The following is a 60,948-nucleotide window of genomic DNA, read 5'->3' on the forward strand; positions in this document are numbered from 1 at the left end:
CTTGAACACTGAGCATCGCCTCTCCCTTGCACAACTCACCTGCCACAGTTTGCACAACCATTCAAATCATAATACAGCCCTAAAGAGGATACATAAAAATATCATACAGTATTTTAAGGATGACAGAAAGTCACATAATCGTAAAAATTACAAAAGCAACAATAAAATACCATGATGGGTTTAAATGGTTTATTCATTTAAAATGACATTGATATATTTTTAAAAAGTGAGGTTTAAAAAGAAACCACAGCTGTCATCGAAAGATTTCTCAGAAGAAAGAAAACACAACTTTAATGTTGAAGCATTTTAATATCACAACTTGGTGAAGAGACATAAGAAAGGATACATTAAAAATAGGCAACAGATAAACTATGTTCTTGTCTACCATAAGCATCACAGCTACTTAACAACAGAGTAAGTCAGGAATAAAACTCAGCTGCATTCCAAAAAATACATGTCAAACAGAATATTACCAAGCCTGAATCCTATTTAGAGATATTTCAGGACTAAAAAGATGACCAATGTGACAAAATAAATCAAAATTCTTGAGGTGAGGGCCACATACTGAGTCTCCTGATTAACATTTTACCAGTCGAAAACATAACGTACATTTCCAACCACAGCCCAGGCTAAAATTATTCCAAGGTGGAAAATGAGAAACCTTTTATCAATAACTGGCTACAACCTAACAATAAAAAGAGCCTTTGAAGCCTTTTTTTTCTGGATGTAAGAACAATTGCCATGGCTAAATTTATGCCAGGCAGAAAACAATAACATCTATTATAAATCACCGGCACACTTAGCATTAAAAAGATCCGGTGAGACCTTTTCTGGTTCTAAGATCATGCCTAAATTAAGCCAGGCCAGAAATCTACTCAGGATTTCAACGGCCACATCTAGAATGAAAAAGGGCCGCAGAGATTGATTTACTAGTTCCAAGACCTAATGCCTCACACTAGCAAAAGAGTATTAACTAATTTATTGAGATGGCAACAACTCGTATTAAAGGGTGCCACAAGGTTTACTTTGGGTTCTAACAGATCTGGCTGCTACTGACCTTATTTCTAGGAATGTGAAGGAGGAGCAGGAATGGTGAGCCAAAATTATCCTTCCCAGTTTGAGGGGCGTTGGGGATCCTCAGGGACTGGGGGAGCCTTCTCTCTGAGCGCTCTGGGCTCCACCAGTGTGATTCACCCCCATTGCCCACTCAGGGACTGGAAGGCCTCCAGGGCGCCGTGGCATTTCCACCATCATGAGTGGGAGTCTGTTTTGAGCACAGATGGAATCAGGAAACGAAACACACCCCATCAACTCACCTGTGCTCATGCGTGAAGGTAGGCAGGCTACGAATGTGGAGGAGGAGGACTGGTGATCCAAAAGATCCCTTTCCAGTTTGAGAGGCATTGTGGATTCTCAGGGACTGGGGGAGCCTTCTCTGGGCTCTTCCAGTGTGATTCACCCCCACCGCCCACTCAGGGACTGGAAGGCCTCCAGGGCGCCGTGGCATTTCCACCATCATGAGTGGGGGTCTGTTTTGAGCACAGATGGAATCAGGAAGAGAAACACACCCCATCAACTCACCTGTGCTCATGCGTGAAGGTAGGCAGGCTTCGAATGTGGAGGGAGGACTGGTGATCCAAAAGATCTCTTTCCAGTTTGAGAGGCGTTGGGGATCCTCAGGGACTGGGGGAGCCTTCTCTGGGCTCTTCCAGTGTGATTCACCCCCACTGCCCACTCAGGGACTGGAAGGCCTCCAGGGCGCCGTGGCATTTCCACCATCATGAGTGGGAGTCTGTTTTGAGCACAGATGGAATCAGGAAGAGAAACACACCCCATCAACTCACCTGTGCTCATGCGTGAAGGTAGGCAGGCTTCGAATGTGGAGGAGGAGGACTGGTGATCCAAAAGATCCCTTTCCAGTTTGAGAGGCGTTGGGGATCCTCAGGGACTGGGGGAGCCTTCTCTGGGCTCTTCCAGTGTGATTCACCCCCACCGCCCACTCAGGGACTGGAAGGCCTCCAGGGCGCCGTGGCATTTCCACCATCATGAGTGGGGGTCTGTTTTGAGCACAGATGGAATCAGGAAGAGAAACACACCCCATCAACTCACCTGTGCTCATGCGTGAAGGTGGGCAGGCTTCGAATGTGGAGGGAGGACTGGTGATCTAAAAGATCCCTTTCCAGTTTGAGAGGCGTTGGGGTTCCTCAGGGACTGGGGGAGCCTTCTCTGGGCTCTTCCAGTGTGATTCACCCCCACCGCCCACTCAGGGACTGGAAGGCCTCCTCCACCCGGGGGCGCCGTGGCATTTCCACCATCATGAGTGGGAGTCTGTTTTGAGCACAGATGGAATCAGGAAGAGAAACACACCCCATCAACTCACCTGTGCTCATGCGTGAAGGTAGGCAGGCTACGAATGTGGAGGAGGAGGACTGGTGATCCAAAAGATCCCTTTCCAGTTTGAGAGGCATTGTGGATCCTCAGGGACTGGGGGAGCCTTCTCTGGGCTCTTCCAGTGTGATTCACCCCCACTGCCCACTCAGGGACTGGAAGGCCTCCAGGGCGCCGTGGCATTTCCACCATCATGAGTGGGGGTCTGTTTTGAGCACAGATGGAATCAGGAAGAGAAACACACCCCATCAACTCACCTGTGCTCATGCGTGAAGGTGGGCAGGCTTCGAATGTGGAGGGAGGACTGGTGATCTAAAAGATCCCTTTCCAGTTTGAGAGGCGTTGGGGATCCTCAGGGACTGGGGGAGCCTTCTCTGGGCTCTTCCAGTGTGATTCACCCCCACCGCCCACTCAGGGACTGGAAGGCCTCCTCCACCCGGGGGCGCCGTGGCATTTCCACCATCATGAGTGGGAGTCTGTTTTGAGCACAGATGGAATCAGGAAGCGAAACACACCCCATCAACTCACCTGTGCTCATGCGTGAAGGTAGGCAGGCTACGAATGTGGAGGAGGAGGACTGGTGATCCAAAAGATCCCTTTCCAGTTTGAGAGGCATTGTGGATCCTCAGGGACTGGGGGAGCCTTCTCTGGGCTCTTCCAGTGTGATTCACCCCCACCGCCCACTCAGGGACTGGAAGGCCTCCAGGGCGCCGTGGCATTTCCACCATCATGAGTGGGGGTCTGTTTTGAGCACAGATGGAATCAGGAAGCGAAACACACCCCATCAACTCACCTGTGCTCATGCGTGAAGGTAGGCAGGCTTCGAATGTGGAGGGAGGACTGGTGATCCAAAAGATCTCTTTCCAGTTTGAGAGGCATTGTGGATCCTCAGGGACTGGGGGAGCCTTCTCTGGGCTCTTCCAGTGTGATTCACCCCCACTGCCCACTCAGGGACTGGAAGGCCTCCAGGGCGCCGTGGCATTTCCACCAACATGAGTGGGGGTCTGTTTTGAGCACAGATGGAATCAGGAGGAGAAACGCACCCCATCAACTCACCTGTGCTCATCCATGAAGATAGGCAGGCTTCGAATGTGGAGGGAGGACTGGTGATCCAAAAGATCCCCTTCCAGTTTGAGGGGCGTTGGGGATCCTCAGGGACTGGGGGAGCCTTCTCTGGGCTCTTCCAGTGTGGTTCACCCCCACCGCCCACTCAGGGACTGGAAGGCCTCCTCCACCCGGGGGCGCCGTGGCATTTCCACCATCATGAGTGGGGGTCTGTTTTGAGCACAGATGGAATCAGGAAGCGAAACACACCCCATCAACTCACCTGTGCTCATGCGTGAAGGTAGGCAGGCTACGAATGTGGAGGAGGAGGACTGGTGATCCAAAAGATCCCTTTCCAGTTTGAGAGGCATTGTGGATCCTCAGGGACTGGGGGAGCCTTCTCTGGGCTCTTCCAGTGTGATTCACCCCCACTGCCCACTCAGGGACTGGAAGGCCTCCAGGGCGCCGTGGCATTTCCACCAACATGAGTGGGGGTCTGTTTTGAGCACAGATGGAATCAGGAGGAGAAACGCACCCCATCAACTCACCTGTGCTCATCCATGAAGATAGGCAGGCTTCGAATGTGGAGGGAGGACTGGTGATCCAAAAGATCCCCTTCCAGTTTGAGGGGCGTTGGGGATCCTCAGGGACTGGGGGAGCCTTCTCTGGGCTCTTCCAGTGTGGTTCACCCCCACCGCCCACTCAGGGACTGGAAGGCCTCCTCCACCCGGGGGCGCCGTGGCATTTCCACCATCATGAGTGGGGGTCTGTTTTGAGCACAGATGGAATCAGGAAGCGAAACACACCCCATCAACTCACCTGTGCTCATGCGTGAAGGTAGGCAGGCTACGAATGTGGAGGAGGAGGACTGGTGATCCAAAAGATCCCTTTCCAGTTTGAGAGGCATTGTGGATCCTCAGGGACTGGGGGAGCCTTCTCTGGGCTCTTCCAGTGTGATTCACCCCCACCGCCCACTCAGGGACTGGAAGGCCTCCAGGGCGCCGTGGCATTTCCACCAACATGAGTGGGGGTCTGTTTTGAGCACAGATGGAATCAGGAGGAGAAACGCACCCCATCAACTCACCTGTGCTCATCCATGAAGATAGGCAGGCTTCGAATGTGGAGGGAGGACTGGTGATCCAAAAGATCCCCTTCCAGTTTGAGGGGCGTTGGGGATCCTCAGGGACTGGGGGAGCCTTCTCTGGGCTCTTCCAGTGTGGTTCACCCCCACCGCCCACTCAGGGACTGGAAGGCCTCCTCCACCCGGGGGCGCCGTGGCATTTCCACCATCATGAGTGGGGGTCTGTTTTGAGCACAGATGGAATCAGGAAGCGAAACACACCCCATCAACTCACCTGTGCTCATGCGTGAAGGTAGGCAGGCTACGAATGTGGAGGAGGAGGACTGGTGATCCAAAAGATCCCTTTCCAGTTTGAGAGGCATTGTGGATCCTCAGGGACTGGGGGAGCCTTCTCTGGGCTCTTCCAGTGTGATTCACCCCCACCGCCCACTCAGGGACTGGAAGGCCTCCAGGGCGCCGTGGCATTTCCACCAACATGAGTGGGGGTCTGTTTTGAGCACAGATGGAATCAGGAAGCGAAACACACCCCATCAACTCACCTGTGCTCATGCGTGAAGGTGGGCAGGCTTCGAATGTGGAGGGAGGACTGGTGATCTAAAAGATCCCTTTCCAGTTTGAGACGCGTTGGGGATCCTCAGGGACTGGGGAAGCCTTCTCTGGGCTCTTCCAGTGTGGTTCACCCCCACCGCCCACTCAGGGACTGGAAGGCCTCCTCCACCCGGGGGCGCCGTAGCATTTCCACCATCATGAGTGGGGGTCTGTTTTGAGCACAGATGGAATCAGGAAGAGAAACACACCCCATCAACTCACCTGTGCTCATGCGTGAAGGTAGGCAGGCTTCGAATGTGGAGGGAGGACTGGTGATCCAAAAGATCTCTTTCCAGTTTGAGAGGCGTTGTGGATCCTCAGGGACTGGGGGAGCCTTCTCTGGGCTCTTCCAGTGTGATTCACCCCCACCGCCCACTCAGGGACTGGAAGGCCTCCAGGGCGCCGTGGCATTTCCACCATCATGAGTGGGGGTCTGTTTTGAGCACAGATGGAATCAGGAAGAGAAACACACCCCATCAACTCACCTGTGCTCATGCGTGAAGGTGGGCAGGCTTCGAATGTGGAGGGAGGACTGGTGATCTAAAAGATCCCTTTCCAGTTTGAGAGGCGTTGGGGATCCTCAGGGACTGGGGGAGCCTTCTCTGGGCTCTTCCAGTGTGATTCACCCCCACCGCCCACTCAGGGACTGGAAGGCCTCCAGGGCGCCGTGGCATTTCCACCATCATGAGTGGGAGTGTGTTTTGAGCACAGATGGAATCAGGAAGCGAAACACACCCCATCAACTCGCCTGTGCTCATGCGTGAAGGTGGGCAGGCTTCGAATGTGGAGGGAGGACTGGTGATCTAAAAGATCCCTTTCCAGTTTGAGAGGCGTTGGGGATCCTCAGGGACTGGGGAAGCCTTCTCTGGGCTCTTCCAGTGTGATTCACCCCCACCGCCCACTCAGGGACTGGAAGGCCTCCTCCACCCGGGGGCGCCGTAGCATTTCCACCATCATGAGTGGGGTCTGTTTTGAGCACAGATGGAATCAGGAAGAGAAACGCACCCCATCAACTCACCTGTGCTCATGCGTGAAGGCAGGCAGGCTTCGAATGTGGAGGGAGGACTGGTGATCCAAAAGATCCCTTTCCAGTTTGAGAGGCGTTGGGGATCCTCAGGGACTGGGGGAGCCTTCTCTCTGAGCGCTCTGGGCTCCTCCAGTGTGATTCACCCCCACCGCCCACTCAGGGACTGGAAGGCCTCCTCCACCCGGGGGCGCCGTGGCATTTCCACCAACATGCATGCATGGGGGGGGGGGTCTGCTTTGAGCACAGATGGAATCAGGAGCAGTGCAGCCTTTCTCCTGAGAAATGCACCCCATCAACTCACTATGTGCTATATTCTATGCTATGTTGGTATATGGGATGCTCTTGGGGCGCTCTCAAATTCTAAGAACTACAGCTATAGTTAACACTATACCTTACCAAACACCTAATCACTAGTTCTCTCTCACCACACTGACATTCTTCTTGGTTTTAATAACCATTGCCTGGTCTAATCACCAAGAAAATTAGGGAATCTTTTATACATCATGGAACACACTTAGATTTAAAGAGAGTACTTGACCTTTTCTTTCTGGTTCTAACAACCATCCCCATGAGTAAAACTACACCTGGAAAGAAAACAAGAAATTCTATCATCTATCAACAGACACAGACAGCATTAAAATGTGTAGTATGTTGTGTTAATGAGTGACCCACAATTTCAGTGATTCTTCTACAGGTCAGTTTTGATTGACTGGGTGAAGTTGCATTCTTGGCGAAGATCTTATTCATTCTTGCGTTCCATTCTTTCTTCTATTTCTACCAAAAATGTTGCAGGCTGACAATCTAATTTTCTGTCTTCTAAAATGGTACGTTCCTTTGAGATTAAAAAAAATCAACGTTACTTCAGCTGCCACTGGAATTTTACTCCTAAGAATACACAATACATAGTGGTTACTTTATCTGGGCAAAAGGGGCTATCAGTTAGAGGAGGGCCATCCGCCTCCCCCAAACATTGAAGAATACAACTCTCAACTGTACTTACCTCACAGTGTGGAAGAAGACATCAAAGGTGAAGGCTCAGTCTTGGGCTGGGGACTTTTTTGTGGTCTCTTTTTCCTTCTTCTTTCGTTTCGTTTCTTCCTCTGCCATGCCTAAAACCGTTGTCTCTTTCAAAGAAAATTTGGCAGGTGGCATGCACGTGTTCCTCCTCTCAATCTCATAAGTTCTAAAATCTTCTATAGATCAACGGCCACACCTAGCATTAAAAGTGGCCATTGATGTTTTCTTTCTGGTTCTAAGAACCATTGCCAGGGCTAAATTATGCCAGGCAAAAAAGGAATAAAAACTATTATCAATTACTGCTAATATTTAACATTAAAAATGGCCATTGAGGTTTGTCTTTCTGGTTCTAAGAACCATTGCCAGGGCTAAATTATGCCAGGCAAAAAAGGAATAAAAACTATTATCAATTACTGCTAATATTTAACATTAAAAATGGCCATTGAGGTTTGTCTTTCTGGTTCTAAGAACCATTGCCAGGGCTAAATTATGCCAGGCAAAAAAGGAATAAAAACTATTATCAATTACTAGTAGTATTTAACATTAAAAATGGCCATTAAGATTTTCTTTCTGGTTCTAAGAACCATTGCCAGGGCTAAATTATGCCAGGCAAAAAAGGAATAAAAACTATTATCAATTACTAGTAGTATTTAACATTAAAAATGGCTATTGAGGTTTGTCTTTCTGGTTCTAAGAACCATTGCCAGGACTAAATTATGCCAGGCAAAAAAGGAATAAAAACTATTATCAATTACTAGTAGTATTTAACATTAAAAATGGCTATTGAGGTTTGTCTTTCTGGTTCTAAGAACCATTGCCAGGGCTAAGTTATGCCAGGCAAAAAAGGAATAAAAACTATTATCAATTACTAGTAGTATTTAACATTAAAAATGGCTATTGAGGTTTGTCTTTCTGGTTCTAAGAACCATTGCCAGGACTAAATTATGCCAGGCAAAAAAGGAATAAAAACTATTATCAATTACTAGTAGTATTTAACATTAAAAATGGCCATTGGGGTTTTCTTTCTGGTTCTAAGAACCATTGCCAGGACTAAATTATGCCAGGCAAAAAAGGAATAAAAACTATTATCAATTACTGCTAATATTTAACATTAAAAATGGCCATTGAGGTTTGTCTTTCTGGTTCTAAGAACCATTGCCAGGGCTAAGTTATGCCAGGCAAAAAAGGAATAAAAACTATTATCAATTACTGCTAATATTTAACATTAAAAATGGCCATTGAGGTTTGTCTTTCTGGTTCTAAGAACCATTGCCAGGGCTAAATTATGCCAGGCAAAAAAGGAATAAAAACTATTATCAAATACTGCTAATATTTAACATTAAAAATGGCCATTGAGGTTTGTCTTTCTGGTTCTAAGAACCATTGCCAGGGCTAAATTATGCCAGGCAAAAAAGGAATAAAAACTATTATCAAATACTGCTAATATTTAACATTAAAAATGGCCATTGAGGTTTGTCTTTCTGGTTCTAAGAACCATTGCCAGGACTAAATTATGCCAGGCAAAAAAGGTATAAAAACTATTATCAATTACTGCTAATATTTAACATTAAAAATGGCCATTGAGGTTTGTCTTTCTGGTTCCAAGAACCATTGCCAGGGCTAAATTATGCCAGGCAAAAAAGGAATAAAAACTATTATCAAATACTGCTAATATTTAACATTAAAAATGGCCATTGAGGTTTGTCTTTCTGGTTCTAAGAACCATTGCCAGGGCTAAATTATGCCAGGCAAAAAAGGAATAAAAACTATTATCAATTACTGCTAATATTTAACATTAAAAATGGCCATTGGGGTTTTCTTTCTGGTTCTAAGAACCATTGCCAGGGCTAAATTATGCCAGGCAAAAAAGGTATAAAAACTATTATCAATTACTGCTAATATTTAACATTAAAAATGGCCATTGGGGTTTTCTTTCTGGTTCTAAGAACCATTGCCAGGACTAAATTATGCCAGGCAAAAAAGGAATAAAAACTATTATCAATTACTAGTAGTATTTAACATTAAAAATGGCCATTGAGGTTTTCTTTCTGGTTCTAAGAACCATTGCCAGGACTAAATTATGCCAGGCAAAAAAGGAATAAAAACTATTATCAATTACTGCTAATATTTAACATTAAAAATGGCCATTGAGGTTTGTCTTTCTGGTTCTAAGAACCATTGCCAGGGCTAAGTTATGCCAGGCAAAAAAGGAATAAAAACTATTATCAATTACTGCTAATATTTAACATTAAAAATGGCCATTGAGGTTTGTCTTTCTGGTTCTAAGAACCATTGCCAGGGCTAAGTTATGCCAGGCAAAAAAGGAATAAAAACTATTATCAATTACTAGTAGTATTTAACATTAAAAATGGCCATTGAGGTTTGTCTTTCTGGTTCTAAGAACCATTGCCAGGGCTAAATTATGCCAGACAAAAAAGGAATAAAAACTATTATCAATTACTGCTAATATTTAACATTAAAAATGGCCATTGAGGTTTGTCTTTCTGGTTCTAAGAACCATTGCCAGGACTAAATTATGCCAGGCAAAAAAGGTATAAAAACTATTATCAATTACTGCTAATATTTAACATTAAAAATGGCCATTGAGGTTTGTCTTTCTGGTTCTAAGAACCATTGCCAGGACTAAATTATGCCAGGCAAAAAAGGAATAAAAACTATTATCAATTACTAGTAGTATTTAACATTAAAAATGGCCATTGGGGTTTTCTTTCTGGTTCTAAGAACCATTGCCAGGACTAAATTATGCGAGGCAAAAAAGGAATAAAAACTATTATCAATTACTAGTAGTATTTAACATTAAAAATGGCCATTGGGGTTTTCTTTCTGGTTCTAAGAACCATTGCCAGGGCTAAATTTATGCCAGGCAAAAAAGGTATAAAATCTATTATCAATTACTGGTAATATTTAACATTAAAAATGGCCATTGATGTTTTCATTCTGGTTCTAAGAACCATTGCCAGGGCTAAATTTATGCCAGGCAAAAAAGGTATAAAATCTATTATCAATGACTGTCCATACCTACAATTAAAAAGGGCAGTTGAGGCTTTCCTTTTGGTTCTAAGAACCATTGCCAGGGCTAAATTATGCCAGGCAGAAATCTATATATTATATAATCAATCACACCACCAGGTAGCATTCAGAATACTTGTTCCTCCACTCAGTCTGCCAAGGCAGAAAACTATAAGATCTCTTATAGATCACACCTAGCATTAGGAAAGGGCCGCTGAGGTTTTCATTCAGGTTCTAAAAACCATTGCCATAGCTAAAATCACGCCAGGTAGAAAACGATAATATCTACAATCAATCAATAGCCACACCTAGTATTAGGAAAGGGCCGTTGAGGTTTCATCACTATCATTCACATCAGACCAACAATCAAGATATAAAGTTTTCCCCTATCAAAGAAGCTAACTACAAAAACCCTACCAAGAACCTCCGAGACCATTTGCACCAACACGGAAAGAAGCCAGAAGAACATAAACCGAGGGGAAGCTACACTCCCTACCAACACTGACGACGACGGGTTCACTTTCAGTTCCAAGAAGTCTGGCTGGCACTGGCATTATTTCTAAGGGTGTAAAGGTGGGAGGGAGGTGATGCAAAGGACTCCCTTCCAGTCCGAGTCTCACTGAGGGGGTCCTCAGGCACTGGAGGAGGCTTCTAGCTGAGCGCTGTTGTCTCTTCCAGTGTGATTCGCCCTCACTGCCCACTCGGGGACCGAAAGGGAGACCCCAGAGAGGACTTCCCGTATGAGTCTCCCACAGTGTCTGCTCAGGGGCTCAATGAGACAGGCAGAGGATTGACTGCCTGGCTCATCCAGTCTGGGCGTCACAGAGTGGAAGCTCAGGGACTGAAAGACCTCCACAGGTAGGGGCATCACCCCCATCCCCACTTGTGTTTGTATGTGGAATGCTTGTGCGGGCCTCTCTGGTTCTAAGAACCACGGTCAATAGTGAAAATTATGTTGGGCCAGAGATTTTTTTAAATACTTTTTACCTACCTTTGTCACATTTATGACTGTACTTTTTACCATTGATACTTTGTAATGTTGTTTTTTTAAAAACTTTGCTAAAGCAAGCCTTAGACTAAACTTTAGCGAGGCCCAAAGAGTTTTGCAGTACCAACATGTTGCAAACAGTACCTGCCAGGCTTCCTCATGTTCATGACACACTGAAGAGTAAATGAAACCATGTGTCTTACTGTTGATGTCTTCTTCTTCGTCTACAGGTCAGTTTGGATTCGTGCCTTTGGGGGGGAAAATCAACATTACGAAATGATCAAATGATGTTCAGGGACTAGAATAGCAATCAAGTAATTCTACTGTTCCTAAACATACGGCCTGTATCCCCTGGGTTTACCCTTACTTACCTAGGGAAAATGGGCTATCAATTAGGGGAAGGCTATCCACCTCCCTCCAGTATCCCAAAAGCTGAGAAGAATACAAGACTCAAGCAAACTTACCTCATCGCGTAGAAGACAACATCACAGCTGAAGGCTGGCAGTCTTGGGCCGGAGACATCTTCTTCTTGCTTTCTGGGTTCTTCTTCCACTTTTCTTTCTTCTGCTGTGCATGGCAAGCGTTGTCTCTTTCAAGGACAGTTTGGTAGCAAAAGGGCTCTTGTTCCTCCTCTCAGTCTGAAAAGCTAGAAAACTATAAGATCTCTTCTAGATCAACGGCCACACCTAGCATTAGGAAAGGGCCGTTGAGGTTTTCATTCAGGTTCTAAAAACCATCACCATAGCTAAAATCACGCCAGGTAGAAAACGGTAATACCTACAATCAATCAATAGCCACACCTAGCATTAGGAAAGGGCCGTTGAGGTTTCATCACTATCATTCACATCAGACCAACAATCAAGATATAAAGTTTTCCCCTATCAAGGAACTGCCAAAGAAGCTAACTACAAAAACCCTACCAAGAACCTCCGAGACCATTTGCACCAACACGGAAAGAAGCCAGAAGAACATAAACCGAGGGCAAGCTACACTCCCTACCAACACCGACGACGACGGGTTCACTTTCAGTTCCAAGAAGTCTGGCTGGCACTGGCATTATTTCTAAGGGTGTAAAGGTGGGAGAGAGGTGATGCAAAGGACTCCCTTCCAGTCCGAGTCTCACTGAGGGGGTCCTCAGGCACTGGAGGAGGCTTCTAGCTGAGCGCTGTTGTCTCTTCCAGTGTGATTCGCCCTCACTGCCCACTCGGGGACTGAAAGGGCGACCCCAGAGAGGACTTCCCGTATGAGTCTCCCACAGTGTCTGCTCAGGGGCTCAATGAGACAGGCAGCGGATTGACTGCCTGGCTCATCCAGTCTGGGCATCACAGAGTGGAAGCTCAGGGACTGAAAGACCTCCACAGGTAGGGGCATCACCCCCATCCCCACTTGTGTTTGTATGTGGAATGCTTGTGCGGGCCTCTCTGGTTCTAAGAACCACGGCCAATAGTGAAAATTATGTTACATCAGAAATTTTTGATACTTCTCAGGTAAGTTTGTCACACTTTATGACTGCTCTTTTTACCACTGATACTTTGTAATGTTTCCTTTTTAAGAAAACCTTTGCTAAAGCAAGCCTTGGGCTTAGGATAAACTTTAGCAAGGCCCAAAGATTTTTGTTGCTGTAAACATGTTGCAAACAGTACCTGCCAGGCTTCCTCATGTTCATGACACACTCAAAGAGTAAATGAAACCATGTGTCTTACTGTTGATGTCTTCTTCTTCGTCTAGTTTGGATTCATGCCTTTGGGGGGAAAAAATCAACATTACGAAATGATCAAATGATGTTCAGGGACTACAATAGCAATCAAGTAATTTTACAAAGGACTTGTATGTGATTTATCCTATAAGTGAAAGAAGACATGGTAAAAACAATTGGAACGGTGTGCTCTTGGGAATACCTCAGACTAAGCAACTAGTTCTTTACATGTTTTGCTTATTTTAAGGGGTTGAGCCATGGCTAAAATTTCCTCAGGTCCCCAGAGTTAATTTTATTCAGGAAAGTAATGGTAACTCCAGGTCCTGAAGCTATTTAGCCTTTAAACTAATTTTAATGCTTGTTCACCTGTGATTTTGCCCTTTTAACTGCCCCTGGCTAAAATTGCCTCAGTTTTATTCCTGAGAGTAAAATTAGCTCCTTTTTGGTTAGCCTTGACCTTTTCTTACTTGCAGTACTTTTAGTCTGCAATTGACATGGCTATTATTTCAGACTTTACTCAGTAGCCAATTTTAACTCTTATTAACACCTGTGATGGTTTGGTTTTTTTAAAAGGGCCCTGGCTGAGATTACCCTAGGTTCCATCCACATTTTATTAAGAACTTGGTTAAAGTTACCTCAGACCTCAATAACTGACTTTATTTCAAGAAAATAAGATCAACTCCTGGACCTGAAGTAATATAAAACATCCTTTTAACAGGATTACCTAAAATTCCACCAGTATTTTACTAAAAACTTGAGCCTTGGATGAAATTACCTCAGAATAACCCCCAAAGCTGCCTTTTATTTCAAGAAAATAAGGTCAACTTCTAGACCTGAAGTAATTTTAGTTAACTTTTTCCTTTACCTACTTGAAATATTTAATCTGCAAAGCCATGGCTATGATTACCTCAAACTTAACTCAGAAGCTATTTTTAACTCTTATTCACACCCGTGGTTTAAAAATGTTTTTTAAAAGTGGCCCTTTACCTCAGGTTCCACCAATTTTTTTACTCTAAAACCTTCAATTTTGGCTAAAATTATCTCAGACCTCAAGAATTGACTTTATTCCTGAGAACAAAGTCAGCTCCAGAAGACAATTTTACCTTTAAAGCTAATTTTTAACTCCTATTCACACCTGTGGTGGTTTGGTCCTTTTTTTCTAAAAGGGACATGGCCGAGATTACCTCAAGTTCCACCAATTTTTTTAATAACTCAGCCTTGACTAGAATTACTTCAGTAGTTTGCGTTATTCCCTGAGGCAAACCCCATGGGTAAGACTGAGGTAACGTATCTTAAGAGGTATTTGAGTCCTTTAAATAATACACCTTTGAGGTATATGAGGACCCAGACTGTGGGGGCGATATGCTGACTCTGTAAACCGCTTAGAGGGCTGAAAGCCCTATGAAGCGGTATAGAAGTCTAACTGCTATTGCTATATTATCTCAGCCGTCCCTGGGGTTTTACTCCTCAGAAGACACGCCCTGAGGTTAAAAGTACCACAGGTGCCCTCCCGACTCCCCGAGAACAATATATTATTAATTAAAATGCTCACGTTCCCCTCCGTATCCTACTACAAGGCATAAAAAGTCTTAGCTAGAATTACCTCAAAAGCTCAAAAGGCCCTGCCCGGCCTCGAGCTCGAGGACTTGGGCAGCGGAGGCGCCGCTGAGAGACTATTAGTATTATTATTTGCTTTGCGGCGCCCCGCAGCATCGTCCTTTTCGAGGAGCGAGAGACGCGGCGGCAGCAGCGGAGGTTACCGCTTCGCCAGCACGCGGCCAAATTTCACACGCAGCTGAGGAGCCCGCCGACTTTTTAAATGGTCCCCGCCTCTCGGAGAGAGAGAGGGGGGGGGGAGAGAGGCCTCCCGGCCAATCCGAGGGACGGCTTTTCGTAGTATCCAATGAACGGGCGAGGTGGGCGGGGAGAAGGAGGGACTCTCCGCGGCTCCGGCTCAGCAGGATTTGGGCGGGAAAGGGCGCGCGCCGGCGCTCGCATCCAGCGCGCACGCGCGGTTTCCTTCTGTTCCCGTCCGGGGGTCCGGCTCATCACGGCCACGTGCAGCCACGTGCACAGGAAGTCGGAGTAGGGTTGGGGGCTTTTGCCTCCCCCGCTGCAAAGGCCCACCTTTCGAAGTTATTCTCCATTATATTTGCCTTTTTTTTTTAAAGCATTGAGAGATCAGAGGATGACTTGGGCTTATACTGGGGATGTTTTGGATTACAAGTCCCATCAGCTACCCCACCTCGGGGTGGGGGTGTGGATAGGGAACATACCTTCCTGCAATGGAGCTCCCCCCCCCCCCTTGAGCAGTTTTCCCTTCTGATTAAAATGCTTTTATAAAAAAATCCCTGAAAATGTAATAATTACAAAACCCCTCCCCATAACCCCCCCAAAGACCAGGTGATGGGAATTGTAGTCCAAAGCATCTCCAAAATTCAACCCCTTTTTCTGCTTTTTTTTTTCATCTTCTCCACCCTGTCACAATCCCACCAGGAAGCCCTTGAGTTATATTTTGTGGTGCAAATATTGAATTTGTTGTTTTACCAGTTTTGTTCTTCAAGGAAAAAAAAAATCCCCTGACTGTCTTGTTTTGCTTTCTAGGGATTCTGCTTAAATATAATAGTTTTTGATACACGGGTGTCCTGCCCTGGGAAACAAATTGAACCCAAATTCGAAACTATTTCTTCCTTTTTCTATTATAGGAACTTTTTCCCACCCCCTAGCCCCCAAATCCCAGTTAAATGTTTTCAAAAGAGGTACTTGTCCAAAAAATGCAAAATAATAAATTGGCTGGATTGCATTTCTTCATGGTTTAAATGTGGTTTATGGAATGAACCAGGTTTTCTACCCTTAAATGACACTGAACTGTAAATTACCCATACAAGCTACTTTCGCGGAGCACCCTGAAGTGGACAAACCCAGCTATGGAGAAAACTGGCTGTTTTCTACTTTGTGGGTTAGAACAAAGTTGCAATGGGGAGAAACTGATCTTTTTGGATATTGCATTACACAGACTGAAGGTTGTGGACTCATAGCTTAGGACAGTGTTTCCCAACCTTCGCAACTTGAAGATGTCCGGACTTCAACTCCCAGAATTCCCCAGCCAGCGAATGCTGGCTGGGGGATTCTGGGAGTTGAAGTCTGGACATCTTCAAGTTGCCATGGTTGGGAAACACTGGCTTAGCAGATCTAGGCAAGGCGTGGCTTTTTTTAAAAAGGCTTACAAAATCTAACAAACCCACCATACGATCAAAATCCCACTCCATTTCCCATGGCAGCAGCAATCTACCCAAATTGAACTTTTAATGAAGTCCCTTTCAACAATTCCACCATGTTGCGCCCTCCAGACAGGGTAGGACAAGTGACCTTCAGAATTAAATCAACTGGCTTGGCTTTTCTTTATTCACAAAAATATTCCCAGAACGTTCAACAAAGAGATGAATACCTTCTTGTTACTGCTTCACAAAGCCATTTTATTTGGATGGCTGGAGGAAAAGGAACATTTTTGCGAGTGATGGCAGAGACCCCCAACATTAAAATGTTCTCAGAAATTCTGTCTCTTGGCACGAAGGCAACATTTTTAGAATTGGTTCTGAGAAGTTCTTGCTTCAAGGAATTGCAGGTGATTCTCAGAATACTTGGAATACGTCGGCTGTTCAGCCCCAGCAGTAGTTAAGATGGCCAACTGTGTTTTATTCCAGTGACGAAAAATATCTCCCTGAAAGAGTGTCAAATCTTTTGTTGCTCGACAATTCTGACAGCGCTAAATCACTTAGATTATTTTTTTTCTTTCTTCTTTTTTTTTTTTAGCACCAACTCTGATCTCGATACAGAATAAAGGCTTTTAAAAAGCAGATCGAAGGATACCCAAAGAATCATTTCTAATGAAGTGTACTACGTTAGCTCAAGATTGCTGGAAAGATTCCAACTGTTCATTTGTAGAACATTAAAAAAAAATGCACGGATTCAAAAACATTCCTTCATTTCTTAGGAGTCACAAACGTTTCAAAAAGAAAAGAAAAATCAGAATACTTTGCGTACCAACCGTTATCTAGTTAGAACCGTTTTCACTTCCAGATAGAAGGATGTGTTCCCTAAAGATCTCGCGACGTGGACCAAAACACAGTCATGATTAAAAACAATTTTTCAACGGATGGACCGAGAAACTCTTCTCTTAACGAACGAGCCACAATTTTAGATTTCCAAAATCCCAGCTCTCCCCCAATCTCAATTAATTGTCCTGTTTACGTAGGTTAAAATCTTAGGGGAGGGGGAGAGAGAGAGAGAGAGAGATTTGGTCCTCTGAACGGATTCATTTCCCCCTCCCCTTCCTCTGAAGTTGCAAGTGAAAACCAATTTTAGACGTCGTAATAGAAATCTAATTTTGTGTAAACTGTCTTGCATCCTTTGTCAGAATAGATCTTCTCCTCTTTGGGGAAATAGGTCATCTCATTGGCCACCCGAGAGACCACGTCTTCATTTACTGCGTGGCCCCGCGATTCCAGTTCAGACCTGATGCACATTTTCACGTGGTTGATTTCCAGAGGCAGGAAGGGGATAAAGTAATCGATGACATTTCGGTCGATCAGGCTGCTGTGCCAAAATCCACCTGCAAAAGAAAAGCAAAGTTGTCTTGAGTGCGATTCCTTTGTAATGCAATTGAAACAAAATGAACTATATAGGCAGCCCAGTATTTAAGGGGCTGCCACAAAAAAGAGGAGGGTCAATTTATTTTCCAAAGCACCAGAAGGCAAGACAAGAAGCAACGGAGGGAAACTAATCCAGGAGAGAAGCAAGCTAGAACTAAGAAATTTCCTGGCAGAATAAACCAGTGGAAGGACTTTTTCTCCAGATGTTGTAGATGCTCCACCACTGGAGGCTTTCAAAACAGATTGGACAGTTATTTGTTCAGAACAGTGGAAGTTCTTCAGCTTGTGCCGAGGTGACGCAGTGGTTAGAGTGCAGCACTGCAGGCTACTTCAGCTGACTGCAGTTCTGCAGTTCAGCGGTTCAAATCTCACCGGCTCAGGGTTGACTCAGCCTTCCATCCTTCTGAGGTGGGTAAAATGAGGACCCGGATTGTTGTTGAGGGCAATATGCTGACTCTGTAAACCGCTTAGAGAGGGCTGAAAGCCCTATGAAGCGGCATATAAGTCTAACTGCTATTGCTATTGTGCAGGGGGTTGGACTAGAAGACCTCTGGGGTCCCTTCTAACTCTTGCTACCCTGCTTTTCTCCAAAGCAACTCAAGGCAGGATAAGAAAAAAATAATGGGTGGAAACTTTGGTAAATAAATAAATTGTGTTACTCACTATTTTTGTTATTAAACACAGAATTTGACAATTGCTGTTGCAAAACATGCAGAGGAATCTCTTCCCTCTTCTTCCCTCTCTTCCAATAATCGAGAGCCACTTCGGTTATTCTTTCAGCTCCAGCATTGCTGGGGGGCGGAGGGGGGGGGGCGGGGAAAAAAAAGAAGAGAGATTTCACACACAAGCAGCCGAAAGCGGTTTCTATGCTCCTGCAAAGGAGGGCTGAAGAATGCCAGCCACTACAACAGTGTTTCTCAACCTTGTCAACTTGAAGATGTCCGGACTTCAACTCCCAGAATTCCCCAGCCAGCATTCGCTGGCTGGGGAATTCTGGGAGTTGAAATCCGGACATCTTCAAGTTGACAAGGTTGAGAAACACTGCACTGCAATTAAGCAGTTTTGGCTGGATGGAAAATAAATCCAGATCTCCCCCCCCCCCCCCCCGCCTACTTTTTGACATAATCTTTCGAAGGGTAACAGGAACACGACAGCATTGTGTTAGAATCCATAAAACAGCCCTTGACTTATAACCGCAATCATTATTTTTGTGTTGCTAAGTGAGACATTTAGGTGACATTTGCTTCATTTTAGCACCTTTCCTGCCAGAGTTGTTCAGGGAATTGAACAGTGTTTGTTAATTTTGTCACACGGTTGTTAAGTGAACCTGAATTTCCTGCGGACTTCGCTTGTCAGAAGGTCGCGAAGGTGGATCACGTGCCTCTGGGATATTGCAACCGTCATAAACATGAACCCAGTGGCCAAGTATCTGAATTTTGATCACATGGCCATGGGGAAGCTGCAACACTCGTGTGAAAACAGCCTGGGGCTGTTGACCTCTGGATTGAGGTCCAGCCCCGCTTAGATTGGGTGCATGTTGTGGCTTTTTAAATTTGTTGTGTTTTATCTGTTTTTTATTTCTTTTAATTTCTGTTGCTGTAAGCCGCCCAGAGTCCTCCAGGATTGGGCGGCCTATAAATTTAATAAACAGTTAAACAGTTAAAAAAGGGTCCCAAGTCTTTTTTGTTTTAGCGTTATTGTAACTTTGAACAGTCACTAAGCAAACCGTCGTAAGTAGAGAACTACCTGTACACCTGTAACTCAGGAGTACCTGGCTCCCGATTCAATGACTGCCCCCCCGCCCCCTACTTAGCAACAAACATTTTGGTCCCAATTGCAGCTATAAGTTGAGCACTACCTGTATTTGCTGGGGAAATATTTGAAGGAAACAAATTATAGAGGTGACACTGACGGTTCCACCACAAAACCGCGGTAGACAAAAGCGCGCTTGACGAAAGCGCGTACGTGACGTCATCACAGCGCGACGAAAACATCGCGCTGTGAGCGGTAAATTTAAAATTAAAGCGAAACCTTACCCTAACCCCCCCAAACTTAACCCTAAACCTAACCCTTAACCTAATGCTAACCCTTAACCTAACGCTAAACCTAACCCTAACGCTTAACGTAACCCTAAACCTAACCCTAACCCTAAACCTAACCCTTGCCTTTATGTGAATCGGCTTGCTTTAATTTTATTTTAATTTTATTTTAATTTTTAAATTTTTTTCGTCGCGCTGCTGATGATGTTAGGTACGCGCTTTCGTCGGGCGCGCTTTTGTTGACCGCGGTTTTGACGGGTCACGGACACTGACAGATAAGCAATAAAAAAGGACTAAAATTAGGTTTTAGTTTAGTTTAGTTTAGTTTTAGGTTTACAATACCCTAGATTTTTAATGACTAGAATCCTGAAATTTACTCCAGCGAATTTGTTTTAAAATAAACATTTCTTTTGCCTTGTGTGGTGGCCCATCACTGGCATGGTGCCTCACCTGAGGAAAATGAAAATCGCTTTTCGATACGAGACGCCGTCTATTTCTTCATAATATTCCAGGAAAGGCTTGATGGAGTCTATGAGCCCGGCGTGCATTTTATCCATTTCGTCAAATATGAAGATCGACCTGCCACAGGCGCTCACGTTGCCACGAATCCACGTTTGCAGTTGGTCCTGAGAGATTAGAAGCAAAGCTGAACTGAAGGAGCCCATCAAAAAGCGGAAAGGGAAACTAAAAGGCCTGAGCGCACTCCGCGGCAATCCACACCCAGAGGAGCAGAGATCGACACCAAGATTTAACGCTAGACCAACAATCAAGAAGTCTACAAAACGAGGAACTACCAACACAGACAAATAAGGCAACAGCAAACAGCAGCCCAATCAAGGAGCCATCGAGAACCTCTCACCAACATCGACAAGGCAAGCCGCTTGCGTATAAAACGAGAGCAGTGCTACCTTTCTGCTACTGATGACGTTACCTAGTTTGGTAATGAAATGTCTTTCAGTACGCAAAAGGCGATCAAATGACCCCAGCGATATTGCAACCGTTGTAAATGCAAGTCTGACTTTTGATGATATAACCTGGGGATGCTGGCGAAGATGGTCGTAAGTCCCTTTTAACAGGGCCTTCGAATGGTCACTAAATGAACTATTATAAGTCGAGGACTACCTGTTACTCAGGAGAACAATGGGCCTCCCTGCAGGGTCCTCCGGATCCGCTCCCCACAGTTGCTTTCGTGGTGTGGCGACAAGAACGTGGTCCTTAACACCAAGGAAGCCAAGGAGCTTATTATAGTGGACTATAGAGGGAACAGATCAGACGTCCAGCCCCTGGTCATCAATGGAGACTGAGTGGAGCAACAGTTTTAGGTTTCTGGGTGTTGTCATAAAAAGAGGACCTGGCTTGGGGCAACTCACATTGCAGCCCTGGTCAAAAGGGCCCAGCAGAGATTACATTACCCAAGACTTCTTGGGAAACTGAATGGAAAACTGCTGGTGACCTTCTACCGCCGCACCAGAGAGAGTATTTTAACTTAATGCCCCTGTGCCTAGTTCGCCAACTGCACAGGGGCAGATAGGAAGGAGCGCCAGAGGGCCAACGTCATTGCCCAGAGGATCATGGGTTGCCCCCCTCCCCTCTTTGGAAGAGCTTTATAGCTCCAGCTGCCTTAAGAAAGTTCAAAACATTCTCAAAGATCCATCCCATCCTGGGCAACCTTTGTTTTTTGAACCATTACCATCTGGCAGACGGTACAGGACAATAAAAACAAGGGCGAAAAACAGCTTCTATCCCAGGGCAGGAACCATACTGAATTCCATGGTATAGTGCAATATCGGGTTTTCAATTTCAATTATATAGATTACAGAATGTAAAGGATGTATGTTTTTTTTTTTTTAATTTTTATAGTTCTATAAACTGAAGACGGCATTTAATTTCGTGGTCCCATGTGCAATGACAATGAGGCAAACTAACTAACTAACCTTGTAATGGCTGATGTTCTGCTGATGTGGGAAGTGCAGAGTGGACACGAACTGGTGGACGTATCTGCTCTTCAGCCCTTCGTCGTAAAGGCTTTCTGCCACAATCTTGCTGACGAAGTTTTTGCCCGTCCCCGTCCACCCGTGCAAAGAGAGCGCCAGGGGTTTCTTCGGATTCGGGTTGGCCAAAAACCCCGTCACGGCTTTCACAATCACCTCCGACACCAGGTGTTGCCCGAAGACTTTTTTCCCCAGATTGTCCTTAAGATCTGCAGAAGGGAGGAGGGGTGGGGGTGGGGGAACGATGGGAGAAGCCAGAATTTTTTTTTAAAAAAAAGAACGATAGTCTGAGAACATTGGAATTGGAAGGTCTTCTATAGGAATAGAGGAATGTTTTACCCCTCGGAAAGGGGAGATCAACAAAACTTGTTCAAAGGATTCAAAGACACACACACACAGAGCATGGGAGAGTACAGTGAATTTAGAAAGAGTGCAGAGAAGAGCAGCAAAGATGATTAGGGGACTGGAGGCTAGAACATATAAAGAACGGTTGCAGGAACTGGGTATGTCTAGTTTAATAAAAAGAAGGACCAGGGGAGACAGGATAGCAGTCTTCCAATATCTCAGGGGTTGCCCCAAAGAAGAGGGAGTCAAGCTATTCTCCAAAGCACCTGAGGGCAGGACAAGGAGCAATGGGTGGAAACTAATCAAGGAGAGAAGCAACTTAGAACTGAGGAGAAATTTCCTGACAGAGATGAAAAATTAATCATTGGAATAACTTGCCTCCAGACGTTGTAAATGCTCCAACACTGGAAGTTTTTAAAGAAGAGATTAGACAACTATGCTTGTGAAATGGTGTAGGGTTTCTGGCCTAAGCAGGGGGTTGGATTAGAAGACCTCCAAGGCCCCTTCCAATAATTCTAATTCTAATAAGAGCCGAGGTGGCGCAGTGGTTAGGGTGCAGTACTGCAGGCCACTTCAGCTGACTGCTAGATCAGCAGTTTGGCTGTTCAAATCTCACCGGCTCAGGGTTGACTCAGCCTTCCATCCTTCCAAGGTGGGTGAAATGAGGACCCAGACTGTGGGGGCAATTTTCTGACTCTGTAAACTGCTTAGAGAGGGCTGAAAGCCCTATGAAGCGGTATATAAGTCTAACTGCTATTGCTATTCTAATAATTCTATTCCTATTACATTCTATTCTACTCTACATCTATTCTATTCTTCATTCCAATACTTATTCTATTCTATTTTAATAAGCAATGCAGGAACAGTCCTTGACTTACAACCAATTATTTAGTGACTGTTCAAAGTTAGAACAGCACTGAAGAAAAGGCGGCAGGGCAGATTTCCACACTTACGACGGTGGCAGCGTCCCCATGGTCACATGATCAAAATTCAGTCTCTTGGCAAACTTGACTCCTATTTATGATCAGGGGGTCACGTGATCCTCTTTTTGCGACCTTTTAAAGCAGTGTTTCTCAACCTTGGGAACTTGAAGACGTCCGGACTTCAACTCCCAGAATTCCCCAGCCAGCATTCGCTGGCTGGGGAATTCTGGGAGTTGAAGTCCGGACGTCTTCAAGTTGCTAAGGTTGAGAAACACTGTTTTAAAGCCAAGGGGGGAAGCCGGATGCGCTTAACACGGTGTGACTAATTTAACGTTGAACAAATGTGTCAAGAAAGGTCGTTAAACGGGGCAAACCCCACTTAAAATAACTCGCCAACAGCATAATCGTTGGGCTCCCTTGTGGTCGTAAGTCGAGGACGGCCTGGTCACCTGCGCCACCCCGCCCACCTCCCAGTGACGTCAGAGCGCGCCCTCCCCTTCCACGTCCGCAGCGGGCCCCGCCCCCTTCCCGCAGCGGGTGACGTCACCCACCTCGCCCGACCTGCGGCGGCGGCCTCTCCAGGCAGCATTCGGCGAAGTAGCAATAGAGCCTCGGGAGGGAGATGAGGCCGGTGAGGGCCGAGGCGGTGCCGGCCAGCGCGATGCCCATCGTGAACGGGTCCATCGCCCGCGCCGCCGGGCCCAGCTGCCACAGCACCAAGGCCAGGCCCCATACCGCCCCGGGCGCTCGGAGAAGCTTCATCGCCGGCAGCCGCGCTTGGGCCGCAGCCTAGTGCGCCTCAGCGCCTCGCTTCCGCTTCCGGCCGGGCTGCTTCCGGCCCCGCGGCCGCCATCTTTGCGCCGGGCCGGTTGGGAAAGGCCATTGGCTGCCGGGGAGAGGGGGCGTGGCTTTGCTTCCCCGCCTCCCTCCCGTTGCAGCCTGTCAGATTTCCACCTTTTAGATCTTCTCACGATCAGCAGACCCGAGTCAGCAAGCCAAATCGCGTTTTCAACTTCACACACCCCCAACCCGCAGTTCTTGGATGCACGTCCACTTGAACTCCCAAGAACTGACACGCATTTCAGCCCATTAATGAATTGCAATAAATCCTTTTTTATTGGGGACGGACGGACAGATTTCTCCCTGCTAGGACGTGGTTTTTGCAAAAAGGACAAGTTGCAGAGTGGGTTTGCTCTTGCTCTAATCCCTAAATATCTATTGTTCCGATTTAAATAGCTGCCCATCTTAAGGTAAACGGCTACAAACTCGATTGCAGAAAATGCGACTTCAGCAACAGAATGGTCAACGCCTGGAATGCTCTACCTGACTCCGTTGTTGCATCCTCAAACCCCCCAAAGCTTCAAACTGTCTAGTGTGGACCTCACCCCATTACTAAGAGGTCCGTAAAGGGGGCGTGCATAAGCTCACCAGCATGCCTACCGTCCCTGTCCTACTGTCCCCATTTATCTGTACCCATTCCCTGTGTTCTTATTCATGTTTATTCTTATTCCTGTTACCTTGTACATATGTATACATGTACAGGACCCTTGAATGGCTTGCAAACAAATATACAAAGAACAATAGAACTATATGAAGAACAAAAGCAAGGAACATCTAAAAAGTAATCTTTAGACTGGTTGGTTATATGACATCAGTGCTGACTTAAGTTGGAAGGCTTGGAGGACCAAGTTGTGGGTGGACAGCCCCTTGCATGAAGTGGTATAGGGTCTCCTGTTTGAGCAAGGGGTGGGACTAGAAGACACCCCCCCCCCCCAAGGTCCCTTCCAACCCTATGATTCTATTTTCTCTCTGGAGAGGACCAAGTAACTTATTTGCGATCTCCGGTGGGATTGCGAGAATTCAAATTTCCATCCTATGTCGCTGCATGCAGAAAACACAGACAGACAAATCCTCCAGGCCATCCTCCGTTTAAAATACAAACCTTTACTGCTGCAAACATGCAATGCACATTGCGGTATGAAAAAAAAGATCTATCAGTGACTATAATGCAGGGCAGTTTCGTGGAGAAAAACTGAAGCGAAATGAACAAGTGAGAAATATTAGAAATGCAGCCCAGTCTCTGAGAACCGAAGAAACTCAGTTCTCAGTATCTCCGGTTCATCTTCTTAAACTTTTCGTAGTGATAATCGTCGGTGGCTTTCTCGTTTGGTGGGCGCTTCCGGTTCGGCGGAGATTCTGCAAAATTGAGAAAGAGACATTCCCAAAATAAAGATTAAGCGACAATTTTTGAATCAAAATACCCCCAATGGGCCAACTCAAGAAATATGCCCATAACCCAGGTTACACGATTCCCACAGTATTGAAATTTAGCCCCCAGCCTGTGAGAACTAGACCAAAGTAGCTGGATAAGCCCTCAGTGTACGTGACTTACTTTCCATTTCGGATTTTTCAGTGTCTCCCACCCTCAGGGGTCGAGCCTTGGGCTCCTCTTTGTTTCTTCTTACCGGAGCATTCAGTTCTTCATGATAAACTGAAAAGAGATTATCATGATCGTGCTAGCTTAGGATCAACTCAAGGACAAATTTGCAGCTTTCAAAACACAGGGGCTCCTGGACTCACAAACCACAAACTGAGCCCAACATTTCTGTCGTTAAGCCAGACAGTGGCTAAGCTTCCCTTTATGACTTTCCTTGCCACAGTTGTTAAGGGAAATCACTGCAGCTGTTCAATTAGTAACAGTCATAAAGTGAATCTGGCTTCCCCAGATTCCTCATCTTCCTCATCACAAGAGGGGATCACGTGACCCTGGGACACTGTAACCATCATACATATGAACCAGTTGCCAGCGCTGTCCGAAGACGTCTCCGTGGTCATGTGGCCAGCATGACTCAACGCCGAAAGCGCACAGAAGGCTGTTCCCTTCCCACCAAAGGTTGTCCCCATTTTTCACATGCTTTCGAACTGCTAGGTTGGCAGAAGCTGGGACAAGTCACGGGAGCTCACTCCGTTATATGGCGCTAGGGATTCGAACCGCCGACCTTTCTGATCAACAAGCTCAGCGTCTTAGCCTCTGAGCCACCGCGTCCCCATTGATCCAGGACAGTCAGCTTAAGTCCTCTCGTACTCACATCTGTTGTGTTGGACATAGTTCACTGCCATATTGGTGGGAACGAAGGAAGTTTCGCTGTCTTTTTTCTTATTCTGCTGTTCCGCCAGCAATCTTGCCTTCGCATCTTCGGTGGAGATTATGTTTTTTATCTTGGCCCTAAGGAGAACCACCAAAAGAAAGAACATCAGGCTGAGATGTTTTCAAACATCCGGGGAAGAAATGTTGGACTGAAGATAGCTCTAAAGAGAACAGCTAACGATGACCATGGTGGAATGAAGAAGGGGGCGAGTTGATTTGCTCTCTGATAATTTCTCTCTGGACGAGGGGAGGACTTGGGATCACCCCAAATTTCTTTTAAAGGAGAACATTTGTAGCCCAGACTTGAAATGAGGCGTCCTTGGTGCTCTCTGAGCTTGGTTGATTTCTTGCAGATGTTTCATTACCCAAACTAGGTAACTAACCCTGATGACGTTCCCTAGTTCGGTATTGAAACGCCTGCAAGAAAACAACCGAGCTCAGAGCTATAAATGGAGCAAACCCCACACTCACTAGCCCTGATGATGTTACCTAGTTGGGTAATACCTGTAAGAAAACGGCCAAGCTCGGAGAACACCAAGGTCCCCTCACTTCAATTTCAAACATTCTCCTTTATTGGATTAGAAACTGCTAAACTTACTCGATTCCAAGGTCCACCTCGGGGATCCCACTCAGCATCTGATTGGACAGCATTTCTTCCGTCTTCTTAGCCGAAGAGACACGGATGCTCTCCGGGAGCTCGTACAGACAGTCCTCTGCGTTCTTCTGCTTCACTTTCTGCTCCTCGTTTTCCATAATCCCTTTTCTCTTCTTCAGCTCAGTTTCGATGTATTTCATCCTGAACGAAAGCCGGACTGGGTGACTTTGGGCCAATCACCAGGAGGTGAAGAATTCTAGTCCCGCCTTAAGTGTGAAAGCCGGCTGGGTGACTTTGGGCCACTCCCTCTCAGTCCAACCCACCTCGCAGGGTGGTTGTTGTTGTGGGGAAAATAGGAGGAGGAAGGTCTGGTGGATATGTTCACCACCTTGACTTCTTCGTGAAAATAATATAGGCGAGATATAAATAAATAAATAAACAAATAGTGGCAAGCTACATACATGTCTGCGTCTTCGTCTCTCCTGTTGGTCTCGGCTGAAAACGAGGTGCCAAGATTGAGATCCTCCTCTTCGCTGATCCTATGAAAGGGCCACAAAGATGACTCTAAGCGCCGTCAAGGCAAAAGGGGCAGAAGCACCGAAATTAATCTTCGGTCAACCCTCTTTTTTTAAGCCTCAAGGAACATGTTGCTCCTCGGCTTCCGGTCACACAGTCGGTGGCCAAAAGGCATCCACCCACCAAGGGGTGAAACCCTCCCGGTTCGGCCCAGTTCAGCTGGACCGGTAGGGACAATTGTCCTTGCTTCTGCAAACCGGTAGTAAAAAAAAAATATAATTTATAAAAATATATTTTTTTCTCGAAGCTTCCCCCTCCCCCAACTTTTCAAAGCATTTCCCCCCTGCCGATTCGGGCAAATAGGCAAGGAAAAATTATTTTAAAAGTGGGGGTGGGGGGAGGACGAAAGGAAGGAAGGGAGTGAGGAAGAGAGGGAAAAAGGAGAAGGAGGAAACCTGGCCCTAGATCAGTGTTTCTCAACCTTGTCAACTTGAAGATGTCCGGACTTCAACTCCCAGAATTCCCCAGCCAGCGAATGCTGGCTGGGGAATCCTGGGAGTTGAAGTCCAGACATCTTCAAGTTGACAAGGTTGAGAAACACTGCCCTAGATGCAGCTTCAGAGGATACCTTGAAAGAGCACAGCAATCCAGGGCTGGAAGGGACCTCGAGATCATCTAGTCCAACCCCCTGCCCCAGCAAGACATTGTTAAAGTGAGTTTCTCTCTTTTGACACCCCAGTCACATGACTACATAGCCATACCCACTCAGTCACATGACCCCACCCCCCCACCCCCAACAAGCCACATCCACAGAACCGGGAGGGGAAAAAAAAATCAGATTTCACCACTGCACCCACCTCTCTTTTCCTCGCTCTTTCAACTTCTTCATGTCCACCATTCCGCCTGACTTGATCTTAAAAGGATCATCCTGGCCACGAGGAGAGAATAAACAGAGGCGAGGGTTTTTGAAGATGCTGGAATCCGAAGGGCCATAAATGCTGATTTACACAACTTCCTCAGTCAACAGGATCAGCTATTTCTGTAAATCAGGGCTTGGTAGCCTTAAACACTCAAAGAGCCATTTGGACCCATTCCTCACAGGAAAGAAAACACCGGGAGCCACAGAAACCCTTCCCGTGCCTGACTATTTCCTGAGCGGCCCCAAAATTAGCATATGTAGTTGAATTAAAGGTTCTGTTTTCTTCTGAAACTTTTCTTTTCTTGGATTTATCCATGATTGGCCGACCGGGGGTTGAAAATCTCAATAAATCACGTGCCACACACGTTGCGGGTGTCGCACATTGGTGGTTGTGATGTATATTTTGAGCAACAGGGAGCCACAGCAGAGGGATGAAAGAGCCACATGCGGCTCCAGAGCCACATGGTTGCTGACCCTGGCTCTAAATCGTGAGTTAAACCACTATTAATGATACACCGAAGTGGGTTGTGTTTGCACCTAACTCAATACCTTTGGCGGAGGGAGGAATGTTTTTATTTTTTTTATAAAAATGTCAAATCAATACATGAACAGTGTGGCACCTGGACTCCGTGCATTCCAGTACAAACAAAACAAATCAAATTAATTAAACATTCAATCAACCTATAAAATTCCCATACATCTCTATTAGATTACAGTCTATCGTTATTCAATTACTCCACCTATTTCTCATTATTACTTTCATTTTATCAAATAAAAATCTAATACACTGATATCCCCTTTATTACTATTTCTAGCTTTTAATCATTTTCGCCCCATATTAAAAAGTTTTTTTCTTTCTTTCCTGTCTAACTTTCTAATCGTGTCACCTGCCTACAGAAAGAGGAAAAGAGAAGAGGAATGGAGAGGGAGATATAGAGGACAGTTCAAATCAAGAATCGAGAACAGGAACCATCCACCCATTATCTCTTATCTCTTACCTGCTTTATAGTTGCTATGCTTTAAATAAAGAGGGGTAGAAGGAAAAGCAAGTCAAAGAACATGAAAGAAAGAAAGAAAGAAGAAAGATAGCAAGAAAGAGGATATATCTACTCATTGTTCCTTGCCCGCTTCGATACTTCAGTTGCTATGCTTTTTTTTTTACTTGTCTCCCACATTCCTCTCTTAAGTCTCCATCTATATCTATTTCTTGAACATCCCATCTAAGCATTCCTCGGAGAGAGGAGTATTTACAGGGCTCTCTTCTGAAGGCTTCCCATTCTGATCTTACCACCAAAGTTGTCTCTTCTTGTAGCTTTTCTCCGACAAGCAAGGCTGCAGCACTTTTTTTTGGGGGGGGGGGGGGAACGACAGACAAGAACAAAGAATTAGGATGATTTAAGAAAATCTTCCATTTTTATCTCAAATCTGATCAGTCAGTTTGGGCTAGAGTACTTAGAAGAGTTTGATATTCCTTTCCTTCCTTGAGAATACTTGTTTTTATGATCGGGGTTCAAGAGTCGGGGTTCAGGACAGGTAAGTCCTCGACTTACAAGCACAGCCGGGAGCAGAGTTTTCATCGTTAGGCAAGGTGGTCGTTAAGTGAGTTGTGTTTGATTTTACCACCTTTTTATCGGGTCTACAACAACTCACCAGTGTTTAATTATTGGAACTACTGCAATACCTCATATAATAATAATTTGTACTAATTAAAGTGAACTAAATTCATAATCATTTGAATTCGCTGTTTAATTATTTGAAATAATTTGAATTTTGAGCATGTGTCCAGGAGGATTGTCAGCTCCTCTCCATTAGTTAATTAGGAAAGAATGACCATGAGACACCATGCGTAGAAATCAAATGTACTTTTACTAATTAAAAATGGTTAAAGGCAATGCATAGCGAAGTCTGGTTAATTAGGCGCGAAAACAGTTGATATATAGAATAGCCCATTCCCCACCCCTTGGCATCATAGACCCAGTCCAATCATAATTCTTCCAAATGTCAGGTGCAAGATAACTTCAAAAGGCATCACGAAGATGGAATGTCGGTGCCGTTAGAGCTGGCGGGAAACACCCACGCGTGCGTAGTCCAATCAATCGGTAGACTCCAGAAACTTCCACCAGCACAATGAGTAACCCCTCCCAAATACCATGCCCTCCCTCCCCGTTTCATGGCAGCTGAAGCGATAGCAAAGCAGAAGCTGACATCGATGCTGTGACCATCCTAAGTGGAAGAATCAGCCATAAGTCACCTTTTTTTTCACAGTGCTATTGTACCTTTGAACAATCGCTCAATGGATGGTTATAAGTCAAGGACTACTTGTACAGCACAGTGCTAAAGTAGAGTCAGGGAGCCCCAGGTTCAAATCCTTGCTTGTCCTTGAACTCATCACGTACTCAAGCCCTGATCCATAAACCACAATTGGTTGGCTCTGTGCAACATGCTGGTGAGGGTTGTGGGTGGAATCTAACAATTCTTAGCCAAATGGCAGATATGAAGACGTACCTTAATGTTCACAAAGAATGGTAGATGTATTTCAGAAAAACCCAGGATCTCAGTCTGTGATATCTGACAAAATTACCTTGACATTAAAACTCCATGGAAACATTAGTCATACCTTACTCCATTGGGTCTCCTTCTTAAACTCTGCACTTCCTTCGCTTCTTCTAGTTTTAAACTGGAGGGGAAATCATAGATCATAAACATTAAATACCAGGATCTGGGGAATTTTTGGCAGTACACACATCTTAAAGGTGCTGAGATTGCTGTTTTTTTTTTAAAGGCCTTGATCATTTTTTAAAATGATTTGCAACTGAAGCAAACCTTTGAGAAGTTTTTTTATTTTTATTTTTCCATAACCACTCCTTACATCATTAATCTTACAGTGTGTCGTCTTGGTACAATCTTTCTGTCATCATATTTAACAGTTACATCATTTTAAATCTATTTTTATCTTACATTTCAATTGCCTTTTAATTCAACTCCTCCCCTCTAATTCTACGTTCTTTTCCAAATTATTCAATTTTCTGCTTCTTTTTGTCTATACTCGTTTTCTACCCAGTGATGAAAACAAACTTGTTTAAAGGCCTTGATCATTTTTAAGAATGATTTGCGACCAAAGCAAACTTGTACATATTTTTAATCTTGTATTTCATGTTTTAAATTGTATGCAATATGGTAGGTCTTATTTTAATTGGAATGCTCCTGACACAAATAAAAACGTAATAGATAACCATAATTATAAATTGTATATAAAAAAAATTAAACAGCAGAAGCAAAAGCGCCTCTTTCCAGCCTCGCCCCCTCCCCAATATGTCAAGCCCACCCCTCCTCCCCCACTGGCACTCACCGAACCTCCTCGGCCACCAGCTCATCCTCCTCTTCCTCCTCGGAGTCGGCCTTCCTCCGGCGAAAACTCTTCCCGGCCGGCATAGCTGGAGACCCCCCTCCCCGCCTCCCACCGCCTCAAATCAAGGTGGCTGCTTGGAAAAAGCGCTTCCTGTTTGGCAACCTGGGGGCGCGCGTCTTGTGACGTCTACATCGCGCGCCGAAGCCGCCTCGTTGTGGCTCTTCATTGCCCTTAGAAGGGCAGGGCAGAGTATTCCGTCCACGGGGGGCGGGGGGGAGGGAATCAAGGCGTCCATAGATGTAGGAAAATAATAGATGGATGGACAAGGGAAAGAAGACGGGTCTCCTTAATTTTTTTTAACCTATATTTTAATTTATTTTCCTGGACTGTTAGAAAAAGTAAGAATTATATGTCACAGGAAAAACATCGCGGTTGTAGAGATGCTTAGGTGGGGCATGGCCCCAAAAAGGTTGGGAACCACTGCATTAGAGCCTGTAGGACCGCCAGAGGCCATCTAGTCTACAGTTGAAAGGAGAAATTGAGTCTTTGGGGCACCCAGAGGTCATCTTGCCCACCGCTAGAGAGAAAACAGAATCTTTGGGGCCCCCAGAGGGCACCCTGCCCATCCTCCAGGAAGCAATTGGGGTCCATGTCTATAGGAGAACAGGAGCCATTTCAACAGGAGCCATTGACAAATCAAATCAAATAAATTTATTAATAAATAAATCCATTTGCTAATAAATAATAAATAAATAAATAAATAAATAAATAAATAAATAAATAAATAAATAAATAAATAAATGAATAAATGCATACCTACTACCTAGCTACCTAGAGAGGAAACGGGGTCCATGGGGCATCCTGAGGTCATCTTGGCCGACCCCTCCCCTTCTGGGCCGCCTTCTCTCCCGAAGCCCCGCCCCTCTTCCGAGGCCCCGCCCCCTCCGCCTCCACCATCGCCTTTCCCGCTTTCCCCCCCGAGCGGCGCAGCGCCCTCTGAGGCGGCCCCGGCCGGTAAGCTGCGCCCTTCTCCGCCCGACCCTCGGCTTCACCCGACCAGCCAGGGGCTTCGCATCGCCCCCCCGGCTTCGTCTGCCGGCCCAGCGGCCCAAAAGGCGAGAAGGAAGGTTTTGCGGCCTAGCCTGGTCCGAAGCCCCGGACTCGCCTACCGAGCCCAGCCGAGGAAGGCGCGTTGGATGCGGCCGGGCGAGTCTGATCTGTGGGGGTGGGGGCTGTGACAGTGCCCGAGTTTGGCTGGGGAAGGGGGGGAATCGCCTCAAGGCCGGACCCCTCCCCCAATCCTGACATTTTCTCTCTTAAATGAGACGTTTTCATGCTTTTTATTGTTTTAAAATGTTTGTCAAGAATTTATTTGTAATGTTTTCCAATTGGGAGCCACCCAGAGTCGTTTGTGGAGATGGGCAGCCATAGAAATCAGATAGAGATGGATGGATGGATGAGAGAGAGAGAGAAATGATAGGTAGAATATGATTTTATATATGTATGTATGCATGTATATAATATATGTGTGTATATGTTTGTATGTATATATATGCTGGTCTTGTTGTATTTGGGTCTTGTCCCGTGTAAGATTGAGATTGCCTTGGCAACGTTTATATATATATATATTTATTGATAGATAGATAGATAGATAGATAGATAGATAGATAGATAGATAGATAGATAGATAGATAGAATGATAGATAAAATGATAGATAGATAGATAGATAGATAGATAGATAGATAGATAGATAGAATGATTGATAGATAGAATGATAGATATAGATAGATAGATAAAATGATAGAATGATAGAAGATAGAATGATAGATGATAGATAAGATAGATAGAATGATAGATAGATAGAATGATTGATAGATAGATAGATAGAATGATAGAAGATAGAATGATAGATAGATAGAATGATAGATAGATAGAATGATAGATGATAGATAGATAGATAGATAGATAGATAGATAGATAGATAGATAGATAGATAGATAGAGATAGATAGATAATGGGAGGGGGGCTTCTCCATATCTGCCCCCTGCCCCCCCCCCGAAAAAAAATCAGGGCAGAATATTACTCCCCCTTCCCCCAGCTGGTTCCAGTCTGCATGCCCACCACCTCTTAGTCTCAGCTTCCATCTGGGTTAGGTTTGGCTGTGTGATGTGAACCCAACAACCCCATGGCTTCAGGGCACGTGTGTGTGTGTGTGGACTCCCCAATGGGACAAATTCCCTACCCCGCTTCCCTCCCTGGACTTGGCCGATGGGAGTTGTAGTCCAAGCCACCCCGAAGGCCCCAAGGTGGAAAGCTTTGATCCTGACATTGAGAAATGAGAGAGGAAATCAGGTAGGGGGTCAGTTTGTATTTGTAGGAATCAAATTGGGGAGGGGGCCCTGCGGCGGCCTCTAAGCAATTTTATTGGGAAACGAGGTGGTCGTCTTGCGATGGATCTTAAATTGGATGTTTTTTTCTAGTTCTCTTTGCCTTTTGTATCTTTGTTGGTTTCTGGCTAATTGCAGAAGAGAGCAGGTTTAATGTCGAATTATTGTTCGGTGAATGGAAATTTTGGGTTTTAATTGAGTCAGACTTCACTCCCTCTCACACAGCCCTGTGCTCTAGCGGCTGTTGGCTTTGGATTTAGTGGTAGGACTGAACTTGGCCGTTGTGGGTTTAACAAAAACGTGGCTAAAACAAGTGATGTCTTGGTGTGTTGTATAAAGCTGATATGGGAGGTGGTGGCTTAGTGGCTAAGACCCTGAGCTTGTCAATCAGAAAGGTCGGCAGTTTGGCGGTTCGAGCCCCTAGCGCCGCGTAATGGAGGGAGCTCCCGTGACTTGTCCCAGCTTCTATCAGTTCGAAAGCACGTAAAAAATGCAAGTAGAAATAGGAACCACCTTTGGTGGGAAGGGAACAGCGTTCCGTGCGTCTTCGGCATTGAGTCATGCCAGCCACGTGACCACGGAGACGTCTTTGGACAGCGCTGGCTCTTGGGCTTTGAAACGGAGATGAGCACTGCCCCCTAGAGTCAAGAACGACTAGCATATGTGCGCGAGGGGAACCGTTACCTATAAAGCTGGTAGTTTTATTTGTGGCATTGCTCTAGCGCAGTGTTTCTCAACCTTGGCAACTTGAAGATGTCTGGACTTCAAGTCCCAGAATTCCCCAGCCAGCTGGCTGGGGAATTCTGGGACTTGAAGTCCAGACATCTTCAAGTTGCCAAGGTTGAGAAACACTGCTCTAGTGTGTTGTAAGAATGCAACCTAGAGGGCCAAATTTACCATTTAATGTGTGGTGCAAGCAATAATGGGGTTAATTCCAAATGCCGTGAATATGATAATCTTATCATGTGATCAGAGCCTGTTTTTTTATAACAACCAGGTTCTTCAAAGTGATGGGATATTATTGTTCTTACAGTTTTATTCTTTGTTCGTAACAATACTGGTAATCTTTGACTTTCAACCCGTTCATTTAGAGACCGTTCAAAGTTACAACGACGCTGGAAAAAATGATTTATGACCATTTTTCACACTTATGACCGTTGCAGTATGCGCATGCTCACTTGATTTACATTCCAATGCTTGGCAACGGACTCATATTTATGATGGCCGCAGTGTCCTGAGGGTGGGGGTGGGGGTGTCACGCGATTTCTCCTTTTGCGGCCTTCCGACCAACCAAGACAATGGGGGAGCCAGATTCACTTAACAACAGGGTGACTAACTTATCAACTGCAATGATTCACCAAGAAAGGTTGTAAAACAGGGCAAAATTCACTTAAACAAATGTCTCCTTCGCTTAGCAACAGAAATTTTGGGCCCGATTGAGGTCGTAAGTTGAGGACTACCTGTAGTTTGTGTTCCGTATAGGGGACCTCCCAGAGACCCAGTGTTTTCCTGATGGACAGGGTCTCCCTTTTCACGACAGTGGTGGAAAAACAAGGAGAAAGAATGGAGCCAGCAAGGATGGGGGGGAGAGTGGCTGTGGACAGCTCTAGCTTTTGTGGGGAAAATGATGAGTAAGCCTCCATCGGAGCTGAAAAAGTAATTGGTTGCTAAGCCTCCAAGCTACCATGTGAAAGCTTTGTTTTCATCCGTGCTAGGAGCAACCAGCTGATGCTTTCTGGGGAGCATTTTCCAGAAAATCCTTCTGGTTTATTTAATACAGTTCAGAACGTGCCAGCACAGCAAACTTGAAAAAGGATGCCAAGTTGAATGAGGAGGGTCAAAAGCATTTACTAAAATCGGTCACTTGTGTGTGAGTTGGGCAGCTGTATAAAATCTGGTAGATAAATAAAAGACACCAAAATGGGAAACTCTACTTTTGGGAGGGGAGGCATGTGGAAATGCAGCATTCTAAGTGTGGATGCAAGACCACACCTGGAATGCTGTGTCTGGGGTTGGTCGACATATTATACAAAGGATGTTGAGACAATGGAAAGGGGGCAGAGAAGAGCAACCGAGGGGATTGGGGGCCTAAAACACAGGGGGAATGGTTGCAGGAATTGGGCATGTCCAGTTTACTGAAAAGAAGGATTAGGGGGTAACGTGATAGCAGCGTTCCAACATTTGAGGGGCTGCCACAAAGAAGAGGGGGTGGGCCAATTGATCTTCCATAGCGGGGGCTTTTGTCGGGAGGAGGAGGAGTTGGCTTCCTGCTCTTGAGAAGCCTGGGTTAGAACAATGATAGAATAGAATAGAATAGAATTTTATTATTTGTATGCCGTCCTTCTCCGGGAAGACTCAGGGCGGCGAACAATTCAAGGGGGAAAAAGGGGAACATAAAAAACAAAATACAAATAATAAAAGTAAACAACAGTCACACAACCATACATAGGTAGGTAGGTAGGTAGGTAGGTAGAAACAATACAATAGCACAGTGTTTCTCAACCTTGGCAACTTGAAGATGTCCGGACTTCAACTCCTAGAATTCCCCAGCCAGCGAATGCTGGCTGGGGAATTCTGGGAGTTGAAGTCCGGACATCTTCAAGTTGCCAAGGTTGAGAAACACTGCAATAGCAGAGTTGGAAGGTACCTTGGAGGTCTTCTAGTCCAACCCCCTGCCTAGGCAGGAAACCCTATACCGTTCCAGACAAATGGCTATCCAACATCTTCTTAAAGACTTCCAGTGTTGGGGCATTCACAACTTCTGGAGGCAAGTTGTTCCGCTGATTAATTGCTCTAATTGTCAGGAAATTTCTCCTTAGTTCTAAGTTGCTTCTCTCCTTGATTAGTTTCCACCCATTGCTCCTTGTCCTGCCTTCGTGCTTTGGAGGATAGCTTGACTCCCTCTTCTTTGTGGCAGCCCCTGAGATATTGGAAGACTGCTATCATGTCTCCCCTGGTCCTTCTTTTCATTAAACTAGACATCCCCAGTTCTTGCAACCCTTCTTTATATGTTCTAGCCTCCAGTCCCCTAATCATCTTTGTTGCTCTTCTCTGCACTCTTTCTAGAGTCTCCACATCTTTTCTACATTGTGGTGACCAAAACTGAATGTGGCCTTACCAAGGCCTTATAAAGTGGCATTAACACTTCATGTGATCTTGATTCTATCCCTCTGTTTATGTAGCCTAGAACTGTGTTAGCCTTTTTGGCAGCTGCTGCACACTGCTGGCTCCTATTTAAATGGTTGTCCACTAGGACCCCAAGATCCCTCTCACAGTTACTACTATTGAGCAAGGTATCACCTATTCTGTACCTGTGCATTTCGTTTTTCTTGCCTAAATGTAGAACATTACTCTTTTCACCCTTAAATTTCATTTTATTAGATAGTGCCCAAATTCAAGTTTTTCAAGATCCTTCTGTACCTTGACCCTGTCTTCTGGAGTGTTGGCTATTCCTGCCAGCTTGGTGTCATCTGCAAATTTGATGAGTTCCCCATTTATCCCCTCATCCAAATCATTGATGAAGATGTTGAAGAGTCCTGGGCCTGAAACAGAGCCTTGGGGTACTCCACTCCATACTTCCCTCCATGTAGATGCAGTTGGTCAGCCAGTTATGAATCCATCTGGTGGTGATGCTGTCTAACCCACATTCTTCTACTTTATCTAGTAGTAGGTTATGGCCTACCTTATCGTAGGTAGATAGATGATTGGTAGGTAGGTAGGTAGGTAGGTAGGTAGGTAGGTAGGTAGGTAGGTAGGTAGGTAGATAGATAGATAGATAGATAGATAGATAGATAGATAGATAGATAGATAGATAGATAGATGATAGATAGATATACTGATTAATAGATACCGATAATGGATAGGTAGGTAGATACAGTAGACAGATACAGGAGAAATGGGATGGATAGATAGGGATGGATAGGTACTGTAGATAGATCGAGACAGAGAAATAGATTTACTTGCTTACTTGCATGGGATATCAGGTGAATTCTGGAGTTCTTTTCTCCTCCTATAATATTGATTTCTTTTTCAAACTGCTCAGGAAGTCCTGCGTTTGTGCCAAAAGGCTTGCCACATTATCCGTTGTGCAAGGTCGAAACCAATTACAGCCCATTTAAAGCCTCTGTTCTCATGGCTGCCTTTTGGCTAAGCCAGGCGAAGCAGACGAGGGAACATTCTGTGACCTGCATCTTTATTAGTATTTTTATCAGGCTGTCAGCGTGCCTCGCTTGATGTAAGAGAATGATTCAAGAGCCGGTGGAGCATTATTATATTTTTATTTGCATTTGGCCAGGCACTCGATAGCTGAGAAATCTGGGAAGCCATGGGAATTCCTTCTAGCTCAGTGGATACGAAAGGACGTGTTCCTTCTGTTGTTTTGCTCCCTTACACAGGGCTCACGCTGAGTGAGAAAGAAACAGGGAAAATCCAGCTAGCGAGCCTCTGCATTTAAAATCTAGAGGAGAGGAGGGGCTGCAGTTAATGTTTCATCCTGTATTTTCACTTGATACCACTGCTAAAGCCTCAAACTGAGTGACAGAAAGATTGCTGCGAGTTGCTGTCATTTGCAATCCTCCCTAATGTGGTATATTTTCAACCTTAGGAACTTTAAAATATGTGAACTCCCAGAATTCCCCAGCCTGCATGCTTTAGGTTGTATGGACTCCAACTCCCAGGTTTCCCCAGCCACCATGTGTTCTGACTGACGCTTCCCAAGAAGAAAACTCCTTGTCCGGACAAAAACCCCTTTTATTAATTGATTGTGAATTCTGCTCATTCATATCCAGCAAAGTCTTTCAAGGGAGGATTTATAGTCACAGACATTATCTGGCTTGGAGAGCTGACAGGCTGAGATCTGCAGAACTTGGCAAGGAGTCTCTGAGGGTCACAACCAATGATGCGAAGTAATTGTCTCCTGCAAACTCCACTCCCCTTTCGCTCCTTTTTTATTTCCTCTGGGAGGAGCCATTCATTGTCCCCTGTGGCTTTACTCCCAAGTTGACCCCTGCTCTTTAGCTGTTCCCTTCGTCCCGCATGCGCACACTGGGAACAGGCTCCAGCTGTTCTTCTGCCTCACTGATGTCTGACTCTGAAGGCAGCTGACAACTGTCATACATCCCTGGTCCCCTCTCTGCCTCCGACACAGAGCCCTCCCCAGAGCCTTCCCCAGACTCCAGGACTGGCCCAGGTTCCTCCCCAACCTCCTCACTGCCCGAATCCGCTCCCAGCTCCATTGGCTGCTGGTGGGTCACAACACCTTGCTTTCAATGGGGTGGACTTCCAACTCCCAGAATTCCCCAGCCACCCTTCTTTAGGATGCTAGACTAGAATAGAAAACCCTATTTTTAATGCTTTCCCTTTTCTTTACATCTTTGATGTCCCCTATGATTGAGAAGGCAGAGTGTTAATCCTGGAATTCTAATTACTGTTCTGTTTGTTTATTGACTGCATTTTCAGACGGCTGCCTGTTCCAGGGGCTGATGAATTATAGAAAATGCTTAACCTTTGGGAGATTAAATATTTCAGTTGCCTTCTTCTCGGAATCCAGTCCTCTGCATCCAAATGCAGCGAAGCAGGTTTGAGACCCTTCTCTTTTCCGTTTCAGGCACGGATGGTGGACTGAGCTGGCCTGGAAAAAAGAAGCCAATTCTTTCTCCGAGCTGTTTCTCCGCCCCCTTTAGGGGGAGCCCAGGCACAGAATGGGGGACCGAAGGGACCTCTGTCCTCACCTGGATTGCATAGGTGAGGTCACCAAGGACGAAATGCTTTTCAAGTCCAAGGTAAGCAAGTGGCTGTATCTCTGCAGCGACATTTCTCCTTGCTGGCATAATACAGCTAATCCTCGAGTTACGACCAAAGCGGGGCCCCAAATTTCTGTTGTTAAGTGAGACATTTGTTAAGTGAGTTTTGTCCTATTTTATGACTTTCCTCGCCATAGTTGTTAAGAGAATTGCTGCCCTTGATAAGTTTAGCAACACGGTTGTGAATTGTTAGTCGCAAAAGGGGATCACACGACCCCGGGACACTGCGACTGTCATAAATGTGAGTCAGTTGACAAACGTCTGAATTTTGATTCACATGACCACAGTGATGCTGTATCGGTCGTTAAGTGTGAAAAACAGTCCTAGGTAACTTTTTTCAGTGCCGTTTTAGCTACGTTCACTAAACAAATGTAGGTTGGGGTCTCCCTGGACATTCTTCTTTTAGTTTAATTAAAGAAAGAGGATACGAAACCGAAAATATGAAAGCTTTGTATACTAAGCAATCAAATCATCATCATCTCCTTTTAATAACCCCCATAATCCTTTGCGGAGTCTGAATGGAGCTGAGTATTTACTTGCTGGGTGCCCTACCTGTCGCCAGTGCGGAGTTTTATTTGGCAGATAAATTCACATTGTGCCCAGAGAGAGAGAGAAATACCTCCCTCTACCCAGAATCAAACTCAAGGCCTCCTGAGCTCCACCTCTAAGCCGTCGCACCACTACTAAGCAATCAAATAACGATATCAAAATAATAATAATCTATCTAAATTAAACATCGAGCCTATAAATGCATCATAACGTCACCGCTTCGGTATTGTTGGGAACAAAAATGGGCATGTTGGGGAAACCACCAGACGTCAACTTCTAAAGCGTTGCCATGACTATTATCAGGCTGGCATGGAAGGGGAAATTCCATGCATGCCTTCCTCATGTCGACAGCCTAGTTGGAGAACATGAATTATGACGCAGGACAGAAGGGAGCGGATACAGGGGTAAAGGTCAAACGCAATTGAGCGAAAGCAGTTTTGGCTCCACAGGAGTCCACGCCAGAATGTCGATCCTAATGAATGATTGGATTTCTTTTGAACTTTGTCTCGAGGCTCGTAAATTAATTAGGTTGTCTTCTGGGAACTTCACACCAGGAGTCATGTCCACATTTTTCATCTCCCCCCCCCCCTTTCGTGTGACTCTAGGGAACATGCCAGTCTTGTGGTGCGGGAGGACCAAATCTCTGGGCCTGCCTTCAGGTAAGACACTCCTCCCCCCTCCCTTTGAGACCAAACTTTTGTGAAGGAGGGGTGTTGTGTTCCCCCCGTGGTCACATCTGGTGAGTTATTGGGCCATAGAAAGTTCTTTGAGGGCAGCAAAGACACAATTTTCTGCGTTACAAACGCAGCCGCCTTCCGCTTGCTCCCGCTTTAATAAGCCTCTCTGCTCCTCTTAGGTTGGTTGCCATTATGTCGGTTGCGGAGAATCCTTTGCGGATCACAGCACTTTGCACGCCCAGGTGAGACACTTTCCACCAACTTCAATCAATCAATCAATCAATTAATCTATCAATCAGACTAGAGCTGGAAGGGACCTTGGAAAACTTCTAGTCCAACCACATGCTTAAGCAGGAGACCCTAGGCCATTCCATAGAAAGAGTTGTCCAGTTGTCTTTTCTTAAAAACCTCCAGTGTTGGAGCACCCACAACTTCCTGTTGCTCCACTGGTTAATAGTCCTCACTGTTAGGAAGTGTCTCCTTAATTCGCTTCGCTCCTTGATTAGTTTCCACCCATTGCTTCTTCTCCTGCCTTCTGGTGCTTTGGCAAATAAGTTGACCCCACTCTTCTCGTTTCACTAAGTTGAGTTGAGTTGATTCACTGATGTTGAGACTCTGGAAAGAGCGCTGAGAAGAGCAACGAAGATGATGAGGGGACTGGAGGTTAAAATATACGAAGAGCAGTTGCAGGAAGTGGGTATGTCAATCTACCAGTCTTTGAGGGGCTGGGAAGGGTCAAGGTACTCTCCAAAGCACCTGAAGGCAGGACGAGAAGCAAAGGATGGAAATTAATCAAGGAGAAATCCAATCTAGGAGGAATTTCCTGACAGTGAGACTAATTAACCAGTGGAACTCCTTGCCTCCAGAAGTTGTGGGTGCTCCATCATTGGAAGTTTTCAAAAAGAGACCGGACAATCATTTATTTGAAACGGTATAAGGTTTCTTGCCTGAGCAGAGGGTTGGATTGGAAGACTTCCAAGGTCCCTTCCAACTCTGTTATTCTGTTAAGTTGGTGAAGTCTGTGAATCAGAAACCCTAATTTCTTTTCTTTTTCTCCTTTTTCCTTTCCTTTCTTCCTTTCCCCCTCAATCTGCACCCAGGCCAAAAAGCACAATTTGACGGTGAACCTGACCACTTTTCGGGTCTGGTGCTACGCGTGCGAGAAGGAGGTGTTCTTGGACCAAAACCTGGCTTCCCATCCTACCAACCCGCCTTCCAAATTTATGGAACAGGTAGGTGAGCGGTTTTTTTTGTGGACTGTGCTTATTGCATTCCTCCTCCTCTTACCCCCCCCCCCTCGGTTGAAGAACACAAAAAAGAGTTGCTGAGCGCATTTTGGCTCCTGAGGTTTACACGGGTGCTTAAAAGACGGGCATCCTGAGCACCAATGCTTTCAGGGGGAACCGAGTGCGTTGCGAGGACCCGGATGATGGCTTTCGTTCTGACCTAGGCTTCCCGAGACAGTAAAAAGCACACGCTTAGTCCCAAAAACCCTCTCTTTATTTTAACGGCTGAGAATTATGTTCATTCACAGCAATAGCAATAGCAGACTTATATACCGCTTCATAGGGCTTTCAGCCCTCTCTAAGCGGTTTACAGAGTCAGCATATTGCCCCCAACAACAATCCGGGTCCTCATTTCACCCACCTCGGAAGGATGGAAGGCTGAGTCAACCCTGAGCCGGTGAGAGTTGAACAGCCGAACTGCAGAACTGCAGTCAGCTGAAGTAGCCTGCAGTGCTGCATTTAACCACTGCACCACCTTGGCTCCTGTAATGAGCCTGAAATGAGTACCAAGTACTTGTAAGGAGTCCTACAGTAGTCTGCCAAAGTCCTTCGGGATAAGGCTGATAAGCCCCCACCTTTATCTCCCTTGAAACTTTCCCAAAGACCTAATTGGCAGTTAGCTTGGCAAGGCCACACGGAGCGAAGAGTCAGAACGGGGCTTCAGAAGGTAAATGGACCAGCATGAACCAAGTTGCTTCCTCAAAGGCTCCCATGCCTTTGCTCCTCCTTTATGCCCTATGGGAGGGGCCAATCACCTCCAAGCCTTACTCCTGAGTCGTCCCTTCTGTCAACTGTTCTTGCCTTCTGGCAGCTCTGCGCATGCGCGCACTGGGAACAGGGGGAACCTGTTCCTCTGCCTGGCTCATGTCAGACTCTGGAGGCTCCGGAGGCAGCACATAAATCCCAGACGGCCCTGGCCCCCCCCCCTGCCTCCGACGCAGAGCCCTCCTCAGAGCCTTCCCCAGACTCCAGGACTGGCCCATCTTCCTCCTCACTCTCTGAATCTGCTGGTGGACCACAGCAGGCTTTGAAAGGCGAACGCTGCGCCCCCCCCCCCCATCCCACCCAAAATCTTGCTTTTCCCATTCCTGCTCCAGGAGGCTCCCCCACCTGTCCATCCGCTCAAGGCTGTTCCGATTGCTGTTGCTGACGAAGGAGAATCGGAATCAGAAGACGACGACCTCAAACCAAGAGGTGAGCTGGTTGGGATCATTTTGGCTGGTGGGGGGGACTAGGGGGGAGAACCAAAGTTATAAACAGAAAGAAGGGGGTCTGCAGAGCTTCACACACTCCATTCCTGCCCCCTTTAGGCCTTACGGGGATGAAAAACCTTGGGAATTCGTGTTACATGAACGCTGCTCTCCAGGCTCTCTCGAACTGGTAGGTACTCTCATTACAGGTGGTCTTCGAGTTATGACCACAACAGAGCCCAAAATTTAGGTTGCTAAGTGAAGCGATTGCCACATTTTACTAGCATTAGCACTTAATACACCGCTTCATAGTGCTTTGACAGCCTTCTCCAAGCGGTGTGCAGAGTCAGCCTCTTGCAAACCCCAACCATCCGGGTCCCCACTTTACCCACCCTGGAAGGACGGGAGGCCGAGTCAACTTTTGAGCCTGGTGAGATTCGATCTGCCAAATTGCAGGCATCCGGCAGTCAGCAGAAGGAGCCTGCAGTGCTGCACTCTGACCACTCGGCCACCACAGCTCGTTTACGACTTTTCTTGCCACCGTTCTTAAGCGAAACATTAATCAGAGCCGAGGTGGCGCAGTGGTTAAATGCAGCACTGCAGGCCACTTCAGCTGACTGCTAGTTCGGCAGTTTGGCAGTTCAAATCTCACCGGCTCAAGGTTGACTCAGCCTTCCATCCTTCCGAGGTGGGTGAAATGAGGACCCAGAATGTGGGGACTCTGTAAACCGCTTAGAAAGGGCTGAAAGCCCTATGAAGTGGTATATAAGTCTAACTGCTATTGCTATTGCTATTTGCGTTTGTTAAGTTAGTTGCGTGGTGGTTAAAGTAGCCTGGCCAACCCCTTGTCTGCCGGTCAGAAGGTTGCACTGCGACCGTCGTAAATCTGAGTCAGTTGCCAAGAGCCAGAATTTTTGATCACCTGACCATGGAGGATGCTTCAGCGGCCGTTAAGTGTGAAAAAATGGTCACCACGGTCCCCTTTTGCGACCTCCTGACAAAGTCAATTAGGAAGCCAGATTCGCTTAACAACCGTATTACTAACTGAACAAGTGCAGTGATTCCCTTAACAACTCTCGCAGGGAAGGTCGTAAAGTGGGGCAAAGCTCGCTTTTAGCAACCGTCTCGCTTAGCAACAGAAGCATTGGGCTCAGTTGTGGCCGTAAGTCGAGGGCCGGCTGCATGTTGGAATGGAGGAGATGCTCTCTTTGGTCTGTGCCGTTGCACGAAACGGACGGAAATGTTCTCTCTGGCCTTCTTGCCTCCGCTTTAGTCCCCCACTCACGCAGTTCTTCCTGGAATGCGGGGGCCTCGTGAGAACCGACAAGAAGCCGGCGCTCTGCAAAAGCTACCAGAAGCTGATATCCGAGGTCTGGCACAGAAAACGGTGAGTTGGTTGAGGGCAGCCCAGCTTGTGGGAGGTAAAAGTACATTCTTAGCCTGGGTGGTGGGTGGATGCACGGATAGGGAAAACACACACTTCTCTCACTGATCCCTATCTTCTTGCAGACTTTTCATTACCAAACTAGGTAACGTCACCCGTGCTAGGAGGACGTGAGGCTTGCTCCGGTTTATATAGAGAAACTCTGAGTGGGGGTTGAGGACGAGGAAAAGGACTCCGGGGCCCTTGGTGCTCTCTGAGCTGGCTTGGTTTCTTTTGCAGACGTTTCATTACCCAACTAGGTTACATCCTCAGCGCTAGTGAGTGCGGCTCACTCTGTTTATATGTCGTGGCTTGGAGATTGGTTTCATTTCTGAACTGTGTAAGGTGACAATGATGACGTTACCTAGTCAGGTCATGAAACAATCAAACATCCAAGCTCCAAGCCACTGTATATAAAGCAGTGTTTCTCAACCTTGGTGACTTTAAGTCCTGTGGACTTCAACTCCCAGAATCCCACAGCTCTCTTTATATCAGTGTTTCTCAACCTTGGTGACTTTAAGTCCTGTGGACTTCAACTCCCAGAATCCCACAGCCAGCTATACTATGCTGGCTGTGGGATTCTGGGAGTTGAAGTCCACAGGACTTAAAGTCACCAAGGTTGAGAAACACTGATATAAAGAGAGTGAGTCACACTCACTAGCACTGAGGATGTAACCTAGTTGGGCAATGAAACGTCTGCAAGAAAACAAGCACGCTCAGAGAGCACCAAGGGCGCCACAGTCCTTTTCCTCGTCCTCCTCTCCCCACTCCCCACTAGTTAGGTAGTGCAACGTCTTGCAAGCGAACAGCCAATCTCCGAGCTCCTGTACATAAACAGGGAGCAAACCCCACACTCACTAGTCCTGATGATGTTCCCTTGCTGGGCCTTGAAAGGTCTGTAAGGAAGCCACCCAGCTCAGAGGGCACCCAGGACCCCACAGCGATAAACCACTGGCTGTTTAAACGGCCTCTCAATTGTCGGCTTGTCCTCCCTTCCTCCTAGCCCCAGCTACGTGGTCCCCAACAGCCTCTCCCACAGCATCAAGCTGATCAACCCCATGTTCCGGGGCTACGCACAACAGGTGAGCCGATTCCCTTTGCTGAGATCTCCTCCCTGCGATGGGTTAGAAAGGAGGAGACACGCTCGGTTTCTCCAGGACCAGACACAGCAAGTGATTATGGAAGTAGCAATAGCAATAGCAGTTAGACTTATATACTGCTTCATAGGGCTTTCAGCCCTCTCTAAGCGGTTTACAGAGTCAGCATATCACCCTCCACAGTCTGGCTCCTCATTTCACCCACCTCGGAAGGATGGAAGGCTGAGTCAACCCTGAGCCGGTGAGATTTGAACCGCTGAACTGCAGTTAGCAGTCAGTTGAAGTGGCCTGCAGTACTGCACCCTAACCACTGCACCACCTTGGCTCAAAAGTAGCATTTCCCTATTATTGGGTAGAGTCTCGCCTCGCTTACCGTATTTTTCGGAGTATGAGACGCACTCCCCCCCCCAAAAGGGTGAAAATTTAGGTGTGTCTTATGCACCAAATGTAGCCCCACCCACCCACCGCCCCCCACCCTTTAGCCTCTGCCTCCCAGCAATTTGCCTCCTTGCAGCAAACTGCCCATTTCAGTTTCAGCTTCAGCACAGCCTGATTAGCACAAGCAGCTGATTGTCAGTTGAACTGGCCTCCCAACCATCAGCTGGAGGCAGCAATGGGCTGTGGCAATCCCTGCAGCCTGAAACAGCTGATCATCAGGAGGCCGATCCAACTGACAATTAGCTGCTTGTGCTAATCAGGCTGTGCTGAAATTGAAACTGAAACAGGCTGTTTGCTGCAAGGAGGCAAATTGCTGGGAGGCAGAGACATATTTTTTTCCTCTTGTTTTCCTCCCCGAAAACTAGGTGCATCTTATACTTTGGAGCGTCTTATACTCCGAAAAATAGAGTATGTCTTGAATCATTGAAACGTTTTGTAGTTCGTTAGAAGGATGTCTGCCTCCTTTGGGATAAGCCCCATTTTCCCCTAGCAAACCTGAGGTCGCTTTCCGTCCCCTTCCCAGGATACGCAAGAATTCCTCCGCTGCCTGATGGACCAACTTCACGAAGAGCTGAAGGAGCCGATGACGGCCGAACTGCGCGACTTGGATGCGAGCGACACAGATGACAAAAGGGAGGGGGACCGCAGCCCCTCGGAGGACGAGTTCCTCTCCTGCGACTCAAGCAGTGACCGCGGGGAAGGGGATGGGCAGAGCAAAGCGGGCTCAGCCGAAGCGGAGCTGCTGATCCAGGAGGAGGCGGGGGGTCGCAGCATCTCCGAGAAGGAGCGGATGAAGGAGCGGAAATTCTCCTGCCACCAACGGCGGAGCAACTCGGAGCAAGTCGACGAAGATGCTGACATTGACACCTCGGTGATGGCGGTGGAGGGCGGGGCTTCTCCGGAAGGGCTTCTCCCGCCCCCTCCTCGACCCGCCAGCCCTGCGAGGACCCCAGGTATGGGCCATGTGAGCCATCCCTCCTTTCCTTCCTTCCTTCCTTCCTTCCTTCTTTCCTTCCTTCCTTCCTTCCTTCTTTCCTTCCTTCCGAGTTCAGCATCTTTCAAGCCTTCCTCCCTCCCTCCCTCCCTCCATTTAGCATCTTTCAAACCATCCTTCCTTTCCTTATTTATCTTCTCTCTTTTCCCATGTTTCTTCCTCCCTCCCTCCTCCATTCCTATCCCTTTCTTCTCCCTTCCTCCCTCCATCTCCTCATCCGCCCTCATTTATTATGTAACTTCCTTCTCCTTTTTTCTTTTCCCATCTTCCCGTCTCCCCTCCATCTCTCCTTTCATCTTCTCCTTCCTTCCTTTTTTCATCTTCTCCTCTTTCTCTTTCTCCTCTGCATTTTTAAGCCGCCCCAGAGCCACTTTACGGGGGGAGACAGGAGATATAAAAATGTAATAAACAAAACCAATAAAATCTCGCCATTCCCAACTGCCTCTCGTCCGTTCCCCAGAACCAGATAATGACGCCTACCCACGTTGTTCCTCGCGGCCCTGCAGCCCTGTCCACCACCACCACGAATACGCCAAACTCTCGACTCCTCCACATTCCAGCCCGGTGAGGCTGGGACACTCCTACGTGCTGAAGAAAGGTAGGAGGAGTGTGAGTGTAATGTAAGTGTCTGCGCAGGGGGGGTGTTTGAGTCCTCGCCTGATCGCCCCCTTTGCTGCTGGGGCCGTTAAGTGAATCTGGCCTCCCCGTGGACTGGGAATCGGAAGGGATGGGCGAATGGGGTTGGGTGGGGTTATGGGCTTTGTTGCAGGAGGTCAGCCAAGCTGCCTTTTTGCAATTGACCGACGGCGATTCTGTCAATGCCAAGAGGGTGTTAGGAGCGTGGTGGCACAGTAGTTAGAACGCAGCATTGCAGGCTAACTCTGCCCACTGCCGGGAATTCGATCCTTGACCGGCTCGAGATTGACTCAACCTTCCCTCCTTACCCCGAGGTGGGTAAAATGAGGATTGTTGGGGGCAAGAGGCCAACTCTGTAAACGGCTTAGAGAGGAGGGCTGGAAAGCCAAGCGGCATATAAGTCTTTTAAGTGCTGCTGCTATTGGTGTGCAAGTGGTGCTTCCGGATATTTTGCAATTGCACCCCAAGGTGCCTATCGCTCTTGGCCAATATCTTCCTTCTGCTCTTATTCGCCCCCTTCTTCAGCTCAGTTGCTGACCTCTGGAAAAAAGAAGAAAGAATTGCGTTACCGTAGCGTCATTTCTGACATTTTTGACGGATCCATTCTCAGCCTCGTCCAGTGCCTCACCTGTGACCGAGTGAGTTCCGGTGCTCTTGGAAAGAAGCTGTCCCTTTCCCACACCTTGTGGCCACGAGTCACACCGTATTTTGGCCCCAGGGAGAGGGATTTTTTCCCTAAGTTTTGGTCTAGGGATGATAGGGGCAACCAGGAATTTACTTTCCTTGCAAGATCCACTTGGGCTTGGTTACCGAGACCCAAAGAGGTGTAGCCTTCCGTGCTCTCATGCTGGAGCCCATCCTCAGGGAACGCCTCTCTATCGGAATGGGTGCGCTGGGCTATTCCAAACATCGTTGTTGTGGCCCGCCAGTGGACAGTGGAGTTGGCAGCAGATTCGGACAGTAATGGGGAGGAACCTGGGCCAGTCCTGGAGTCTGGGGAAGGCTCTGATGATGAGGGCTCTGTGTTGGAGGCAGAGAGGGGGCCAGGGCTGTATTTCAGTTATCAGCGGCCTTTATCAGTGAGGCAGAAGAACAGCTGGAGCCTGTTCCCAGTGTGCGCATGCGCAGAGCTGCCAGACGAAGGGAACAACTAAAGAACGGGGGTCGACTTGGCAGTAAGGTCACACAGGTGGACGATGAATGGCCACTTCCATTTCCACTTTCTCTCTTCCTTCGATGCCCTCCAGGTTTCCACCACTGTAGAGACTTTCCAAGATCTGTCGCTGCCGATTCCCGGGAAGGAAGATCTGGCTAAGCTGCATTCAGCCATTTACCAAAATGTACCCATCAAGCCAGGACCATGCGGTGACAACTATGCCGCCTCGCAGGGCTGGATCGCCTTCATCATGGAGTACATTCGCAGGTCTGTGGATCTTGGAAGCGCCTGCAGATGTTGAGGCCAGCTGGGGAATTCTGGGAGTTGAAGTCCACACCTCTTAAGGTCGCTAAGGTTAAGAAACACCGCTCTACGGTTTCTTGGGTTTATTGTATTTGCTCGCTGATTTTGATAGCTCAGATCTGGCCACGTGGTTGAGAAGGAGGAGCCTTTTTTCCCCTAATTTTCCTAACAATGAGAGAGACAAATTCACAATTGCATTTCTGTCGTGGCCCATGCCAGTGGCCACTGGAGCTGGCAGCAGAGTCGGGCAGTGAGGAGGATGGGGAGGAACCTGGTCCAGTCCTGGAGTCTGGAGAAGTCTCGGACGAGGGCTCTGTGTTGGAGGCAGAGAGGGGGCCTCGGCTGTCTGGCGGTGATCAGGGCAATGAAACGCCTGCAAGCGAATTTTAAAATATTGTTGTTGTTTTTTTAAAAAAAATATTTTATACACATAAACACATCAACAGAACACATAAGCACATTAACAAAAATAACCACATAACTTAAAAACAACATAGGAACAATAAGTTCCATCGTATATCATACCGCAGTTCCGAATCGGTTTCTTTGCAGTTAATGTTTTCCCTTCTATACATTTCTATCTTGCGATCATAATCTCGTTATTCGTTATCCATTTTTATATAAATTTCTTTCTTTCTTTATACTTAGCTACTTATGGTCAAGTATTATGTACCTATATTGTGCTTTATATTTTTACTGTCATTTATTCTCTTATGTACAGTTCTAGGTATACATTCACATAGTTATTCTTTTTCTTTGCCTTTCTTATATTATTATTATTCCATTTAAAAGGATATAAGGTATAATTTGGAATGTATTGTTTACCATCCTTCACACCTGCTATGACACCACCTTATTTTCTCTTTCTTTTCTTTTCTCCCTCCCTTCCTTCTCTACTTCCTTCCTCCCTCCTCTCCTTCCCCTTCCCTTTCTTCCTTCCCTTACTTCTCCCCTACTTCTCCCCTCTTTCTTCTCCTTCCTACCCTCCTTCTTTCTCTTTTTCTCTCTTCCTCCCTCCTCTCCTTCTCTTTCTCTCCCTTCCACCCATCTCTCCTTACTTCTCTCTTCTTCCCTTACCTCTCCTCCACATTTCTTCTTCCTCTCCTACTATCTCTCCTTCTCTCTCTCTCTCTCTTCCACCCTCCACTTCTTTCCTTTCCGTCCCTCCATTCCCTACTTCCTTCCTCCCCCTCCTTTCCTTCCTTCTTCCCTTCCTTTCTTTTTTTTTAAATATTGTTGATGGTGAAAACCAAATTCTCTGACACTGAATGTAAGGCAATTGGCTCTCAGCCTCCTGTGGACAGACAGACAGACACAGACAGACACACACACATACGGTTTTCCAGAAGCCCCAAGTGCAAAACCGCAATTGCAAACAGGGTATCAGGTCCATAGTGACTCATGCAGCACCTCCTTTCTCCTTTGTTCTCTCCAGGTTTGTGGTGTCCTGTATCCCCAGCTGGTTTTGGGGCCCCGTCGTTACCCTGGAAGACTGCCTGGCTGCCTTTTTCGCCGCAGACGAGTTGAAAGGTGTGTTTGCAGGGAGGAAGGCCGCTCACAACCCTCTTGTGGGGCTTCCACACCCAGGGCCCTTGAAAGAAATGGGGGTGGGGGTGGTACATGTTGCCCTTGACTTACTAGTCCTCATAAACGGCTCACCATTCCCAGGGTCATAGAATCAAAATTCGGGCGCTTGGCAGTGGCAAGGATTTACGCCTCTTGCAGCATCCTTGGGTCACCTGGCCGGCCATTTGCCACCTTCCCAGTGCTGTGGCCCGCCAGCAGAGCTGGCAGCAGAGTCAGAGAGTGAGGAGGTTGGGGAGGAACCTGGGCCAGTCCTAGGGGCTGAGGGGAGCTCAGATGAGGGCTTTGCGTCAGAGGCAGCGAGGGAGCTAGACAGCAGCGAGGCAGAGGAACAGGTGGAGCCTGTTCCCAATGTGCGCATGCGCAGAGCTGCCAGAAGACAAGGACAACTAAGAAATCAGGGTCAACATGGGAGTAAAGCCACACCTTGGAGGCGATTGGCCCCTCCCAGAGGAAACAAAGGAGGAGCGGAGGGGGAGGGGGCTTTTGCAGGAAACAATTTGTTCTTTCGGTTGTTTCAAGAGTGGAAAGTTCTGTTTGTGACTATAAGAGACTCTGGGCCAAGCGTTGCCCTGCCCTGCTGTTGGAAACTAGTTATCTGGCAGCTCTCCAAGCGAGATAAGGTTCGTGTGGATAAACATTCCTTTGAAAAGACTGTTTCACTAAGCCTTGCTGGCTGTGAATGAAAGGAATCCACAGTCATGTAAATAAAAGGGGTTTTGCCAGGAACAAGACTCCGCTTCTTGCTTTCTAAGGAAGCCGAAGTCAGAACAAGGGCCACCCTAACCACTCCTGCCTCATCTTCGTTTCTCTCCTAGGCGACAACATGTACAGCTGTGAAAGATGCAAAAAGTAAGTCCCTTTCCCCACCTTCCATCGCGAGGAGAATTACTCCCTTCCCGGATATTTTCCCTGGCGGCTCCCAGTTTTGCAAATGTTGAGGAGCGACACTCAGCATCTCGGTGGGAGAATAAAATTGGAAGCAGCCGAGAAGCGACTAAATTAGCTAAATCAAGGAAGGTTGGCTGGGGAATTCCGGGAGTTGAAGTCCACATATCCTCAAAGTTGCCAGGAGAAATCCTAGAGCAATCCCTTTTTTCCTCTTTCTGTCCCTCCTCCAGGTTGCGGAACGGAGTCAAGTATTGTAAAGTGCTTCAGCTGCCTGAGGTGAGCTGTTTCCCTTTTCTTGGTTTGGCCAAAATCATTTGGCTAAATTTCCTCCTTGGTTAACGATGTCTTCTGCCGTTGTGGAGTGAGAAGTACGTGTTCACTCTGGAGCCCTCGCTCTGGAAGCGTGGCTCAAGAAGAAGGGAAGACATGGGCAGAGTGAAATGCATTGGAGAGGCATAGTGTGGAAGATAGTTTTCTTTAAAAAAGGACAGGGAAGGGAAGGGAAAGAAAAGGGGAAGGGATTCCCCGCCATTCGGTCAGAACTGAAGAAGCTTCTTGGATGAGAAGAGAAAAAAACAAAGTCCATTTGCCTCTTGAGATAGCACCTTTGGGGAAAGGAAAGGAAGTAAACGGATGAAGCAAGGAAGAGAAGAGAAGGGGGAAAGGAAAGAGGAGGAAGGGAAGGAAGGAAGTGGGAAGGCCAATTACCTCCCTGCGACCTATTAGATCGCATAGATTAGGCCTCCTCCGAGTTCCATCCGCCAGTCAGTGTCGACTGGCAACCACACGGAGGAGAGCCTTTTCAGTAGCAGCTCCGACCCTTTGGAACGACCTCCCCGTGGAGATTCGTACCCTCACCACCGTCCAGACCTTCCGCACAGCCCTCAAGTCCTGGCTATCCCGTCAGGCCTGGGGATAAAGATCGTAATCTGTCCCCACCCGAATGATGAGTGAATGTTGTGTACTATTTTTACTCATGTATTGTTTCATGTTTATTGTTCTGTTTCCCCTTCCCTATATTTTGTAAGCCGCCCTGAGTCCCCTCAGGGAAAAGGGCGGTCTATAAATAATAATAAAACTAAACTAAACTAAAACTAAGGAAAAGGGAGAAGAAAGGAAGGGAAGAAAGAAGGAAGGAAGGGAAGAGAAAGAGAGAAGGAAGGGGGGAAAAGGAAGGAAAGATGGAAAAGGGAGAAGGAAGGAACAGACAGAGGAAGGAAGGAAGATGAGAAAAAGGGAGCTGGGGGAAGACTGGTGACTTTACCTCAAGAGCAGCCAGTGATTTATAATCTCAGCAGGCGTTTTTCAAACTCCCCCCCCTCCCTCCCTCCCTCCCTCCGCAGGTCCTCTGCATCCACCTGAAGCGCTTCCGGCACGAGGTCATGTATTCCTTCAAAATCAACAGCCACGTTTCCTTCCCCCTGGAGGGCCTGGACCTCCGGCCCTTCCTGGCCAAGGAGAGCCTCTCCAAAGTCACCAGCTACGACCTCCTCTCGGTCATTTGCCACCACGGCACGGCCGGCAGTAAGTCGCCTTCCTCCGCGTCCTTCGGCCCCCCTGAGCGGAGTTACGGAAGCAGGAGGCTGGGTCAGGGCCCCGCGCCAATTCTCGGCCTCTCGGTCCTAGGTGGACATTACATTGCCTACTGCCAGAACATGATCAACGGCCAGTGGTACGAATTTGACGACCAGTACGTGACGGAGGTGCACGAAACGGTCGTGCAGAACGCCGAGGCTTACGTCTTGTTTTACAGGTGAGGGGAGTCCTCGACTTACAACTTACAATTGAGCCCACCACCACACTATCTCCGGGTGATAGGCCCAGAGTCACCCAGCTGGCTTGCACGCCTCAGGCGGCCCTAGAACTCACCGCCTCCTGGGGATTAACCCAAAGGCGCCAGGCTGACTTTCATGCCTAAGGCGGGACTAGAACTCACCGTCTCCCGGTGGTCGGTCCAAAGTCGCCCAGCCGGCTTTTATGCCTAAGGCGAGACTAGAATTCATCGCCTCCCACTTCCTAGCCCTGGTGCCTTTTCTACAGGACCAAACTCTTCCGCCTCTTCTTGTTTCTTTCCAAACGTCCTATAGAAAAAGCAGCGAGGAGGCTGTCCGGGAGCGCCAGAAAGTCGTCTCGTTGGCCACCATGAAGGAGCCCGGCCTGCTGCAGTTTTACATCTCCCGGGAGTGGCTGAACAAATTCAACACCTTCACTGAGCCCGGGCCCATCAGCAACCACATCTTCCTCTGCTCCCACGGAGGTGAGGGGGTGCTGCATGTGTTGTGACCTGCCAGCATCCAGCAGAGTCGGACAGTGGGGAGGCTGGGGAGGAAGATGGGCCAGTCCTGGAGTCTGGGGAAGGCTCTGGTGATGAGGACTCTGTGTCGAAGGCAGAGAGGGGGCCAGGGCCCTATGCCAGTTACCAGCTGCCTTCGGAGTCAGACATCAGAGAGGCAGAAGAACAGCTGGAGCCTCTTCCCAGTGTGTGCATTATGAAGTGAATCCAGCTTCCCCATCGACTTGGCTTGTCCGAAGGTCACAAAAGGGGATCACGTGACCCCGGGGCACTGCGACCGTCATAAATACGAGTCAGTTGCCAAGGGTCTGAATTCTGATCACGTGTGACCACAGGGACGCTGCAACAGTCGTAAGTGTGAAAAACAGTCATAGGTCACTGTTTTCAGTGCTGTTGTAACATCAAATGGTCACTAAATGAATGGCCGTAAGTCAGGGACTGCCTGTGGCAAGGCATAATAGCACAGTCAGAGGTGGGGCAGAGGTAGATTTAGGGAGTTGCACGTCATCCCACCTTGCTTCTAGAATTAGTCCTTGGCTTACGACCACAATTGAGAACGGGATTATTTGTCATTAAGTGATTTGGTCATTCAGTGACGTGACCCCACCCAATTTTACAACCTTTATTCATTTTTGCTTGTCCGAAGCCAGCTGGGAAGGTCATAAGTAGTGATCAGGTCATTCTTCTAGGCCGCTACAATCGTTGTAACTGTGAGCCGGTTGCTCACATAATTGTGGGATCACCACAGCAGTCATAAGTGCGAGAACTGGTTGACAGTCATATTTTTCAGTTCTCTTCTCAGCCTCATTCTTAACTCTCTCTCTGGTTTTATCTCTCCCCATAGGAATTCCACCGAATAAATACCATTACATTGACGATCTGGTGGTGATTCTGCCCCAGAATGTCTGGGAATACCTGTATAACAGGTGAGGAGTTTCCTCTTCCAGCGGTTCAGCCACTGCTGGGAGTGACTGTTCTTTTCCTCTTGGTCTCCTATCCCTCCCCAGGAGAAGAGGACAAGCTCAGAGCCTTAGCCACTGAGCCACCTACTACCGTTCTAACTGCAGTCAGTATATGCAGAAGTTGAGGACTTCCGATGTAACCCTCCAGCGTTCTCTACGCCTCCTGGTCTCCGGAATGACCAGACCCAGGAAAATCCACCTTGTCGGTCCGGAATCCTGCAGGGATTCGATCCCAGAACTCAAGGCGCCATTTGGTTCAGCACCTGATTTCTTTCCATGCTCAGGTTTGGGGGTGGCCCAGCCGTGAATCACCTGTACGTCTGTTCGGTGTGCCAGGTGGAGATTGAAGCGCTGGCGAAGCGGAGGAAAATGGAGATCGACACCTTCATCAAGGTAACGTCCCCCATCCCCCCTGGCTGGCCTGGTGCGATTGGGAGTCCCGGGAGAGGCTGGCTGGGTTTGCAAACGGCCCCCTCCCAATTTTAAAAAAAGAGAATTCGGAACCTGGAAAGGGGGTTCCGGAATATGCAGACAACAGCCTGGGGTTGCCCCAAAAAGTGTACACTTAACAACCATAATTGAGCCCAAAATTCCTGCTAAGTAAATTTTGTTCCCAAGAACGATCCAAATAATCACAAATGGCGCCCAGGAGCCGAGATTTATGCATTGATTTACCTGTGTTGCCCCGAAAAGCAGATTTAAGAGTTTTAATGGCTCTGTTGGGGCAGTTTTCTGCACTTTGGGAGTCTCCCCAATGGATGAGATTTTTTGGGGGGGGAGCCTTTATAAATCCTCAGTCAGGCCACACCTGGGATAAATGGGGCATCCAGTGTTGGTCCCCGCATGACAAAGAATTAGACTTTGGAAAAAGTGCAGAGAAGAGCAAGGAAGGTGATTAAGGGGCCAGAGATAAAAAATCTATGAAGAATGGTTGCAGGAATTGGGTATGACTAGTCTGGAGAAAAGAAGGACTTGGGGGGGGGGGGACATGGTAGCAAGTCTTCCCGTATTCGAGGGGCTACCGCAGAGAAGAGGGGGGTCAACCTATTCTCCAAAACACCTGAGGGTAGAACAAGAAGCAGTGGATGGAAACATCAAGGAGAGAAGCAACTGGAATTAGCAATAGCAATAGCAGTTAGACTTATATTCCGCTTCATAGGGCTTTCAGCCCTCTCTAAGCGGTTTACAGAGTCAGCATATCGCCCCCAACAACAATCCGGGTGCTCATTTCACCCACCTCGGAAGGATGGAAGGCTGAGTCAACCTTGAGCCAGTGAGATTTGAACCGCCGAACTGCAGAACTAGCAGTCAGCTGAAGTAGCCTGCAGTGCTGCACCCTAACCACTGCGCCACCTCGGCTCTAATTGAGAAACTTCCTAACAACGAGGACAATTAACTAGTGGAACTCCTTGCCACCAGAGGTTGTGGGTGCTCCAACACTGGAGGTTTTCAAGAAGAGTGGAGCGGTATAGGGCTTCCTGCCTGAGCAGAGGTTGGACTAGAAGAGCTGCTTTTCAGCCCTGTTCTGATTAATTTGATCTCCCCTGGGAGGTTTCATTCCCCCCCCCCCAGTCTGACCTTTCCCCTTTCCCCCCCCCCTCCCAGCTGAACAAAGCTTTCCAGGCGGAGGAGTGTCCGAGCGTCATTTTCTGCATCAGCATGCAGTGGTTCCGCGAGTGGGAGGCCTTCGTCAAAGGGAAGGACAACGGTGAGACGCTGGCGGAGGGGGTGGGACACGGGGACCCCCACAAAGATGTGGACCAGGAAGCGACATCCCGCTTCACCGCTGGTTGAAGTTGCGGGATAAAAACCGGCCGGCCGGTTGATCAATTCCCCTCTTCCTTGGTCGTTTCCAGCAAGGCCCAGCCTTGTGATGATGATGATGAGGTCACCATTAATTCTAGGAAGGGGAGAGGTCCTCACATTAGTAGAGGCCACTTGGTTAAATCGCCTCCTTTGATTTGTGTAGCTGTCCTTGAACGAGGACGCACAAAACCGCAACTCACAAACTGTGTTTTTATTTCCCACAGAGCCTCCAGGTCCGATCGACAACACTAAAATTGCCGTGTCCAAAGGAAGCGGCCACATGCAGGTCAAACAGGGTAAGGAAGAGGAAAAGCAGCTTGGCCGGCCCACCAGGAGGGCTTTGTGTTGGAGGCAGAGGGGGGGTAGAGCCGTCTGACAGTTATCAGCTGCCTTCAGAGTCAGACATCAGTGAGGCAGAAGAACAGCTGGAGCCTGTTCCCAGTGTGCGAATGCACAGAGTTGCCAGACAAAGGGAACAGCTAAATAACAGGGGTCGACTTGGGAGTAAGGCCACAGGTGGACGATGAACGGCCCTTCCCAGAGGGAATAAAAGAGGAGCGAAAGGGGAGTGGAGTTTGCAGGAGACAAAATCAGTTCACTTAATTCGTTCGTGACTCTCCGAGGCTCCTGGCCAAGTTCTACAGAGATCGGCCTGGCAGCTCTCCAAGCCAGAGAAGGTCTGTGACCATAAATCCTCCCTTGAAAGACTTTGCTGGAGGCGAATGAGCAGAATTCACAGTCAATTAATAAAAGGGGCTTTTGCTGGGACCAGGAGTCGGCTTCAGGCTCTTGGGAAGCCTCGGTCAGAACACAAATCAAAGACTGAAACCCAACCTGCCTCGAACAGAGTTTCGAGGCTCTGAGTTCAAATGCTGCCAGAGTGTCTCCTGATCGGCTCTGGCGTCTTTTCCAGGAGCCGATTACGGGCAGATCTCGGAGGAGACCTGGGTCTACTTGAGCACGCTCTACGGCGGAGGCCCCGAGATCGCCATCCGGCAAAATGTGGCCCAGGTGCAGGAGGTGGAAAGTCTCCACGGGGAACAGAAGATCGAAGCCGAGACCAGAGCGGTTTAAAACGAGGGAGACATTCAGGTGAGCTCCTCCGGAGAACCCCAAGTGGACGTATGTTTGGTTAAGTTAACAGGGTTGACATTTGCATCCTGCCTGAATTATTTATACCAGCAGTCACCAACTGGGGGTCCGGGAGGAAATTTTGGTGGTCCGCAGAAAAATTACTTGCATTTTTTAATATTCTACTAAATCAGGGGTCCTCCCTCCCCCCCGGGACAGATACGTGCAATGAACGCTTGTGTTGCTGCAGAGAGTCTCCCCCTTCAGGGTCTTTTTGTGGGGGTCGGAGAGGATCAGAAATTCCGACGGGTGGGGGGCTTTCAGCCTCCTGGGGAGGGGTCTTTGGGCGAAGGCTGGAGGGAAGAGCCGCTGGGGGCGAAGAGCCGGAGGGCCTCGTTCCAGTGGGACGGCATCATGGCCTGGAACTGACTGACCATCTCAGCCCTCTGAGCCTCCAGGCGCCAAACTGCAAAACTCACTTAGCGAATGTGTCCCTTAGCAACAGAAATGTTGGACTCGGTGGTGTCCGTACGTCCAGGATTAATTGTGTTGTTATTCTTGACTTCTCCCTCCCTCCTTCCTTCCTTCCTTCCTTCCTTCCTTCCTTCCTTCCTTCCTTCCTTCCTTCCTTCCTTCCTTCCTTCCTTCCTTCCTTCCTTCCTTCCCTCCTTCCCGTAGGTCGTCTCCCCCTTCAAACTCCTGTGTTTTGGAAGTCAGCACACATCCATCCGCTGCTCTCACCACTACCGCCCTCTGCCCAGCCGGCCCCTTGGCCACCAGTCTTAATTTGAGGCTCGTGGCTCCTCCCTCCCTCTTTGCCAGAGAGCAGGGAGGCTGACCGCATCTCGCCTGCCTACCTTCGTCCCAAAACCGTCCGGTTCCAGGCCAGGAAGAGCACCTGGTCCGGTTTGGTCTCCTGCTTTCTCATCCCATCCACCTTCAGAAGCCGGGACAGGATTCGCCGGGAGAAATTTTGTGCCGCCCTTGGAAGGAGGATCCGGTGTCACCACCGTTCTCCTTCGTCACCTTTGCTGGGCTTTTGTGACTTGAGGTACCAAGGAGCGGTGCACCATGGTCTCGGTTCTCCTTTTGGTTCCCCTCCTGAATTATTACCTGAGTGCAGGAAAGATTTTGAAGCCACCTGGAAAGGACCTGGGCGGTTGAAAGGAATACCTGGACGACAGGTGTTTTGGTTTTTTCTCTTCCTTTTGTGGCACACAAAAAAACCTTTTTTTCCTCCCTTCACCCGTACGGGTCAAACGGGTTGGGTGCAACCCCCCAATTCCCTTCTATTTATCTATTTATTTGCAAGGAATGGGTTGTCCTTGGCTCTTCTCGTCTCTGCCCCAAGTATTGCCCAGCACAACCCCTAAAACCAAGCACGGACTTCAAGCCAGATCAACAAACACGCTTGGATTTTTCATCCAGCGGTTCCTTACACGCACCCCAAACGGCTACAGCCCCCCCCCCTCAAATGTTACAAAGAAGTGAGGGAGCCCTCTAACATCGGTGCGCCGAAAGGGGTTGAGCATATCCTGGAAGGATCTGACAAGGGAACGGGGGGTGGGGACCGGGACACCCCCATTCTCTGTCAGTCGATGCTGACGTTCGCCCCCATGTTCCTGCAAAACTTCCTTTCGGGGACTCGTGACTTTCTCCTCCACCTGGGTGATGCGCAGGGCAAAAGATGGAGCTCGGAGTGTTTTTTCCCCCCAGGCAAACGGCCGTCCCACTGTGGACGTGGACTAAGAGCAGGACTCTTGGACGTCTCCGCCTTTCGCTTCTCCGACGGAGCCCCGGTTCCTAATCCTCAAGAGGTTCTTCACTCTCCTAGCAATTGGTCACTCGGCAACTTTCTTCCCCCAAACCTGCCCACAGTCTCTCACGTTTCGACCCAGGTTGGAATGGCGTTGCCCTCAACAAGCCAGTTTATTATTATTATTACTATTATTTTTCTGGAGAAAGGAGGAGGAAGAGATGCAGAATGAAACGTGGGCTTGGGAGAAGCTGCTTGGAAGACGTCAGTGGCAAAGGATGGGTTGGGGACTCACCTGGAGAGAGGTCCTGGCCAAGGGGTTTGGCTTCACCTCTTATCTGCTGGATGCCTTTTCCTCCCCCTCCCAGGGTCCTTCTGAGGGAGGGGCCGCCTTGTTTTCCATCATCCCGCCTGGGTCTACTTTGCAAAGACTGGGGGACTCGGACGATTCATCCCGGTGCCCCAAAATGGATTTTGTTTTATTTTTTTCCTGCCGAGAACATCAGCCAATAAAACCCGCTCGCATTCCAAAGTCCGTCAACGTTGCTTTGCTTCGATCTGCGGCAAGTCCTTTGAGCTGGGTGTGCTGCTATTTGTTGTGGCCGGCGGAGCTGGCAGCAGATTCGGACAGTGGGGAGGATGGGCCAGTCCTGGAGTCTGGGGAAGACTCTGGTGAGGGCTCTGTGTCGGAGGCAGAGAGGGGACCAGGGCCGCCTGACAGTTACCAGCTGCCTTCAGAATCTGACAGCAGTGAGGCAGATGAACAGGGGGAGCCTGTTCCCAGTGTGCGCATGTGCAGAGTGGCCAGACGAAGGGAAGAGCTAAGGAACAAGGGTCGACTTTGGAGGAAGGCCAGACAATGAATGGCCCCTCCCAGAGGTAACAAAAGAGGAGCGAAAGGGGAGTGGAGTTTGCAGGAGACAAAATTAGTTCGCTTCATTGGTTCCTGACTCTCCAAGGCTCCTGGCCAAGTTCTGCAGATCTCGGCCTGGCAGCTCTCCAAGCCAGAGAAGGTCTGTGACCGTAAATCCTCCCTTGAAAGACTTTGCTGGAGGTGAATGAGCAGAATTCACAGTCCATTAATAAAAGGGGTTTTTGTTCGGACCAGGAATTTGCTTCAGGCTCTTGGGAAGCCCCGGTCAGAACACTCTTGTCCCCTGAGCTGTAGCCAAGGGTCAGCCCTATAGAAGAAAATGAAGGGGAAGGGGTGTAATTTTTATCTCCCCAGGCCCAGCCTGAATTTCCTTCTACTGGGAAGGCTGGGAGCATGGGAACTGATCAAGGATTGCATATTTAAAATCCTAGGGCAAG

At 47.5% G+C, this 60,948-nt stretch overlaps 3 protein-coding genes across 3 annotated transcripts; 1 reads left to right on the top strand and 2 right to left on the bottom strand.

The window, feature by feature from the left end:
• Positions 1–16,241: 16,241 nt before the first annotated feature.
• LOC106552037 (torsin-1A) lies at positions 16,242–23,630 on the bottom strand. Its single transcript, XM_087704914.1, has 5 exons — positions 23,361–23,630; positions 21,485–21,750; positions 20,001–20,176; positions 18,175–18,302; positions 16,242–17,471 (listed from the first exon to the last, which is right to left on the bottom strand). Exons 1-5 carry the CDS (start codon positions 23,569–23,571, stop codon positions 17,221–17,223), a joined length of 1,032 nt encoding a protein of 343 aa, XP_087561040.1. The 5' UTR covers positions 23,572–23,630; the 3' UTR covers positions 16,242–17,220.
• A 1,103-nt stretch (positions 23,631–24,733) lies between these two features.
• Positions 24,734–31,490, bottom strand: CUNH9orf78 (chromosome unknown C9orf78 homolog). Its single transcript, XM_087704915.1, has 9 exons — positions 31,337–31,490; positions 30,605–30,664; positions 29,276–29,327; positions 27,926–27,996; positions 27,014–27,091; positions 26,556–26,753; positions 25,899–26,035; positions 25,202–25,300; positions 24,734–25,005 (listed from the first exon to the last, which is right to left on the bottom strand). The coding sequence occupies exons 1-9, from the start codon at positions 31,417–31,419 to the stop codon at positions 24,914–24,916; spliced, it is 870 nt and encodes a 289-aa protein (XP_087561041.1). The 5' UTR covers positions 31,420–31,490; the 3' UTR covers positions 24,734–24,913.
• A 767-nt stretch (positions 31,491–32,257) lies between these two features.
• USP20 (ubiquitin specific peptidase 20) lies at positions 32,258–60,172 on the top strand. The gene is made up of 25 exons (XM_087704916.1): positions 32,258–32,350; positions 39,330–39,504; positions 40,680–40,733; positions 40,931–40,993; positions 41,852–41,983; positions 43,135–43,231; positions 43,348–43,417; positions 44,501–44,614; positions 45,654–45,732; positions 46,709–47,138; positions 47,640–47,777; positions 48,341–48,453; positions 49,063–49,238; positions 50,710–50,804; positions 51,677–51,710; positions 51,980–52,025; positions 53,093–53,273; positions 53,376–53,502; positions 53,837–54,006; positions 54,887–54,968; positions 55,289–55,397; positions 56,610–56,712; positions 57,035–57,106; positions 57,724–57,902; positions 58,560–60,172. Exons 2-24 carry the CDS (start codon positions 39,424–39,426, stop codon positions 57,882–57,884), a joined length of 2,727 nt encoding a protein of 908 aa, XP_087561042.1. The 5' UTR covers positions 32,258–32,350; positions 39,330–39,423; the 3' UTR covers positions 57,885–57,902; positions 58,560–60,172.
• Positions 60,173–60,948: the final 776 nt, after the last annotated feature.

The sequence above is a fragment of the Thamnophis sirtalis genome, unplaced genomic scaffold (assembly GCF_051295495.1).
Source record: "Thamnophis sirtalis isolate CommonGarterSnake01/CBP01778 unplaced genomic scaffold, rThaSir2_p1.2 scaffold_2, whole genome shotgun sequence".
Lineage (NCBI taxonomy): Eukaryota > Metazoa > Chordata > Lepidosauria > Squamata > Natricidae > Thamnophis > Thamnophis sirtalis.

Bases quoted from the DNA above. Each gene is read 5' to 3' on its own strand.
- LOC106552037 (XM_087704914.1), bottom strand. From the start codon at position 23,571: ATGAAGCTTCTCCGAGCGCCCGGGGCGGTATGGGGCCTGGCCTTGGTG. The intron at 20,177-21,484 runs GTTAGTTAGTTA...CTAATCTCTCAG, and splicing joins AGAACATCAGCCATTACAAG to GACCAACTGCAAACGTGGAT. The intron at 18,303-20,000 runs GTGAGGCACCAT...TCCGCCCCCCAG, and splicing joins GCGATTTTCATTTTCCTCAG to CAATGCTGGAGCTGAAAGAA.
- CUNH9orf78 (XM_087704915.1), bottom strand. From the start codon at position 31,419: ATGCCGGCCGGGAAGAGTTTTCGCCGGAGGAAGGCCGACTCCGAGGAG. The intron at 30,665-31,336 runs GTGAGTGCCAGT...TTTCCCCTCCAG, and splicing joins CTGGTGGCCGAGGAGGTTCG to TTTAAAACTAGAAGAAGCGA. The intron at 25,301-25,898 runs GTGAGTACGAGA...ATCTCTTTTCAG, and splicing joins CTATGTCCAACACAACAGAT to TTTATCATGAAGAACTGAAT.
- USP20 (XM_087704916.1), top strand. From the start codon at position 39,424: ATGGGGGACCGAAGGGACCTCTGTCCTCACCTGGATTGCATAGGTGAG. The intron at 49,239-50,709 runs GTCTGTGGATCT...TGTTCTCTCCAG, and splicing joins ATCATGGAGTACATTCGCAG to GTTTGTGGTGTCCTGTATCC. The intron at 56,713-57,034 runs GTGAGACGCTGG...TATTTCCCACAG, and splicing joins CGTCAAAGGGAAGGACAACG to AGCCTCCAGGTCCGATCGAC.